This window comes from Sceloporus occidentalis, unplaced genomic scaffold (assembly GCF_023333645.1).
Source record: "Sceloporus occidentalis isolate IW3139 unplaced genomic scaffold, rSceOcc1.0.p SCAF_352, whole genome shotgun sequence".
Lineage (NCBI taxonomy): Eukaryota > Metazoa > Chordata > Lepidosauria > Squamata > Phrynosomatidae > Sceloporus > Sceloporus occidentalis.
The window spans coordinates 465197-537113 of NW_028317332.1; the positions used below are offsets into that span (position 1 = coordinate 465197).

The 71917-nt window shown below is 46.5% G+C and overlaps 3 protein-coding genes across 3 annotated transcripts in view; 2 read left to right on the forward strand and 1 right to left on the reverse strand.

Annotated features, from left to right (window-relative positions):
* The window catches only part of LOC149274004 (von Willebrand factor A domain-containing protein 5A-like), a 10852-nt gene extending 5006 nt beyond the window's left edge, over positions 1–5846 (reverse strand). The window contains exons 1-12 of the mRNA XM_089505936.1: positions 5804–5846; positions 5395–5597; positions 4837–5067; positions 3756–3917; positions 3466–3580; positions 3143–3312; positions 2593–2681; positions 2050–2194; positions 1712–1791; positions 792–906; positions 491–649; positions 1–61 (exon numbers count right to left, since the gene is read on the reverse strand). The exon at positions 1–61 is cut by the window's left edge and continues 43 nt beyond it. Coding sequence (XP_089362062.1) covers positions 1–61; positions 491–649; positions 792–906; positions 1712–1791; positions 2050–2194; positions 2593–2681; positions 3143–3312; positions 3466–3580; positions 3756–3917; positions 4837–5067; positions 5395–5597; positions 5804–5846 — 1573 coding nt within the window. The remainder of the gene's footprint in view (positions 62–490; positions 650–791; positions 907–1711; positions 1792–2049; positions 2195–2592; positions 2682–3142; positions 3313–3465; positions 3581–3755; positions 3918–4836; positions 5068–5394; positions 5598–5803) is intronic.
* A 12126-nt stretch (positions 5847–17972) lies between these two features.
* LOC149274005 (von Willebrand factor A domain-containing protein 5A-like) lies at positions 17973–41714 on the forward strand. The gene is made up of 18 exons (XM_089505937.1): positions 17973–18018; positions 19205–19407; positions 19805–20027; positions 21138–21307; positions 22266–22380; positions 23640–23809; positions 24542–24630; positions 24947–25091; positions 25657–25736; positions 25827–25941; positions 26433–26585; positions 36400–36503; positions 36894–37102; positions 38436–38504; positions 39272–39400; positions 40421–40575; positions 40792–40918; positions 41635–41714. Exons 1-18 carry the CDS (start codon positions 17973–17975, stop codon positions 41712–41714), a joined length of 2382 nt encoding a protein of 793 aa, XP_089362063.1.
* Positions 41715–61035: 19321 nt separating this feature from the next.
* On the forward strand, positions 61036–70365 carry LOC149274006 (ubiquitin-conjugating enzyme E2 R2). Its single transcript, XM_089505939.1, has 5 exons — positions 61036–61212; positions 67952–68038; positions 68830–68927; positions 69547–69681; positions 70146–70365. Exons 1-5 carry the CDS (start codon positions 61036–61038, stop codon positions 70363–70365), a joined length of 717 nt encoding a protein of 238 aa, XP_089362065.1.
* The last annotated feature ends 1552 nt before the right edge of the window (positions 70366–71917 follow it).

A 71917-nucleotide genomic window follows, 5' to 3' on the forward strand; every position in this document is an offset into this window, starting at 1 on the left:
TGAAGACTTCTTCTTTAAATTTGTAGGTAAGACTGGCTTTACCTTCCGTGTTCTCATCCACCTGGGTTAAAAACAAAACACAGCATTATAAGGACCATTCGCTTCTGGACGGACATCTAAGACTTTCAGCCTGTCAGTGCCTTCGCTTCACGTGTCTCCAGGCTGAAATTAAAGCATTCCCTGAGAAAATCAATTTAGGTTTGCTTATGGGAATGGTCAGGCCATCCAACATCACTAGGAACTATATTTTTTAAGCTGAAATTCCCAGCGAAAAACTGGGACACGTCATTAAAAGCAACATAATGTTTTCCAGACTGGCGGGACATGCGGAAATCCACACAGGTTCCTTCATAGAAGGAAAAACCTCTAGGAGATGTTTGAATATATAATTCCAGAGCAAAGAAGAAATCCTGAATATTTTCATTTCAAATTAGAGCTTTTCTAGCCAAGACGATCACCACTACGGTGCTGATGCCCTCCAAAAACCCACCTGTCCCTTCAGCTGGGCATAGACAATAGACCGCTGGCCCTGGAAAATGGCGCTGGGGGCTTTGGAGATGGTTACGGCCTCCAGGCCAGGAGGGAGAGTCCATGTCAGAGTCACTTCCCTTACTATGGGCTGCAAGGCGCATTTCAGGGTCCTCAGAACCTATAGGGATAGAACAAGAGACGATGAGGATACGTATTCTTGAGAAGTAGGGGTCAGGAACGCGGGTTGGACTCCCAAAACCGAGACATTTTAGGAAGCCGACTCCAAAGAAAATGTGCGTCTGCACTCGGGGACTCCATACCTTGGGCTGCATTCTCTCGTTGCCCGTAATAAACTCACAGGTGCCGTTCCCAGCGCCGGCCATGCCTTTAATAAGCGCGGTGGAGGCTCCTTCGCCGATCCCAAAAGTGAAACATCTGCAGAAAGATGATAATGGCAAATAAACATTAATACCAAGAGGTTCTATACCCCCGATGTGATGTTCATTAACACTCGCATATGATTCTTAGTTATTTTTTTTTTAATTATTTATTTCTTCCACTGAAGGGTTAATCATATAAAAACACCCACTTTCAGGAAGCTTTTTTTTTTTGGTTACAAGAGAAAATAAATTATACATTCCGTAATAGGAATGTTGTTTCTGTTGGTTCACCGAGTTATAAGAAATGTTAAATCCAGTAGGACAGGTGGGGCAGAACCTTTAATTCAGGTATCGCTACGATGTATCAACACCTATGGAAATAAATCACACCACCTACATTTATCATGAGGATTCAGAGAGATTTTCTAAATATATTTTTCCCACCAGAATACAAGGAGCAGCTTGCCTGCAAATGTTTAAGCTGATCCAAGAAGGGCACTTTTTTTGGCTCTTTGTGCCCTATTGCTTACTATTTGTAAAACCGAGTGGGGCAATTAAAAGAAGTTTCTTTAACCCCGTTTAGTTTATAAAGCTGTTTCTATACACATTATCGGGGCTTTTAGGGCTGTAGAACCCTGCGATCCCCTCATACCCAGCAAACATTCTGACCTCCTAGAAAAGAGGGGCATCGGGGGAGGAAAGAGGGGCATCAAGGGAGGAGAGAGGAGCATCAGGACACTCGGGAGGTATGGGACAAAGGATAACAGTGAGCTCATATGTATCTGCAAGGGGCTTTGATAAGGGTGACCTCTGGAGCGCATTGTATACTGGTTATTAATGTACGTTTCATGCGTTGTTACCTGTGTTTGGAGGAGTTTCTGCGAACCTCGGCAATCACACCCTTCGTGTTGGAAACTTCACCATCCGTGAAGACAAAGAGCTGAAAGAATAAAAAAAGGTTTTTCGAGTCCATCTTCGGAGGTTGGTGCTGGCAGTAGTTAAAGATCAGCCATATTAATGTATTACAATTCAGATCATCTACATACTGATGTATTAATATTGTTACAGATTTAGGCAGTTGAAGTCACAAACAAAAAAAGGATCTTTTTCAGCCTGATTTATTCCATGGGAAGAAGCTGGTGAAGGTGCGACAGAAGCTCCTCTCCCGTACGCCATTCCTATTTTTTGGGCGTCTTACCTGTCTGGGGTGCTCGGGCCTCACCGCCGTCTTGTAGATTTTTTGTAAGGGTTGCAGGATTTCTGTTCCTCCAAGATCCGCCTCAAGTTCATTAATCCTCTTTATGGATTCCGTCATGGATTCCTGGGTGTACGCCACGCTTTCCCTAAGACAGGAACAGAAATCACGGAGAAAAGGGATTTTTTTAAAAACAAAAATACCCAAATTTGTATGGGAAGCCCCTCTTCTATAGATTGCTACAGCACTGGGGTCAAATGTTCTTATAGTATATGGAACCCTTTAAAAGGAGATTATAATATATAAAAGGCAAAGTCCATGTTCTTATAAGGTCTGCATAGCATAGGACTGGTTCCTTAGACAACCTCAAGTTGTCCGCAGTCCAAGAGGCATATATATTACTACGCGAAGCCGGCTTTTACATGCAAATACATTAACCCCTTCTACGCATGTTTTATAACGGACTGAAGGTCCCATCATCATCATCATGACTTTCTGCTCTGGTAGAATCCGGAGTCACCGGTTGACTTGCTCTTTCGTACTCACGGGAAGAAGGACTCGAACGTTGACCCGAATCCAAATACGTTGAAGTAGCTACCAAGTGGTAAGCTTTTCAGCAGAAGGACCAGCGTCTCCTGTAAAAAACAAAACAATAAAAAATACACATTATGGAAGCAGGAAATAAGTTGGCTTAATTCACTTTTATTTAGTCAAGTCACAAGTCTCAGACGTCTCAGTCGCTACGTCTTTTCATGCCCATGGATGTCTGGATACCTAGGAGCTCAGGACTTCCTTCAAGGATTTTATGAAATCCACATTCATGGTTAATCCCGCGGCGTCTCCATTTAATAGGTTTTTGGGTTTTTTTATTGTTTTAAGGCAGTTGGAATTTCAGCAACCGCCATATTGAGAATTGGGCATCAAGTAAACGGAACAGTAGGTCACACGCTCTTTGAATTCACTTGGAAAGGAGATCTTGAACCATTCAAGTATCATTTCTCTCAAGGTCCCACAATGGACAAATGTTCCGCTACTACTGAAGATTGCGAAATCATACATGTTAACCCTTCACGTGAGTGGCTTCTACTGTACAAACCTTGGCACTTTGGATTCGAGATGGAGAATTTGGATGCTGATTCATGTTACAGGACATACTTCCAGATCTATCCATCACGAAGATGAACTCCCAGCAGTTAGATTGCGCTTGTGTAACGGGGAAGCTGGGGTAGAAGTTTAACATGACCACGGCCTCAGCCAACATGGAACCTTTACGTAGTGAAACAGGAGGAAAAATGAAATAATTACAATTCCAGAATGTGTAAGCATTAGTCAATGGCCATTTGGCTTTTACATAGTATGGATCTTTCAACAAAAAAAATTCAGGATCAGAATTTTACTGATTCCTTCCAGTCGGCTCACCTGCTTCGTTATCTGGAAGCCCCGTCTCTACAATGACACTAGGTTTGTTCACATCCGCGTAATAGACAAGAAGTTCCACGTCTCGATCAAACTTGTGACCTTCAGCCAGAGACACCTGCCGGAATAGAGGGGATGTCCGCAGTTATTATATTGTGTATATGTACAAACACACTTAAATAACCATGACAAGAAGAAACTTGCCATACAATTTGTTTTTTTAAGATGTACAAAATGAGAAATATGGAGGTCTGATGAGGAATCTTAGTAAATGATTCAGTTCTGTTCCTCACCTTGGCCGCGGTCTTATCCTCTTTAGTGTACTCCAAAGGGGTAATAGCACTGCTAGACTCAACCTTTGAGATGGTGTTTGCAGACTGGAAGTGAGCGTTCATGGTCAACGTGTACGGAATCCGGTCAACAGACAACGCAGGGGTCTCCATCGTAACGCTGTTCTTTTCTCCTGGGGAAAAGGGAAGAGGCGGTTTTAGGAGATGGAAACCATTAACACAAGTAGGCTGCGTTTTCTTTTATCAACGACAGGGAGTCATTAAGACATGGTCTCACCGGAGAACCTCGGAGGCTTTAGTTTAGGGTTCTATGTCTCAGACATAGGGTCAATATCTTTCGATGCATTTTGAACCTGGTGTGTCAGATGTTACAAAAACTTTCCATATGCCCCTCATACCCTCACAAGCTGTTTGGGCCAAAGGTGGCAATGTGGGACATGTGGTTTGGTGAAATCGAGGGGCCTGGGTTAATTTTCGCACAAGAGCCCTGCGGTTTCTAGTTACATCCCTGAAGTTGCCCCTTCCTTTCCCACCCTGCCAAAAGGCTTTGAGCAACAGATCTTCTTGGCAACCACAAAAGCCTTCAAGGGCAGGTGGTGGCCAAAGGTTCAACCCACCACCCCCGGAAAAAGGAGAGTTACCCGAGACGCGTTTCCACTGCGCCAAGAAAACATGAATACATTAAGTACGTTTCATTGCGTTTTACCTTCGGGGAGTTTATCTGCATTCCATGTTATCGGTTCAGTTTCAGTATAGGAGGTGTGATGTTTTAGCTTGTGGTGCACTACCCCCCCCCCCCCCCGAGGGTAGTTAATGTATATTACAAAATCAATATTGAATCTTTATCGGTCGTCCTTAGAGATTTCCTGCCAATGTATTGCTAAGGATAAGAAATGAGAGTTTGGGTTTTTGGCGTTTACAATCTTCCACGTCTCATGTGGGCACCATTAAAGCACTAAAAGACGTTTTGACGGCTAAGAAAAGTTGACAACCATAAATTACATTGGAGGAAAAAGTTAGATCATTATGCAGCATACCCACGAAGAGGGGCTACCTTTGGGGGAGCGTCACCTACAGTAATGACTTCTGTACCTTCTGGAGTGTATCTGGGGTTGAGCACGGCCGGCAGCACAAAACGCACCGCTCCATCCGCCTCCACCGGCAGCTCCCGCACAAAGCACAGAGTCACCTCCGCCTCCTGCCCCGGGAGCAGGTTCCCCGCGCTGCAGCTGAAGATGTCCCCGGAGCTCTGGTCCTCCTCCAGTAGGAAGGCCTGCTGGCCCTGGCTGACGGCTTCATCGTAGGTTTTATGAGCCTGGGAGAACAAAACCATGGTCTTATTTCACCATATCCGACATATTCATGAATTCTATGATAGAGCGTTACCTGCGGTCAAATTCTAGATGAGGATCAGAGCAACAGAGGCAGTTAAGGGTCATCTAAACCTAACCATAGAGTGTTCTTTGCCATCACAAATCCCCCACCTACATAAAATACCCAGGTCCTAATGTTCTTCATCTACAACACTTTTTTGATCATCTATGGTAGACCATCTTATAACGAGAGTTATAACATTTAAAATAAATAAATAAAATGGAAAGAAAACAAATCTGGATTCAGCTCTGAAGGACATCAGCCTGACCTGCTCCTTCTCCTGGATTTCTGCCACAATCTTCTTCCCTTCCACCGTCGCCTCAAAGCTGTAGACGGCAGAGTCGTCATCCATGGGGAAGACGAAGACGGCTTCCACCGCATTCTCCTCCAAGTTCTTATACTTCAGAGTAGCAGATACGTCGGCCACGAAGCCTTTCACCTGGACGTCCACCGAGATCCCCTTTAGAGGGACTGCAGATCACAAAACAGTAACAAATAATAGAAATTTCAGTTCCGTAAAATATTGCATAAAGGCACAGTCACCTTCATTTTCCTCATATTTGGTTATTATTGTTAAAAAATAAATAGGTTCTTCCCTCCTCTTTCTCTTCACATATATTTTAGAAAGTCTAGGATAATCTTATCAAGTAGAATCAGAACATCCTGAGAGACATCACCTGGAACCATCGCTGATGTGACGAGACCACAGCAGGGAGCCATGTTTCCAATTGACCTACGAGCAAACAAATATGGTTAACGCCAGTAAAAGTAATGGCATTTGGGCCATTTGTGATTACAGTTTGGCCCCTATCCAAAGCGCTAGACGTTTTTACAGCGGCCGGGGCAGGAGAGACCCTCTCTCTCTCTCTCTCTCTCCCCCCAACAAGCCCGTGAACCTAGAAAAAGCAGGAGAGCTCGGTGAGACAGCGCCTGGAAACTGGGAACAAACTGGAAACGCTCAGTTACTTATTTGTGTTATTACCATGCAGACCCGTATGCAAATTATTAATGCAGGATTTGCATATGGTGCCCCACAGTAATGCCACAAATAGGAATCACATCTGATATATATATATATATATATATTAGGTTTTTGTTTCTTTTAAATCAGGGCAAGTTAACAAATATATATATATTTATTTATTTTTTGTTATCCCCCCCTCCCCCTTTTTTATTTGCTGTGTATATTTGGTCTTAAATGTATTTAACAAAAAGGGAAATAAAGGTTAACGACATGGCAAAAAAAAAAAAAAATTGCTCTGGTCATATAGTGTAAAAAAACCCTAGTGCTTAAGGGGTTAAACAAGTAGCGGTTGTTTCTCTTTAAAAGTTAGGCTGTGATCGTACAACAGATTGCACTGTGTAGATTTGCTTGTTTTAGGACATTAAAAAATTCCTCCGATACAACTGTACCGGCAAACGGCGCTTTATTCCGATTAGGAATTCATATTAATAAATTAGGATCTTATTTATTTAATGCACACGCTTAGGGGGCCACAGGTGGTGCACAGGCAGTAAATTTCTATGTTATCGTAATAGGTTAATTATACAATTCCATAAAATTAACTCTTCGTACCAAACAATAAATTACAGTCATTGCAACCCGAATGCTAGAATCAGCAGAAATGTAAACTGGACCGGCGCGAATGATTTAAGGGATTCTGTCCCTTTAAATGCAATGGGGGGGGGGGGGGGGGTCAGAGGATGGCAATTACTGAGCTATGCGTTACTCCCAGGAGAGCGAATAACGATCTATACGGATCTAATGTATAGGAGAACTTTACAGCGGCTGACGGGCGGCGCCCTCGGCTCCGGTTGTATCTGTATGTGTAAATGTATATTTGTAAACCACCTTTAACGTACTATTTTAATCTTTATTTTATGGACTGGGCATTTTACAGATGATGGGTGTTACATATATATATATATGTGTGTGTGTGTGTGTGTGTGTGTGTATACGCACGCACCTTTTAGTAAATTAGAGAGAAGGACACTCGTGAAACGCCCCGGGGATAACGACTCTCAGCACGAGCTCCTATTGACTCGGCGTGGATACATTGTAGCGATCGCTCCTGCCTCCTAATCCCCCTTCCTCAGTACTCACCTTTCTCCTCCTCGCTGGATGTCACTGATGGAGATGTCCACGGCCAGAGGAGGACCAAAGCTTTATCAGCTCTGGGCGGCTGGGAGTGTTGGAGCCGAGCCCTGCCCTGGGGGGGGGAGGGGAATATTCTGCCCCTCAGGCAATAAGAAGTCTGCTGAATAGCGGAGCTCTTCCCACAGCTGCTTTTACTTTTCACTGATACCAGGGTTCTATAAATCTGATATTAAAGCCGCCGATGGCATCCCGGCTCCTGCCTCGGATAGCGCGGTGGCTGTGGCAGGTTTAATTTGGTGAACGTGGCACTTGTTGGAGTATGCATAAAAAAAAAAATAATAATAATAATCCGATTGTCAGCTTCTCGTTCCCTGGGGCAGATTGATTCTGGATGATGTTTCTGTATCGTTTGTGCCGACATGTCCCACTCCGTCTCTAACGCGTGGAGAGTGCCGGCTCAGCAAATAACGAGAAATGATCCGCGTTTAGTATTCGGCTATAAATAAAGTGGCGTTGAGTCAAGTTTAACTCTTTGAATGCAAGGAGAATGAGCGGATGACTTGCGTGCCCCTCGCTGATGCTCACGCGGAGGGCGAGTCGTTGGATTCTTTTGTTGGGGTGTTTCGGTGGAGTGAAGGCGTCTCCAGACCAGGCAGTAAAGGGTCAAGGAGGGAGTTGGTGGAGAGCGATATGGATGAATTCACCAAAACTAGCGCCAGTGATCCGATTGGAAGTAAATTCCTTCCTTCTGGAGAGATTTTTTAGATCTTCTCTCCTAGCTGCCCCTTTGCCCCGGCCACATCTGCCACCTCTCTCTATCCATCATTTATCGCCTTTCCCTCTCGCCGGCTCCTCTTCTCTGGAATCCCCCCCCCCCCGTTCTGTTAGACGTTCCCCTACTCATTCCCACCTTAAATGATGTGTGTGTGCGGGTATGTGTGTGCGGGTATGTGTGTGCGGGTATGTGTGTGTGTTGCTTGTTTGTTTAACCTCTTCAATGATGGAATGCAAAACTTCCATATGTGTGGAGTTATCCTCGTCAGTCCTGCTGCGGAAACGGTCCATGCGCATGAAGCGAGCCAATTCCGACTGCCAAACTTCAACGTACCGTTAAGCTTTTCAAAGCTGGAGTGCAAAACTCCTGTGTGTGTTTTACCTTTTCATTGCTGGTGCGTGTCGCACCGTAACTGATCACACTCACTACAATAAAATTATCCTTGGCCCCGGTGTGAAAGTTGTCCCATGGGCCCCCAACTTCACCAAGCTACATGTCACCCAGTGTCGCCTCCCAAACACAGCGACATCCTTACCAAACAGCCTGCCTGTGCCATCATTGCCGTCAAACAGCAGGTCTGTGCCTTCCTTGCTCCCCCCCTAACATATACTCTGGGAAACATACTGTATGTAAACACACTTGCTAACACACACACTCACACTCCCCCTCACACCACTTATATACACTCATTCATGCTCACACAAAGACACAACACATAGACATCCATGCTAATACACAGTCATGCTAACACACACTCCATCTCACATGACCTACACTTACATGCTCACATACACTACTATACACATATATGCTCGTATGTAAGTGTATATGAGCATGAATGTCTATGTCTAAGTGTGTGTGAACATTAGGGCTGCAACTAACGATTATTTTCATAATCGATTAGTTGGCCGATTATTTTTTAGATTAATCGATTAATCGGGTAAAAAAAAAATATGCAAATTTTTCGTTTATTTTAAATAAAAATGTATAATTTACAATGGCATTTCACGATTCGCCTTCTTATTTTACTGACATAATAATTAAAGCTATATTTTAACAAGAACTCAAAAAATACCAAAAAAAGCTTTACTAGTAAATATTCATGTAAACTATTTTTGCCCAGTTATGCACATCTCACCCCCAGCTTGCCTCTCTGTCCCAGAAATGCATATCAGGAGGGGTATAATGCATATCAGGGGACAGAGTGGCATATAGGAGGTATAAGGGGATACCTCCTATATGCCACTCTGTCCCCTGATATGCATTATACCCCTCCTGATATGCCTTATAGCCCCCTATATGCCACTGATATGCCACTTTGTCCCCTAATATGCCACTGTGCCCCCTGATATGCCTTATAGCCCCATATATGCCACAGTGCCCCGATATGCCACTGTGCCCTCCTGATATGCCTTATAGCCCCCTATATACCTTTACCCTTGATATGCCACCATGCCCCGATATGCCTTTTACCCCTATATGCCACTGAGATGCCACTGTGCCCCCTGATATGCCTTATAGTGCCTTCATGCCACTGTCCCCCCGATACACCTTATAGCCCCTTTATGCCACTGTCCCCCCTGATATGCCTTATAGCCCCTTTATGCCACTGTCCCCCCTGATATGCCTCATAGCCCCTTTATGCCACTGTGCCCCCTGATATGTCTTATGCCCCCCCCCCGATATAAGAAAAACTGACATCACTAAAATAGTTTTTTATATTTATATTTATTAAATATAGACAAAAAAAAATACACAATACAATATAAATATATATAAATATATGGACAATAAATCAAATATTATAGACATAAAAAAAAAACACAAATGCACATAATTAATAGATCCCGCAAAAATTCTACCTGCCCCACCAGGGGTTAATATATCAACAGAAGAAACACAGGGCAAATGAGCATAAAAATAAAGATAATACTTACCCAGTGCTGCTTACTTGTCCTGTTTTTCTTCTGTTGATATATTAACCCCTGGTGGGGCAGGTGGAAGTGGCAGCGAGATGAAGTACCGGAGGTTGCGCACATCGCCCACTTAAATCCAAATCCCCTGCATGCGCTGCAGCGGGACCTGGATCCTCTCCGGCAGCCGGTAGGGGTCTGTGTGATGCGCGCAGACAGCCGCTTCTCCCCTCCGCTTCCGTTGGGGCTTCCATGATGGAAGCCGCACCGGAAGGTCACGTGACGCCGGGTTCAGTAATAGAAGCCCCGGCGGAAGTGGAGGGGAGAAGCGGAAGGGGAGAAGCGGAGGATGTCTGCGCGTTTTGCACAGACCCTCACCGGGTGGCAGAGAGGATCCAGGTCTCCTGCAGCTCTGCGGGGGGTCTGGATTCTACAGTTATAATCCGATCTCTGTTTGAGATCGGATTATAGAAGGACGGGAGTTTTTCAGAGCGTTTGCTCTGAAAAACATAATTTTATAAATCGATAAAAATCGATTCAACTAATCGATTATGAAAATCGTTGACAACGATTTTCATAATCGATTATTATCGATTTTATCGATTCGTTGTTGCAGCCCTAGTGAACATTAACGTGTATTGTGACCCCCCAGAGTCTGAGGTGGCGTCTGGGATTTTGATGTGTAAGTGTGTGTGAGCATAGTTGGGTAGGTGGTGTGAGATGGAGTGTGTGTATACACTTACACAACCATGCTCATACATACAAACACTTTTACATAACACTAAGGCTCACAAACACTTACATATAATGTGACAGAGTGCGAGGTGTGGTGCTAAGCGGTGTTACAGCTCCTGTCCTGTACTGCGGAGAGTACAGCCCCAGGGAGAGTATAGTATATTCTTTTTATGCTTTCTTCTGTGTCTTTTGGGTCCCTGGGATGAAGTATCTGGAAAAGTAGGGAGGGCCGGTTCTCCATCCCACTAACCACATACATTTTACACATTCATGTTAACACACACACATTCATGTGCACATACACATTCATGTTAACATACACCTACATTCTTGCTCAAATACAGTTATACATAGACATAAATGATCACATACCCCTATACATAAACATTCATGCTCACACATTCGTGCTCACACACACATTTATGTTAACACACACATTCATGCTCACACACTTAAACATAGACATACATGCTCACATATATACATACATATACCCGCTGCACCCCCTTACTTTCAGTCCACAGAAGCAGCTTCGAGCCAACACAAGTAGACAGGAACAAGTGATCGCAGGGGTCACCCGGGCCCCTAGAGAGACGGGCCACGTCCCAGTTGCCACCCCTGTAGTTGCATAACTGACTGTATCTCTGAACATGTTGGGCATGTGCCAAATCAGTACATATTCGTAGTTATGTATGGAACAAACACGAGTAACCCAGTGACATGACAGTGAATGTCTGAGTGAAACTTTGAACCTTCCGGCAGATCGGCCCCACCCGGCCCCACCTGGTCTGCCCGTTTCTCCTGCTGTAAAGACTCAAACCTTAATAAGTTGTTGGTCTCGTCTTAGATTCAGGAGCCGTATGTCTATCCCATGCATGTTTAATCCCCTCACTGTATTACCCTCTACCACTTCTGCTGGGTGTCTGCTCCACGTATCTACCACCCTCTCTGTAAATAATAAATCATTACAGAAATCACATGTGCACCAAAAAGCTTTTATTAAGGCTAAATATCAATTCTCTGTGTCCACAGAGGTTCTGCAGCATCTGAGAAATAAAATCAGGGGCAGGGAACATCTAGTTACCCTAACTACACGTCGGCTTTGGTGACACTCTCACGTGTGTGCTGTGTGGACACGCATCTGGTGCTGCTCCAACAAGACAGTGGACATGTTACCTTTGGCCTGTTTTATAAAAATAAAAAAAGGACTGCCAAGCATCATGGGAGTTGTAGTCCACAGCAGCTGGAAAACCTATTCCTACCCCAAAAGTACCAGCAGAGGTGGCGCAGCCATACAAGCAGATTAGACCCGTTGGTCTAAGGGCCCCTGAGTTTTAAACTGTGTTTTTCACTTGCTCGTCTATTATTTAAAATACTCTTTGTCCAATAAAACATTCTGCAGCATTCTGTTTTTTTTGCATTGTTAAACTGATATAAATACAATGTATCTTTTTCTTAAACTTGTGATTATTGTGTTACTTGGTTTACATATAATTATCGTTTAAATCTCGTGTACTCCGGGTTTCATTCTTCTAAATGCTGTGCCCTAGGGACAGCCCCTGCCCCTGCCCCCTGCCTCTGCCCCTGCCTCTGTTTCTGCCCCTGCCTCTGCCTCTGCCCCTGCCCCGGGCTCTGCCCCTGCCTCTGCCCCTGCCCCGGGCTCTGCCCCTGCCTCTGCCCTTGCTTCTGCCCCCGGCTCTGCTTCTGCCCCTGCCTCTGTTTCTGCCCCCGCCTCTGCCCCTGTCTCTGCCCCTCCCCGTATCTGCCTCCCTGTTAACACAAGCAGTTCCAGTAAGGCGACTGGGCAGCTGTTTGTGGAAACTCCCTCTTGTGTTGTTCTTGCAGATCAGACTCGGTCAGGAGGAAGAGAGAATCCAAGAGTAAAGAGTAAAGAAGGTAGGTGCAAGGGGGGTAAAACAGGTTACAGGGCAAGAGTGGCAAACAGCGGGGGCAGATCACTTCAATGAGACACCGAGCATGATTCAGGGGGCAGCTGGGGGTCGGTATCATGCCGGGGGGGGGGCAGAATACGCAGTTACTGGAAGGGTACAATCCTACTGCAGCTCCGGCAGCATCACCGATCAAAATATCATATCTGCCAGCTCTCCCGAATCACAAGGGGCCGGGTGCTGAATTACGCTTAACAGCCCCTCTTGGAACGGGTGGAAATGTGTAACGGCAGGAAGTTGTTAACCCAATGGTTGCCAAAGCGGCTGGGACATTGCAGTCTGCAGGTGGTTACGCCCTTCCAGCAGTGAAATGAGTTAATATATTAACGTCCGGCAGAAATAATCCCACAGCGGCCGTGATGATGTCATCGCAAACTCGCTGTCGGCCGGCACCTGCTCATCTCTTACTGATGAATCAAGTGATAACTGGACGTGTCGGATAATGTCTTAAAGTTCAAAGGACGTCTGTATATTTATAGAATTTCTAACGATTTAGGACACAAAGGAATGTAAATTTCACGGCAAATTCCTCTTTATTTAGCCCGGGACTGGCGGGATTTGTAGGATCCAGTGGATCACACGGGATCACACTGGTAAACATGTGTATCATATACAGCGACACGTTTACCCCAGCCGTTCTCTCACTGTCCCTTGCTGCATGATGATGTCATAAATCAGCACGTCCCGCATAGCGCCTATTACTATATCCTATGGAGGCTGCGCCGAGGGGCCGGTTCAGTCAATTAAGAGGACAATCGGACCCCAGTTTTGTTGCCCACCCCTCGACCCACCACCCTATGCCAACGCGTCACTGGTTACACACATGCAAACATACTTATGATGTAAGCAGTCTGTAAGAGGGGGTGTTACTCTGCCAGATGAGATTGGGGGGTCCCTCCTGGACCCTTGGAGTGAGCAGCATAATAAATTGCAATACCCCTAATTCACTCCTGAGGAAGTTGGGCCATGCTGACGAAACGCGTCGAGTTGGGGTACAATTTCAGATTGTATTTATACTTTAATAAGCATCGAATTTGGACGTCGCCATAGTTTCCAGATCGCGGCCGTGTTCTTATTACTGCGTTTGTGGTGGTCTCGGTGTCGCAGCCAATTTAAGTAAGTTCTTCTAATAAAGCGTATTATTGTGTATCGCGGGGTCACGCTTTGTGCTCTTTTTCCCTGCCCCGGATGTCCGGCGGAGTCTCCATTTCTTGAGACCCCAAGAAACGTCTACGTAATAATCATACCAGGGGGCTATCAATGTCATGGCGAAGGGGCAAAATCTGATCTGATGATACCCAAGACTCTTAATTGGTGTTCTTGCTACCGGCATGTCATGGATTATATCCCTGCTTGAATTCAGGTGACTCAAATAAGTGTTCAGTTGACCCCTTGATGACCTCTTTTCTCCTCGGTCTCTCCCTCCCATCCCCTCTCTCTCTTTACTCTCCCCATTCTCTTCTCTCCCTCATCTCACACTCTCCTATCCCCCCCCCCGCCTCTTTCTCTCCCCCTTTAATGATACATGAAACTTGCGGTTGAAGTGGTTCCCTTGGAATCAGGTGCAGGGACTCGCTGGGGTGTGATTTATTTCCACGCACAAAAGTGGGTGAAAAACAATGACAAGTAATCCCTAAACCAACATGCCCTGACCACGCGATTAACCTCTCCGTGTCGCTCTTTGCTGGGTACGAGTTCTGCTCCGGGGGTAACTTTAATTGAATTCGAGAATTTGATAGAAAAGAACCGTTTTATTGAATAAGCGAGCGCATTATTGAAGTTTTTTGCTCTAGAGGCCATTGTGGGGGTAAAGATATGCAGAGGGAAGGCGAAGGTGAACTGTTGGGGGTTTTACCCCAGTCTCGAGGTCAATGGGGCAGATTCTCAGGGTCACGCAGTCTGGGGCAGACTCCTTCGTATTCATCTCTAATGCTGTCTGAGAATCCTGATTGGTGCTTTTCTCCCTGCTATATCTCAGCTGAAACCCCTGCTTGAATACAGGTGACTTCATTCAGGATAACCACTTGCACAAACCACTTGTCACCGGCTATTAGAAAGGCTTGGCCGCCATCCAAACGATATATCAGTAGCCGTTACTTGATTAATTCCAACATTAAATCGATCAAATCCTTTGTTTTTCCTTATGAGCAGCGCTTGGTTCATTTATAACTACATTTTTAGGTTTAATGTTATGCTTATATAGTATTAGGTCACTAAAACCGTGTCTCGTAGCTTCCTGTAACCGGCTGCTAGCTATTGGCTGATGTATCCCCCATAAGAAAGACCCCTACGGGTTGTGCTTACGGCTGTAACAACACATTTGTAAAGCAATCAACCATATAACAGTATGGGACGGCCATAGAGGCCTCTCTTTATATGGAAAATGATTTACTTAATCAGAAGAATGGTCGAGATTAAGACAGCTGCAGTTTAACGTTGATAAATGTAACATTACGCACTTGCACCATAAAAATCCCAATGCAGGATATAGCACTGGGGACACGGTTCTGGCAGTGATAGCGGAACTTAAAGTTAAGCAGTTCAAAAAGCAAACCGGGTGAGTGGATTCTTTAACAAAGAACAGGAGGGAAGTTTAGTTCAAAGTAGGATAAAAGTGGCAAAAGACCAGATTCTAACACAAGCGGGGCAGAGACCAGTGACTGATTTCTTGGTTTTGAGTAGTGGGAGTGTTTAGCCCTCCAGGTATTTAATGACGTATTGTTGGGGACATATTACACCAGACACCCTGCCCATGGCCTGGGGGCTGAAGGGAGGACATTTTTTTTATTTTTTTTAAAATGATAATAATCTCACCCGTAAAATCCATCCGTCAGAGTGAAGCAGAGAATCAAAAAAGGTACAATAAAAAATATTTCAGGTGATGGATATGGGGAGGTGACAAGAAGCGTGTGATTTAGTAAGATGAAGGGCGGCATAGCATATCACCCTCAGATACAAATATAAAAGCGGGCGTCTCGGAGAGAGCCCCGCCATCCCGTGCTTATAGGTCCAATAAACACAGGGAGTTTGGTGTGGGTCGCACAACCCATAAACTCCAGGGGCCTCTGCTTCACCTTCTGAGACATATATGCATACAGTATATATATATATAGTCTGAATTGTATATTATTCACTCGAGTTGGGCTTAGTGGATTAAAGATGCTGTCGTGCGGCTAAGCATCAGGGGAGGGCTGGCAACATCTGGTCTGAGAGGCAGATCAAGCCGAGTGGCCCCCCAGCACCTTGTGCCCACCCGCCCAACTAACACATACTTTTACACACTCACCCAAACACTCAAACATTCACACTCCAACACACGTACACATACACACATACACTGACACTCCTGACACCTCCCGCATCCGGGCAGCATCAGCGGAAATCCAGCAAGGGGGGGGCAGGAGTAAGAAGACGACGGCAGACAGCTTCTTTATCAGGGAAATCCAAAGCTGAATGTCTTCGTATTATTTAATTTTTTTTCTTCCCCAAAACACGCCGGTCAAAGACAGATGACCGCTTTATCTGGCAGATCCGGTATCTCTCGGCATGTGACTCGCCTCCGAACATTCTTTCTAATGACTCATTATAACAGGCATTCTATTCTTCCTCGACAAACAACATTCTAGGTAAATACGCTTTGTTTTGCTGCACCCCGAACGAGCTTAAATAGAGCAAAAAGTATAAAAGAGCAGCGCTGGCATTTAACTAACTTTCTAAAAGTTTGTGTTTTGCGTCTAGTTTTTTTGCCATCTGTTACACATGAAATGTATTTTGTGCATTTGTAGCAAGTAACAGAAACAGAATCTGCTGGCAGATCAGACTCATCCGGCCCCCGTCGAGTCTAATGTGCTCTTTCCTCTCCTCTTGATCTATACATTTGCTTCTAGATTTTGTTAACACAATATACGGTACATGGACAAAAGCATCGGGACACCTGACCATTACATCAACAGGGACTTTGATGACATCACATTCTAAATACACAGACATTAATATGAAGTCGGCCCCCCTTTGCAGATATAACGGCTTCCGCTCTTCTGGGAAGGATTTCCTACAAGATTTTGGGGAGTTTCTGTGGGATTTTTCCCGTTCTTCCAGTAGAGCGTCTGTGAGGTCAGGCGCTGATGTTGGACGAGACGCCCGGCTCGCAATCTCCGTTCCGGTTTGGGGAAACCCTTTTCTATCCCAGCGTGACTGTGGTCCCGGCGCAAAAAGCAAGCTCCAGAAAGACACGGTGGGATGAGTTTGGGGAGGAAGAACTTGAGCCGCCACACAGGGGGATTATGGGAAATTATCGTTTGTGAGTTTAAATGTATCCTACCAACTCTGATTGTAAAGCGCTATGGAATATGCTGGTGCTATTTATATTAATGTAATTGAATAATGTAATGGGGAGGGGGGATTTGCAAAAAAATGTCTTTGGTGGAAGTGACGTTTGGGATATGTAAATAAGTATAATGTAAAATCCGGACAGAAATCAAAGGGGGTTTTAGTTTTGGGTGCGGGGTTGTGCGGTTGTGGAATTTACATTATCTGATAATATCTTATCTAGAACTCAATTAGAGTTTTTCCGTCCCAAAATGCAGCTTCCCCACAGTGTGAGCAGCCAGACCAAAGAAGCTGATCACAGAGCAGGGGATTGAGAGCAGAGAAAATTTGCTAGACAAGGGCAGTTGATCACAGAGCATCTGACTGAGGAGAGTGTAAACTCGCTAAATAAGAGCGCGGTGTGAGGCACTTCTAGAAGGTTTCTGTGTGTACTGCGTAAGGAAATGTACGCACAAACAGCACTCTCAGGCACACAGATCTACCACAGCACACAACTCTCAGCCACAAAGATCACTGTCAGACAGAAACATCACTGTTTCCCAGTCACACTTAACCACTACTGCCACACACATCATTCTCAGCCACACCCTACCACACACACACTATTATCAGCCACATAGGTCACATTCAGCCACACAAAAGAGGGACCTCTACGCACACATAATTCTCAGGGGTAATACCATAATGCCAAGGGGTGACAACCCGACTCATCTACCTTGTTAAGATGACTGGGGGCCCGTAGGCTGCCCGCTTCTAAAGAGGGGCCCCTAACAATGATAGGCATCATAACTCAGTGTAACGGACGAATCCCTGGCAGCCGTGTATAAATACGTTTTCTTCCCCAAGACCACTAAATCCCCTAAATTATTTTTTTTTTCAAGAAAAGCCTCAGCTGGTGTCTGACTGCTTTTTACATTATCTCTTAGCATGTATGCAGCGTGGGCGCTAGGAATAGTGAGCTCTTCAAACCAGTAATAATGTGATATTTTGTTGGCTTTGATGTAATCCGCTTCTCTCCTGTGATCCCCTCGCAGATTAGCGGAAATCATGTATCCCTGCTGCGGCCTCATCGTCGTCTGCTCCAAGAAGCCAGGTGAGAGACCCGATCCTTCTGCGTCCCGGAATCGGCACAGATAATGCGTTAAATAAAGAATAATACGGTGGCGTTTTATATCAAACACAGCCATGAGAGTTTTAAAAACACAACCTAGACCATGTGTCTCACTTTTTGTGGGACAGTCCTGACGTTCCTCACAGCCGCCCCACTGTCCTATTTTTGTGGGAGATCCCCTGACCAGGCCAGGGAGCTGTAAGATCGATGGAGATCTGTGCCCCATTGCAGCTCCCACATGGCCACCTTGCGCAGCGGAGCACCGTAAGGTGGCTCTTTGAGTGAGATGGGCAGGAAGACTTGTGGCATGACCATAGGTCAAGAGGGCTCTAAGCGGATTCTTACTCTTCCAATAAGGTAGCGCCTCGTACAGATAAAAGCATGACAATGAAACCACACGCTCAGGCCGGTGGGGCATTTATGAGTCTCGCTCTAGGCTTTACCCTGGGTTCAGGGTTGTGCTCCCAGCTGCCCCCTAGGACCCACAGCGAGGAATATGTCTTCTGTGACCTGACATCAGACCCCAATGCTTTGCCTCAGAAAGACACGTAGAGAGAGGGATATTGATCTCCCAAGCTGGCCAATTGAGCAGCAGCACCCTCGAGAGCCCAGTGGCCCCGTAGGATGATGTGCCTCCATTAACGCCGCACCTGCTACAGCTTAATAAGGTGCAGAGCATTTAAGAAGGCTTATCCTGGCTTACATGTGTATCATATATTTGTCCCGGCAAAGAGGAACCCCCCCTTAAGTCACCAGGATGATGACCCTACCTGAAGGGCCACAGGGGATCATGATAACACAACCAAGGACCGCCGCTGCCGAACACGGATGATCCACCGGGTGGTATTGACTCGAGCAGTTCAGGGTTCAGTTCAGTTCTAACCCTATAAGTTATAAAATTGATAGCACGCCAACATAAGTAAAATAAATAACATTTATTTGGTTGATGAAGGGTATAACATTGGGTGATATCTCTGTAACAGAGCTACGGAAACATTGTCTATTTTATTCTGTCTGTTACACCCTTGTAATTTGTAATTTGCATGATTATCCAAACCTTAAAGAGATCATTGAATATCACGGAACATCTTAAAAAAGCATATCAAAATACAGATAACCCGTTTTCCTGATGTGTTTCCACTCTTTCAAAAATATTTGTGATCTGCAGTCCCTCTAAAGGGGATCTCGGTGGACGTCCAGGTGAAAGGCTTCGTGGCCGACGTATCTGCTACTCTGAAGTATAAGAACTTGGAGGAGAATGCGGTGGAAGCCGTCTTCGTCTTCCCCATGGATGACGACTCTGCCGTCTACAGCTTTGAGGCGACGGTGGAAGGGAAGAAGATTGTGGCAGAAATCCAGGAGAAGGAGCAGGTAACCCGAAGGAAAACCTTCACAAACAACCAGTATTAAGAACATCATGTTGAGTGTTTGTGGCCTTAAACGATGTGACGTATAGGAACGTTCCCCACCGCAACTCAATCAGACAGTGAATTGTTAAAGATCTTATCCCAGTGCTGCAAATAATGTCCGTTTCTCTCATCCTGAAGACCTATCGTAGCTGTATTGATAAAATGTTCTCCTGGGACGATGTTGTACTGACACTATTTATATATATAGTGTTTTCATGTCCCTTTATATCTACTTCAGATGTCCTGACCCTGATATTGACAAAAGATAACAGTCAATGGACTCAATATATATCTTAAAATATAAATATCATGGATATGGTGAGGAGTTCTGGTTTTCTCTTTGTCGCCCCCCCCCCCAGGCTCATAAAACCTACGATGAAGCCGTCAGCCAGGGCCAGCAGGCCTTTCTACTGGAGGAGGACCAGAGCTCCGGGGACATCTTCAGCTGCAGCGTGGGGAACCTGCTCCCGGGGCAGGAGGCGGAGGTGACTCTGTGCTTTGTGCGGGAGCTGCCGGTGGAGGCGGATGGAGCGGTGCGTTTTGTGCTGCCGGCCGTGCTCAACCCCAGATACACTCCAAAAGGTGCTGAAATGTATACGTTTTTGTGGTTACAAAATGTTTCAAATGGCACTCTCCCACCGTCAGAGTTACTCACCGGATGCCTGCGGTCATACCACCCTAAACATGCCTCATCTTGGAAGCTAAGCATGGTTGGGCTTGGTTAGTACCTGGATGGGAGACCACTTGGGAATACCAGATGCCGTGGCCTTTTCTTCACTGTGTCAGATTTATTCAGCTAATGTTAAATTAACGGCCTTTCCGTCTCTGTTATCACGGTTAACCGTGGGACGCTGCCGGGACAGCCCACTGATGTCAGTGGGAGGTACCGCCGAGCAGTGTTCCCTCCAAGCTGTGCGCGCGCACATAGCTTTTTTTAGAGAGCGCACATGTCCAAAAATTGTGAGCACAACAGTTTTTCCCAAAAAAAGAAAAAAATTATATTTTTTTGGAAACTTTATGCGGCGCGGATATTGTGCGCACAAAATTTTTGCTCTGTGAAACTTTTTGCACAAGAGAAATTTTCTGCGCACGCCAACTAAGAAAAACTAGATGGAACATTGCCGCCGAGGTCAGTGGGAGGTACTACTGTCAGCAACGGGAAACACCCCCATTTAAAGGGAAAATGGACAAGGGGCGGGTCATGTCAAGACCCGGAAAAGCGGTGCTTCACCCGGCAATCTCCATGTCAAAGCCAGAGAGTTCCCGGGTATGAAGCTAATATTTGTGGCAGAACCAGATTTATCTAATCAATATGGTGTCCTGAAGTTCCGTGTCTTATTACTCTGCCTCACCCTTGTAAAGGCTGCCTGAGCCAATCAACAGCAATCAGAAAGTTAATAAAAGGGGAGGGATAACTTCATAGAAAAGAATTATCATCCAAATCCTGAGAGCAGGAATTTCAGATGGCTGCCCCCACATCAGGGGCTTTAATATTTACATATTGCTTATATTAATAAGTAAACCATTGTGACGGACTCGTCCCTTCAGGCACACCGCTCCGTGACAACCATTATATAGGTTTATCTAGTATGTATTGCTGTAGGATTTGGACAGTTGCCACGGCAATATTTTTACTTCCTGTTTATTCTTTTACCTTTATTTTTTCAAATTTTTACCTTTATTTTTCTGTAGATCAAGAGTTAAGTGTTACCGCGAAACGCCCTCAGGTTCCTATTGGCCAGATCCCCTACACCCTGTCCTTGGATGCTCATTTCCAATCTGCATACGGGGTCACTAAGATTGAGTCAAACTGTGAGATCACCCCAATCGAGTACACCGACAGCGACAAGACTGCAGCCAAGGTACAGGAGCCGGCGTATCGCCATAATGACATAAAGGTTCCTTTAAAAAATTATGAAAAGCTGTGGGAAGCCTCACGGTGAGAGCGCCTAATCCCCAGGGGCGGGAATTGTGCTACGCCACGCCTTCTCCCCACACAGGCTCCACCCACTCCCTGCTTCTTTCAATGTGATTTGAGTGCAGCTCGCCTCCACCCTTCTCTTTTGGCCACACCCAATTCTGCCTCCTATAAGAGGCAGAGAGGGTGAGCGCCAGGGGGCCCTAGGAAGTTGGCAGGTATGGTCAGAAGATGTCAACGCCAAGACACGCACGTGGCTTAACTAGCCACGGAGACACAGTTTAGATTGCAAAGCAGGGGGAAATTGGGTGATTTAAATTGTGTGTTTAGATAAATTGGATTTATTTATTCTAGAAAAAAAGGAGGAGCCTAAGGGGTTTCGTTATCGCGAGGTCTATATGAGGCCTTTGTAGGGAAAATCTTTACCCTGGACAGAGCAGATAACAAGAGGCTACCTAGTAAGATTAGAGGAGCCGCAATTTAATCTCAAACAAAGAAAAGTATTCTTCACAGTAAGGGCTGTAATACACTAGCTATGGGCGCGGTGAAAAGTGCCACGGGGGCTTCTAAGAATAAACAGGGTTACATTTTAGTTATAAAGGGAGGCACATAGTTATTATCAGTATCGGCTGCCTAGGGAGTTGAACCAGCTTGTGATCGGCCCAACAATTTTGTACTAGAATAAATTTTTATACACCCCCCCATTACTTTTAGAAAGTCAATGTATGGGCGAACAAACATATAAATAATAAAGAGCAGCGTTGACTGCGCATGTTTAATAGAAAGGCATGCATTATTTATGATGATATGGATTACTCTCTATGGCCACGTTTAACTCACTAATTGCTGGGATCCTTCTCTCCCCATCGATCATTTTTCGTACCTGCCCTCCGTCCTCGCAGGTGTCCCTGGCCGCTGGCCACAAGTTTGAGCGAGACGTGGAGCTCCTGGTTTATTACAACGAGGTGAACAAACCCAGCGTCACGTTGGAGGCCGGAGTTTCAGACGCCAAAGCGGGTATCCAGCAAATTTCTAGCATTCTGGTTCCAAAAATCATAGACATTTTTAACCACCGTGTCAGGGTCAGTGTAAGGTCAGGTAGGATTAGATATAGTTATAGGGTCTAGCAATGGCTTCATCTCACTGGGCCCTTGGGTGACTATATCCACCAGGGGAATTATTACTAAAGCAGAACGCGCCAATAATCACCCCAAAAACAAGTCATGTTGTAAAATCCGACGGCACCACCCGTTTAAAGCTGCTGTTCCACCTACTCTGCAGAATTTATCACTTTTAAAACTAATTTCAACGTTATAAGCATCATTCCTAATACCGATGAATGTCCGTACTTAAAAAAAAAAAAGGCTTTTAACAATGGGAAATGTTGCTATATTCTTCATTTATGAAGGGACATGTAATAGTCATGTGACACAAATGCAGGCACTCATAGGTTGTTGCCTTTGAAATTAAAAATGTGTGTGTTTTTTTATTTAATTAAACCCTCAGGTGAAGGAATAGATCTGCTGGGGTTTATTTGCTTAAAATAATTTTGAAATGAATGTTCTGTCTAAGTGGAGCAGCCCTATGTGTCATAGGCAGACACATAGAGATTCATGTATCTATCAGGCCGAGACTTGCAGGAAAGGGTTAACAGACTTTCCCCCCCTGACTCCGCCCTCTTCCGCATATCTATTCTTCATTTCCTGTCCTTTAGAGGGGAAGTCGCTTTGTCTCCATGGAGACCAATAACATAGATTCCTTCCCATCTGTAAAGTATCCCATGTGCCGCACTCCCGTCAAAATATGTAAAAAAGTTGGAGCCGACCCTGCATAATGTATAGTTTATTTAGCGAATTTTAAGAAGTCCCATTCATTCAACTATTTTAAAGGGACGCGGCAGCCACCATATGTGCTTTAAGCCGTGTGATAGCTGAGTGGTCCCTTTAAATTGTTGAGATGTTTGGGGGTACCTGTGGCTGATACGACCTCTCCCAGTAGAGGGAGCTCCTCTCATAGATGATATAAACCTTCTCTGGGTGGAGGTGAGATGTCAGTTTAATTAAATCCAACTTTGTGCCTGGTTATCCTCCCCAGAGATGAGATGAAAGCCTTGACCCCCCCCCCCCCCATATCACCTGATTTCCACCGCGCAGACATTTGGGTCAACTGGAGGTTTTTTCTTTAAATTCTTTCCATTTTGAAAGAAAATAATGAATGTGCAGTAACAGTATATCCCCTCCTCCTTTATAACCCCCTTTTATTGCTTTTTTTTAAAGGGTCGGTGATGGCCGATCCGGTTGTCATGTTAAATTTCTACCCCAGTTTCCCGAAGTCACAGGAGACGTCTAATTGCGGGGAGTTCATTTTCTTAATGGACAGGTCTGGAAGTATGGAGTGCAGCATGAATTCGCAACCAGGTGCGCCACAACGTATCCAGAGCGCAAAGGTAAGCAGGTATAACTTAAACATGGGAATGTAGATACTGCTGGAAGCCCCCGAACATACGCTGACCACAGACACCTGAATTCATACCCCCCAAGACCCTTAACCGAAATCCCAACAATAAGACTGAGGAGACATTAACAGCTGCTGTCATCAGCATACCTGGGAATGCTCCGGGTCAAAACGGGTCGCAGGAGCGGGGTCTTGACACGCCCCACGCTAAAAATTTCCCACGTCAGCAGGAACACCCACCAATCTCATCCGTCATGGCCGCATCCCGCAAGGGTAGGCTCCAGGTAGCCGGAGTCCAGAAGTTCCCAGGTATGGTCATTAGTACCGGCTTTCAAGAGCTACTTGTGCACCTAAGTTTGGGAACACCTTGTACCACCCCACATAACCTGCCCATCGCGTAACAACTCCAGGTTAAGAGAGATGGAGGATCTGGAACACTTTTACTTTATAGTAAGGAAAATGGACATAGCCATGTTGATCCGAGAGAAAATGTAGTTTTTAGTTGATACCCTTTATTGGCCCAACATTAAAGTTGCATAAGCTTTCAGGACCTTAGAGGTCTCTTCTTCAAATGGAATGGCAAACTAAGTTGGGGCATTTTATACCAGTTGTAGTTTTTGCCCCATATCATGCTTTCCAGCAGCTCACGTTCTGTTATCTGATCCCCGATCCACTAAACACCCCGACTCCTTATATTAATATAAATATTAATCTTCCCTTTCAGGAAACACTGATCGTTTTGTTAAAAAGTTTACCCCTCGGCTGCTACTTCAATATTTTTGGATTCGGATCCCATTTCGAGTCTTTCTTTCCGTAAGTGAAAACATTGGTAACATAATTTTAGCGTTATTCATTGTAGGAGCGTTTTATTACATCACATTATCAGGGCCCTGGTCTTCTGAGCTTACAATCTATTAAGCATAATAGATTTATTCGGTTATAAAGCTAACCGAGACTTCCAGTAATGTCCGGTTAATGATGTCTGGGTCTCCAAACTAATGGTCGAGGGTGTCTATTATCCGGAAACTGAGCCATAAGTCCGTGTTTGCAGTAGATATATATATATATATGTATGTATGTGTATATATATAGTATATATATATAATATAGTATATATTCCACTCTTCAGGGAAAGCATTGAGTACACTCAGGAGTCGATGGAGATGGCGCTGCAGAAAGTCAAAGAGATGGATGCTGACTTTGGAGGGACAGAAATCTTACTGCCGTTGAAGAAGATCTTCAAGACGAGCTGCAGACCAGACCACCCAAGACAGGTAAGAGACCCCGTGGGAGACGGGTGGGTCTGGCACACGCTTCCATCGTATTGGACTCCCCATATCTATATACATACATATATTTATATATAATGAAACATATCTATGTCCGTATTCTGCATATACTCCCTTGGGACGATCTACTCCTGACCTTTGGTGAAGATCCAAGAACTTCGGTCCATAAGTGTCTCCTGCGCAGTCAAAGCTTTTCATCGCGTGCAGAAAAATATTAGAAACATTAAACGTATTATTCCCATAGTCCTGACTTTTAATAATAAACACAGTCTCAGCTGGGTTTCACATATATACACACACACATATATATATATATATACCCGGTATATATGCATAATTCTTTTTATTTTACCTTTTTTCTCATTGGTATCAAGTTCTCTACTCCAAGGTATTTGGTCGTCGATGTCTATGTACCATGATTTTTTTACAAATGGAACCCAGAGTACGCAGTTACTGTTAAATGATGATAACTTGAGAAGTAACATTATAAACTCTCCGTTACATTACAAACCCGTGTCCCATACGTGATGTGTGGCCTCTCCCTCCTCAGCTCTTCATCTTCACGGACGGAGAAGTTGGGAATACAAAGCATGTGATCAGAGAGGTTCAACAGAACGCCAGCAATCACCGGTAATTATTACGCCGCTTCTCCTTCCAATCCCGCGAGTCTCATCGATCTCCGGCACTTACCTGTATCTCGCGCTGCGTGTCTCTCTGCAGATGTTTCACGTTCGGGATCGGCGAAGGCGCCTCCACGGCTCTCATTAAAGGCATGGCCCGCGCCGGGAACGGGACCTTCGAGTTTATTTCTGGAGAAGACAGAATGCAGCCTAAGGTAAAATCTAGCGAAATATCCCCACTACATCCCCATATGTAGGTTTAAAGGTGCCGTTCCACTTAGACAATACATTCATTGCCCCCAGTAAACCTCACCAGACCTGTCATTTTGCTCTTTCTTCTGAAATATTAATCAAATTTCCACCAAACCCGGCAGAGCAGGCGGAAGAACGCTTTCCACGTGGCTGCACAATCATTTAAAAATACGTGTTTACCCATCGTAATTTTAAATACAAAAGACTGCATTTGATCAGTGTAATCTCTAAATATAAGTTTGGCCAAAATTGGATCAAAATGATGGGTACGCTTGTTTTACGTATTTGAATTTTATTGAGTTATTTCTGTTTTTTTCTTGATTTACTAAAAAAAATACTATGTGTCTTCGTTCGATTTAAGGACTTTGGGTATTAGATGTTTTTCATGCCTTGCGGGAACCACGTTGCAAGCCTCCAGCTTACTTTATCGTTCCACCCAACTGTTTTTCCTTAGGCTCTGAAGGCCCTCAAACACTCCTTACAGCCGTCTGTGAAAGAAGTCGCCCTCAGATGGAGCCTTCCTCCGGGACTCGAGGCAGTTCCTCTGTCCAGAACCCCAAGCGCCATATTCCAGAGGGCCATCGTTTATGCCCAGCTGAAAGGAAAGGTGTGTGAGATCTGGATTCATGCCAGTTGGTTCATTTAAACCGGTTGCCCAAACCAAGTAGACCGGAGCTGGTAACAGTACCGGTCACGGTAAGTCAGCTCGACTGCTCCTCCAGCAGACCGGCGTTTACAAAGTTCCCGTCCTCTTTGGAGAAAATGAAACACAACGAGTCCCAGAAACGAGCAGCTGGAGGGAATTTGGCTCGGGGGGGGGCATCAACTTTTGACACAATTTCCCGGAGATACCGTAAGTTAGTTTTGGGCTCCTGAAAAGACAGTTTGGAGGCAAAGTTACTCCTGAAAAGTGATGTTTCTGCCTCATAACTGTCAGCGCATGAAGGTGACTGCCCCGCGCTTTCACCCTCGTACCCACAGAAGCGCGTGAAAAAGTGAGCTCTCCGTGAAAACTTTTGCGGGATCTTTTTTTTGAGTTTTGAGTTTTGTTATAACACAAAGTTGAGAAAAAATAAAAATTACATTTTAGGTCAAATTAAAAGGAACACTCCAGCCATCCTATGCACTTTAATGATAGCTGAGCGGCCCCTTTAAATGCCCACGTGGTCCCTGCGACACGTGATATACTCATCGCCAGTCAGCTCCAGAGCTAATTCCACAAACGGTAAAGGCAAGTACAACTATACCACCTGTGCGCATGCACAGAAAGTGTCTCCACTGACCGGTGCTTTATTGCACTCATCAGTCTATGGAGAAGATGCTATCAATAGATAGAAGCACTGTAGATCTGGAGCTTTTCCATAAAGTAAGCAAAATATTATTATTTTTTAACTTTAATTATCCATATTACAGTACAGAAAAGTACCGTATTTGCTCGATTATAAGACGACCCCCCAAATCTGAATATTAATTTAGGAAAAAATGAAAAAGCCTGAATATAAGACGGCCCTATAGGAAAAAAGTTTTACCAGTAAATGTTAATTCCTGTAAACTATTTTTTTTTTTATAAAAGCTATGATTGAGAAAAATATTTTGGTTTTATTTCCTTCTATTTTCCAACCTGCCCCCCAGTTATGCACATCTGCCCCAGAAATGCCTTATACCCCCTATATGCCACTGTGCCCCATGATATGCCTTTTAACCCTCTAAATGCCACTGTGCCCCATGATATGCCTTTTGACCTCCTATGTGCCACTCTGCCTCCAGAAATGCCTTATACCCCTATATGCCACTCTGGCATTAAGAGGGTTAAAAGGCATATTACGGGGAAGAGTGGCATTTAGGGAGGTTTAAGGCATTCAGGAGGCAGAGTGGTGTATAGAGGGTTAAAAAGGCATTTCTGGAGGCAGAGTGGCATTAAGGGGGTTAAAAGGCATTTCACAGAGCACTCTGCCTCCAGAAATGCCTTATGCCCCCCATTTAACACTCCCCCCCAACTTACCGCTGCTTCTGACTTCCCTGTCATGTAGCCGGGGCAGTGTGTAGATCCCACGCACTTACGCTGCAGTCGGAAGGAGGCGTGGCTAGCAGCGGTGGGTTGTCTGCGTCCATTGCACAGACCTTCCCCGACTGTCAGAGATCAGAGTTCCCCCGCAGCCTGGAAAGGTCTGCGCGACGGACGCAGACAACCCCCGCTGCTAGCCACACCTCCTTCCTGCTGCAGCGGAAGTTGTCTACGCGAATCGCGTAGAGCTCTACACACTGCCCCGGTGTTGTGGTTGGAGATGAAACTGTGCAATATTTGGTGCAAACAAAGATGGCCACCGACCATGTGCTCTTTTGTTCAAAGTCACAAAATGGCTGCCGAGCACGTGAAACTCAGGCAGAAGGCACAAGCTAAGTTAATAGTACCCAAATACTTTTGTAAACACCCCGAAACACTGATAAGTTTTGTACAACTATAATATAAGATGTACCAGGTATTTTGGCAGCAAATGTCTTGTACTAGCAGTTGATCACAATTTAACAATCACTCGGGAACCGACACAGTTAATAATGTTTAATAAGAAATGTTAAAAAACATACCTACAAACATCAATACCGTAGTACATGCGCTATGTTTAGCAGACTAGCATGGATCTACCCAAGTGATTTAAAATTAAAGTATAAAAATATGAAAATCGATACGATTTTAATACTTATCCAATCCCAGGTTATTTTACGGTGATGATGCTGGAACACGTGAGAAACAGGAGGGAAAAGCCTTTTATACTTCCTGCAGCTCTAATATGGGTCTTCCTCTCTCCCTCCTCTCCAAGATGCAATTCCTCTTTTCCACTTAAGGCATGGGATTAAAATCCCCTTTTGCCTTGCCCATTCTCCCCCTACTCGCCTCCCATTCCCTGCCTCCGAACAAGCATTCCCTAAAAAACTAGGAAAACTGGTTTTGGCCATGCTTACAGTAGTGACCAGATAGAACTGGTCACTACCGGTTTCCGGGACAGTAAAGGCCACTTCTTTTGTTTGAAATTAACCCTTCCAGTGCTGGAGACTGCCACTTACCCAGGGAATATCTACTAAATGGGGAATCTCAGAGTTTATAACTTAGGGAGGTATGGGCGCAAAAGCACAAATAGCACCAACAAATGTACCTCATTTTTCATGTCCATAACATTCCACCTCTTGCTTTTGCACCATAATTGACCAATGTTATACTCTAATAGGGAGTTCTCTAAAATCCATGTCTGCTAGTCTACTAAACATACAACATGTACACTTCCATGAAATAAACAAAGAAATACAAATTAATATGGCAATCATCAAACCATGTACAACTGTATTTCCCAAGCTCCCCAACCACCCAAATAAACCGATGTCTGGTGTTTCATGGAGCTTTTCCTTTATCGCTGTCAGCTTAGAGAGATCATGGTTAATCTCGCCGTCATTGTTCACTATGCTCTTGAGACAGTTTCTTTATAGCATCCTGCGTGGTGTCCAAAAATCCTTTGGTATTCACTGGGTTTATCTGTCTCACGACGCCATCCAAACCCAGTCTTGTTGACTTGCTTCATCTCATGTTCCAACCAGGGGACGCCGAGGAATGGGTAACCTCCTTTGTCGCTCACAGGAATGGCACTGCATACCCAGCAGTCAGAAACGTTGGTCATCTCTGCGTAGTGAGCCAGGATGCTCATGAATGAGTTGGAGGTCCATGGGTTGAGCGGGGCTATACTTCCACTAATCAGTGAAATGACTTCCATTGTCTGTTTGTATTTCCGTTGGCATGCCATATGCAGTGATTAGGAGCTGAAGCATTTTCAGGGTAGAAGCTTGATTAGCACTTTTACAAGGGAGAACTCTTATCAGCCCAGTATATGTGTCTACTGCAGTGCAACAGTACACCAAACCTCCTGTTCCTTTCGGCAGAGGACCGATGTAGTCCATTTGCCAAATGTCACCTGCAGAAATGCCTTTCTTTAAATGACCCTTTGATTGAGTGGAAAGGGGCCACTTTTTTATTTCACTGCAGACAGGGCATGCTTGCTTGGCAGTAGTTACGAGCTCCAAAGTGACAGGAAGTCCTCTGGCTCTAGCCCACTCCAGGGTGGCCTTGTTTCCTCGATGTCCTCCTGCTGCATGCGCCCATGTAGCCATACGGAGTAAGACTGGATCAACAGGATCTCGGTCATGGGTCTTCAGGTTCCTTACTCGAGTCAGTTCATCAGCTATCTTATTGGGGTTTTCTTCCCCCAAGTCTTTGGTTACATGAGCATCAACATGTCCAATTTTGATATGTCGTGTCTGTGCGGCTGCCCAGATCTTTTCCCAAAGTCCTATACCTCCCCATACTGGTTTGCCATGTATAAGCCAATGATTTTCTCTCCATGTAGTCATCCATGTAGTGCAAGCTTTGTAAACAGCCCAACTGTCTGTGTAAATGAAAAGTTCATGGGAATCAGTTTCTTCCAGCAAGATGGTTATGGCAACAAGTTCTGCATATTGACTGGAGCCACCTTTACCTTGCTCCTGGATGACCACCTCTCCATCTGGATTGTAAGCCACAGCTGTCCAGTGTCTTCCTTTGCGGGTCATCACAGCTGATCCATCTGTAAACCATGCATTTGGTTTCTGACAGTCTTGTAATTCCTCATAAGGTAAGGCAGTCTTTATCGGAGAAGGCTGAAGCACAGGTATCTCGCAGGTATTTGGATGTGACAAGGTTTCGTATGTCACAAGACCATTGAGAATCCTAGTTAAGTCCTTCACTTCACCTGCTTGCACTCCACCTCGTTCTTGTAGGTACCATTTCCACTTCAGGAGAGTTTGACTTTGGGCCACCTCTGCACGTATCGGTAGGCCTTCATCACGCACCCAGCCTGCAATTGGTAAGTCTGTTTTCACGGAGACTGGGGCCTTTTGGGTTATAGTCTCTACATGCTGCAGGGCCGTGTAGGCAGCTAATAAGTTCTTCTCCAGGGGCGAGTACCGTTGCTGAGCTCCAGTTAGTTGCTTGGACCAGAACCCAATTGGTACCGCTCGTTGGCCTTTAACTTCATTTGGCTGCCACAAGCCCCATGACATCACGTTATTGGTCACCATCACATCGAGTTGAAAAGGGAATTCGGCTTTGATTGGACCAAGACCTTGGTGCTGTAAGACGGCTTCCTTGGCTGCTTTAAATGCTGTTTCTTGGTCTGTGCCCCAAACAAATGTAGATTTTTTGCGTGTAACATTGTATATGGGACGTAGCAAAAGTCCAAGATGAGGTATAAATGACCTCCAATATCCAAGGGCACCGAGAAACTTTTGTGCATCTTTCAAAGTCTTTGGCGATGGAGTGTTTTGTATAGTATCCAGTATTGGTTGGGGAATCTTACGAACAGGACCGGCCCAGATCATTCCAAGAAATTTGACTTCCTGGGCGGGACCCTGCACTTTGTCTTTGTTGACAGCTCATCCTCTGGCAACCATGTGATCAATCAAAACAGTCAATGCTTCCTCCACTTCCTCTTTAGTTCCGGTAATCATGATGTCATCGATGTAGTGGAAGACAGGTACTTTCAGGCTTAGTTGGCTTAAATCTCTGGCAACCAGTCCATGGCATATGGTGGGGGAGTGTAAGTATCCTTGGGGTACCACCTAAAAAGTATATTGACGACCTTCCCAGGTGAATGCAAATTGATCTTGGGACTCTGGTGCAATGGGGATTGAAAAGAACGCATTCGCTAGATCAATCACTGCATGCCACTCCCTGGCCTGTTTGGCTATGTCCTCAATAACCGAGACGATATTGGGGACTGCAGCACTCAATGGCGGTGCCACTCTATTGAGTCCCCTATAATCTATCGTCATGCGCCAAGAACCATCAGGTTTTTTAACAGGAAATACAGGAGCATTAAAGGGGCTTATTGCAGGACGAACTACACCTGTTCTCAACAATTCAGTGATTGTTTCACTGATTTCCTTTTGTCCCCCCGGCAGCCGGTACTGCTTCAGCCTTACCGGGCTACTGGGGGGAGGAATGACCACAGGTGTCCAATTTGCATTTCCTCTCACCACCTCCTTTACTGCATGGACATAAGAGGGTTTGTGAGGAAAGCCAAATTTGAACACACCCCACTGTGTCTCTATACAGAGCCCTAACAATATATCTATCCCCAAGATATTGTCAGGTAAATCAGAAACCAAAATATTAGCCTCAAATCGGGGGCCTTTGTTTATGGCTAACATAACTGTTGTTTGGACAGCTTTAGTTATTCTACCCCCCAGACCCTCTATGTGGACTATGGGGCCTACAAAATGGGAAGGGTTACCCTGAAGCACTGTTACCTCAGCCCCAGTGTCAACTAAAGCTAAAACCTTGGTGTGGTGTTTTCCCTTTCCCCACCAAACCTTTAAAGGAACAAGGGGCCGTCGATCCCCAGCCATAATTGGTAATGTGTTCCGTGCCGGGGATCGGCCGTCCCATCAGTCCACTACATTTTGTTTTGCAATAGCCTTCAACTCAGCAGTCGGGTACAAGGGCTTTGTTTTCCTAGGAGTGGGAACAGGAGGACAGGAATTAGTATCAGGATATTTAACATCAGATTGCGTATATTTGAGACCTGTTTCAATGGGGTGAGCCTTAGAAATGGGACCATCATCAAAAGTAATTAACTTCTTAACTTGTATGGGACCCGTAGATGCAGTGTGTACCTGTACCCTTTTCTTTAATGCTTTCCACCTTCTAAACAAGACACCAGTACGAACATTTGAAAATGACTCATTTATACCAGCCTTCTCAAGATCAGCAATCATCTCTTTCCTAGATATTCTAGTACGTTGTGAAGCATCCTGATAATTATTCCATTTAGGTTTACCCTTGGGAGGATTTACAGTATTCTCTCTGTCTGACATACTGGCTACAGAGATACCCCTTCTGTGGTTTACCTTTTCCTCCAATTCATATTCCCCCAATTCCGCTAGCCTTTGTGTGATCACAAAAATCTGCCCATTTTCTGCTGTGCCATTAAGCATAGACAATAGGGATCCTCTTTTAGCACTGGGAGCTGTTCTTAGGAACCTAGACCTCATGCTTGCAGTGAATTCCTCTGCATCAGGCCCCTCCCAGTGATCCTTGTCTAAACCTGCTACACAACCCATAATACGGACTCTGGTTATGGCATCTTTTATGGTGTGCCACTGTGTATGTGGTTCAATGTCAGTGTGATGTGGGAAAACTTTTAGTAGTGCATGTTTAATGATATCCATTAAACTGAAATTACCATGAATGTTCCTCACTAACCTCAACACCTGTGTCATCTGTGGATTACACGTGAGCTGACCAATGCTTACGGCTTCATTAGCATTAAGAATGATCTTATCTGCCCCAGTATCCCACATACGCAACAACCACTCACCAATGCTTTCACCCTGAGTCTGCTTATAAAGTTTTGTAATCTCGGTTAACTCCAGTTGTGAATAACCTCTCACTACCTCATTTATCTCATCTCGTGCACTTTCATGCACGTCTTCATTACCATCACAGTCCCGGTGTACCCTACGCTTTCTCTGTTGGGTGATAAGTGGGCGAGCTTTGTAGCTAGCCACCCTCTCATCATCATCAGAGGAGACGTAATAATATGAATCATCATCAGAAGAGGAAGAAGAGAAAAAGGACTTGTGGTCCTCCTGGTATTGTTCAATCATGGTTCTCACCTTTCTGGTGTTGTATGGCACCTTACCCTTTTTAGAGCGACTACGATTTAGTTTGCTAATTAGCAGAGTGGTAGTTTCCTGTAATTCCTCCTTACGGGCATTGTTACTTTCCAAACATTCATTTGACAATAACAATTTTTGTTTTACTTCAGCTAACTCCTTTTCTAGGGCCTGTCTCTGTACTACCTCATTTTTTAAGGCATGCAAGATAATCCAGCCCACTTCTGCTGCAGCTCTGCTCTCATGTTTGGGATAGACCCCTAAATCAAGCTTCAGTGCCATACCTCCTATCTCTTCACCAACCTCTGGGTACACAGGTGCACCATAACGCACTAGCTCATCCGCTATAGCATTCCATTTGCCCATAGTGGTAGCCCAATGTGGTACAGCCCCAAATTTGGGTCTTTTATCCCCCATCATTGCTCTCAACTTCTTCTTAATGAAACTCATTCTCTCAGTCAGATTTACTTCAAATGCAATCAGACAGCAGAATCTCAAGCACAATCAGATGGCAGGACAAGCACACGTGTTTGTAGTGAGCCTTACTACTACTACTATGTATTGTACCACTAACACACACACACAGGCTGCACTTATGTGGTTTTTTTTTGTTGTTTTTTTTTTACAAGCACTTGCGTGTATCTACTTTCACACTAGAGAAACACGTAAAATATAGTGGAAAGGACAGAGCACACAACCTGAATGAACAATCACACTCATGCAACCCGCGTACAACAGGCGACTTCCTATATGCTTTAAAGTTTGCGTCAAATAACTAACATTTACGTAACACAATTATACCAGTCACCCTTTAACAGGAGAATCAATGCTATAGGCTGCCAATAACTAATAAACAGTCACCCTTTAACAGGAGAACCCAATGCAATTGAATACCAGTGACTATCACTAATGCAATACGTTTAAGCTAGTTACTTTAAACAAGGAACAATAAAGCAACAGTCATTTAAGATCCCGTATAAATAGTACAGTGCTACACTTGATAATCTTTGACCCACATTTAACAGATTAATTATTTGTACCCTCTAAATTTACACTCAGGCATACAAGAAAAATCTGTAAGTGTTTACTCTTGGATGTAATAATCCTTAGGTCCGAAGCCTATACTATCTTATTAATAATATGACTCTCCCCACAGAATTAACATAACCAAGATTAATGATTTCAAAATCACCATAAAATTGATAAGCCTCTTGTAGTTGTGAAAAAATAACTTGGAAGGCTTACTAAATCACACTGGGAAAAATATTATTTTATACTATTGGTCAATTTTGGTTATTAACTGCCGATACTCAATTTCTGGCAAAATCCTGCCGACTACGCCAATTTTTGTTGTGGTTGGAGATGAAACTGTGCAATATTTGGTGCAAACAAAGATGGCCACCGACCATGTGCTCTTTTGTTCAAAGTCACAAAATGGCTGCCGAGCACGTGAAACTCAGGCAGAAGGCACAAGCTAAGTTAATAGTACCCAAATACTTTTGTAAACACCCCGAAACACTGATAAGTTTTGTACAACTATAATATAAGATGTACCAGGTATTTTGGCAGCAAATGTCTTGTACTAGCAGTTGATCACAATTTAACAATCACTCGGGAACCGACACAGTTAATAATGTTTAATAAGAAATGTTAAAAAACATACCTACAAACATCAATACCGTAGTACATGCGCTATGTTTAGCAGACTAGCATGGATCTACCCAAGTGATTTAAAATTAAAGTATAAAAATATGAAAATCGATACGATTTTAATACTTATCCAATCCCAGGTTATTTTACGGTGATGATGCTGGAACACGTGAGAAACAGGAGGGAAAAGCCTTTTATACTTCCTGCAGCTCTAATATGGGTCTTCCTCTCTCCCTCCTCTCCAAGATGCAATTCCTCTTTTCCACTTAAGGCATGGGATTAAAATCCCCTTTTGCCTTGCCCATTCTCCCCCTACTCGCCTCCCATTCCCTGCCTCCGAACAAGCATTCCCTAAAAAACTAGGAAAACTGGTTTTGGCCATGCTTACAGTAGTGACCAGATAGAACTGGTCACTACCGGTTTCCGGGACAGTAAAGGCCACTTCTTTTGTTTGAAATTAACCCTTCCAGTGCTGGAGACTGCCACTTACCCAGGGAATATCTACTAAATGGGGAATCTCAGAGTTTATAACTTAGGGAGGTATGGGCGCAAAAGCACAAATAGCACCAACAAATGTACCTCATTTTTCATGTCCATAACACCCGGTTACATGACAGGGGAGTCAGAAGCACCGGTAGGTTGGGCGGGGGGGGACAGGAGAATCCGGGTCCCCTGCAGCTGCGGGGGATCTGGATCTTAGTCGTCTCATAGGCAGACCTATTTGAGGTCTGATTATAAGACGACCCCGATTATAAGACGAGGGGTATTTTTCAGAGCATTTGCTCTGAAAAAAACCTCGTCTTATAATCGAGCAAATACGGTACTTTTATAGCCATTACTTAATGAGACTCATTTCTGAGACACTTTAACGTCGCAAGATCTCTGCAGAGGTCACAACTGAGGGCCAAAAACAATACGAAGCATCTTACTTCGTATAAGAGATATTATTGATTATTATAGCACCACCGTATTCCGCGGCGCTGTACACGCCGCATGTCCGCAGATCAGAGAGGGTGTGAGATCCTGTACGGCGTTCATTCAGTGAATTGAACTATTTTTACTTTTTCTTGCAGGTGGATGAAGGCACCAAAGGAGAAGTTTGTCTGGAGTACAAATTTAAAGAAGACGTTTTCAAGAACGTTCTGGAGATTTCCTTCAATGTCGGGAAAGCAGACCGGTATGACGACATTCTGCCAGGGGTGAACTTTATTTAATGCCCCGTTTTTAACTGGTTTTAATACTTTTTTTTGGCAAAATACTGAAGGCAAATCACTTACAGAAAAAAAAACGCTCCTCCCAAAATACAAAAAGAAATAGATGATCAGTTATCCAACTATCACAATATACCATTTTTTTCCAACAATCCCAGAGAAGTTTAGGTTTTCTGCTGCTATGGTGACAAAGCCATGATAAACAGCATGGGGCAAACCGCCACATGATTAAAAGGTTTGGACTGAGTTTGCTCATTGAGAAGCAAATACGTTTAAAGTTGTTTTATATGTGTTTGTTTTTTTAAACACCATTATTAACACAATGAAATAAATAAGATACGACATTTCTCCATCAGACCGACCGTCCACAGGCTGGCGGCCAAGGCTCTGATCTCGGAGCTGGAGAACGGGACAGACTCCGACTCGGAGGAGGCGAAGAAGAGGATCCTGGAGACCAGCGTCCAGTCCGGAGTCATCTCCTCGCTCACAGCCTACGTGGCCGTCAATAAGGAGACCAAGAAGCCGGTGGAAGGTCCTCCGATGCGTCGGGACGTCCCGGCTCCAGGTACGAGTGTATCAAGTCAAACAAACACAAGATCTGTGAGGGCATCTGCCTGGAGCAGGTCCATCATTTACCTGACGTGTGCTTTTTTAAATGTATTTATTTTGTTTTGCATCTGTATAGCATCAAAAGAAAAAATATATATATTTTTCTCCAAAATGTGAGAAACAGGGTGGTTCTCAGGCCAGTCTTAGCAACAGGCATCCAGTGCAGCTGTGCAGAGGTAGCCTTTCTAGGGAGACCGGTCCAAATTAGTTGCAGCCCCTTGAGCACTTTATGAGACTATGCTACTGGCACCAAATTCTTTATGCCCCTGATTTCCCCTTTTTTTTCTCCCCTGATGTCCTTCTTTCCTCAGAGGTTATATTACTGTATACAGTGCTGGGGGTTATATTACTGTATACAGCCCTGGGGGGTTATTACTGTATACAGCGCTGGGGGTTATATTACTGTATACAGCGCTGGGGGGTTATATTACTGTATACAGCGCTGGGGGGTTATATTACTGTATACAGCGCTGGGGGTTATATTACTGTATACAGTGCTGGGGGTTATATTACTGTATACAGCGCTGGGGGTTATATTACTGTATACAGCGCTGGGGGTTATATTACTGTATACAGCGCTGGGGGGGTATTACTGTATACAGTGCTGGGGGGTTATATTACTGTATACAGCACTGGGGGGTTATATTACTGTATACAGCGCTGGGGGGTTATTACTGTATACAGCGCTGGGGGGTTATATTACTGTATACAGCGCTGGGGGGTTATTACTGTATACAGCGCTGGGGGGTTATTACTGTATACAGCGCTGGGGGGTTATATTACTGTATACAGCGCTGGGGGTTATATTACTGTATACAGCGCTGGGGGGTTATTACTGTATACAGCGCTGGGGGTTATATTACTGTATACAGCGCTGGGGGTTATATTACTGTATACAGCGCTGGGGGGTTATTACTGTATACAGCGCTGGGGGTTATATTACTGTATACAGCGCTGGGGGGTTATTACTGTATACAGCGCTGGGGGGTTATTACTGTATACAGCGCTGGGGGTTATATTACTGTATACAGCGCTGGGGGGTTATTACTGTATACAGCGCTGGGGGTTATATTACTGTATACAGCGCTGGGGGGTTATATTACTGTATACAGCGCTGGGGGTATATTACTGTATACAGCACTGGGGGGTTATATGACTGTGTACAGCGCTGGGGGGGTTATATGACTGTGTACAGCGCTGGGGGGTACTTGCCCCCGGGAATGTCTGTGACTTTCGTTTTTGGATGTTATTTTCTGCACGTTAACCTGATTTCGGTAATTTCTCCCCAGGTCTGATGGGTTCGCCCCGGTTTATGCCGATGATGAGTTATTGCTCTGCTTCTGCACCCAATACACGGAGTGAGTTTGTGATAATTGTCGTTCTTACCCCGCAGCCTCCTTTCTGCCCCCTTCTGTTCTCCTTTTTTGATTGCACTGAAAGAAAAGGAAGAAAAGCATAATTTTATCATCTAAAGGCTGAAGCATTTTACAGTTTTTTTTCTACATCACTTCTGTCTTATTTAGTTTACGCACCCAAATTCTGTTTATACGCAGACATCAAGGAACTGAGCGGGGGGCAGCGGGTGGCAGTAGGGGGGACCAGGCTTCTGGACATAAAAGAAAGAAGTGGGATCAGCGGCAATGTCCGAGTCTGACCAAGAATAGAGGGAGGAGTGTGGATTGGAGCGGGGGCTACGAGAGGAGGGGAGAAGCCTTAAATTTAAGGAGAAGAGGGGATATAACAAAATAAGGTGGAAACCATGATGAAGTTTAAGCTGGTGAGATGAGTTCGTTAACTGGGTGGGAGACCTCCGCCATGTCCCGGTTTCTTTTGTTAGGAGGGTTCTTGGCTGGGGAGGGAAAACGTGCGCCGGGCTCCAATGACTCTCGTCTTTTCGGAAGAACTTTTGTAAACAGACACAACTCAACTCCCCGGAGATTATTAGGACAAAGGAACCCCCGTACCGACGCGCTCACAGAACGGCCAATGTGCTGACGGCCCAATCTACATGGCATGGGGTACCTGCCAGCACTGTGTATACTGCCATTAGCGACCCGCCGACGTGTATAATGTGTGAAATCAGATATGTGGCTTTTGTGACATCTGTCATTTTTTTCCCCAACAGTGAAGAGGTCGTGTAAAATGAGTATCAGCGGAGGGGCGCCCGGGATGAGGTATAACGTTGGTGCCCCGGCCCCCGTGATGAGGAATTCGTCTGGGTTTGGTTCTGGTGCCCAGACCCCCGTGATGGAATGTGAGTTTGCGGTGATCCCTCTTCTTACCCGTGGCCTCCGTTCACTCTCTCTATTCCACGCTTCTCTTTGCAGAACGGACGGCATTAAAAGCTAATTGGAAATCTTGCCGGCGTGGGATATGAGAGTTAGAGCCCCGCTTCATGGGTAAAGCATGGCAGCAGCTATCGGAAGTCCCGTGTGAGACGGGAAGTCTCTACCTTTCTCTCGTTTTCAAGTATATTGAGGAAGGTGGAAGCTGCAGCATCCGGGAGTCGAGTCTCATCAGGAGCTGATTGACCCCAGAAAGCTGTTTTGGTTCACGGCTGTCTGTGTGATCCAATGGAAATTATACTATTCCCGATGTGATGTCATCTAAATGCAGTCACTAGTCCATCCTTTAACCCCTTAAGGACCGGGGCTATTGCTATAATGTCCTTTGGTCGTCAATCAGCGAACCCACATGAGTTATAATTTTTTTTGGGGGGGGGGGCAAGCAGGGATTTTTTTTATGCCAAATTCATATTTGTAAGACTTGTTTATGATTCAAATATAAAAAAAAACCATGTATTCCGTTTTACACGTATAAAGATTATCCAAACTCATTTTTCTTACTATCTTTTAACCCCTACCAAACCATAACCCTAAGTAAGTAATTTCCCCACTAACTAACCCCCACCACACTAACTATCCAACATGCATTAAGAATGATATATATACGGTGTATATATATATATATATATATATATATATATATATATATATATATATACACATTAACCCCATAGGGTCAGGTTAAAAAAAAGTCTTTTTTTAATTTTTGAAACTTGCGTCTTGGTACTCAGAGATTCTCTGTTGCTGTTCTCTGTCCCTCTCCAGCTCGCAATCACAAGTGTCACCTGACTGGATCCATGCATGTGATTGGCAGTCAGCTACAGCGGTGCTCGTGGGGCAGTTTTTACCCGTCAAGCAAATTGGATTGTATAAACTTGTATGATTTTATGTAATATTAATATTTGGTAAACTGTCTCCTGTTCTTCAAGGTGCTGTTGTTAGCAAAAAAATAGATCGAGGGACCCCCGCTCTGTTGAACCTTATCTCCCTGCAGAATGCAGATGGCTCCTGGACCCTTAATTCCAAGCTGGCCGCCGTCCTGGGAGTAACAGAGAAAGCGATAAAGGAGAAGCAGCCAGCGCAGGTATTATTAACCCCTGCGTCAGCTCTGTTACCCTAGATATGATCCCTTCTCCCCTAATTCACAAGACGGGAACCTCTGTTCCTCCAAAGAGGGGAATACGTTTCCGCTGCATGCACGGGATGTTAATTCACACGTTTTATCCCGCTGGACTTTATTGGGTAACGGTTACCGTGGATCTGTATGAATTCGGTGTATTTACCTCCATTTTATCTCCAGGTTACCGATGATACGGTCTGGGGGACGGTCCTTGCCGTGGTTTGGCTTCATGCCTCGTGCTCGGAGCAGAGAGACGAGTGGGAGCTCCTGGAATGGAAGTCTCTGTCGTGGCTGAAATCCAGAGCAGGTATACAATAACAGCACAAATTGTGTTACTAACAACAGGGGACATAAGCCCCATGGGGCTGACCTCTTAGCGAGCATAGCGCCAGAAGCAAAGTCTTCTTTTACCCCACGGTCATCCACTGCCAGGTACTGATGTCAGGAGGAGGTCTCAGGTGAGGTGGGAGCTACGTGTAGGTGGACATCAGGCAGCCCCCCATCTCGCCGGCAGGTTCTCCATCTGCAGCATAAGTTTATGATTATTTTTCCTATCAAATACTCTTTTAGTGTCACCTACGTCGGTCTGCTGGAACATTCTATGTTCCTGGTGCTGAGTTTCGTAGGCTACTTGGAAACCTAGAATTTGCCGGCAGACCAGTCCCGTTTGGCCCTTTGAGTAAAGACTCAAACCTTAAGCCGTTTGCTGACCCCATGCACGTTTAAATGGCCTTACTCTGTTTATCTCTACTACTTCTGCTGGGGGGCTCTTCCACTTATCTACCACCCATCTACTTGTGTCACAACCCATGACATCACAACACAGCCCATGAAATGTCGTAGTGAAGTTAATGGGTGAGAACTCTGTTATCCCCTGCTTCTGCCGGCTTTCTTGTTCTCGCAGGGGCGGAAGAAATCCTAAGGTTTTCACTTTTCTTTCAGTATTCTCACCCATCATCTTTTGCGCTGTCCTTCTGTCCTTCTGTCCGTAGTCTCTAAACGCCCTCCGCTAACTTCTTGCAGGATCTTCCTTGAGCTCGTTGGTTAACGCCGCCAACGAGCTGCTGGAGTCTTCTGTGGATCCTAAAGTTCTTGGCCTGTGAAAAGGAAGAGTCGAAAAACCAAACAGAATAAAAAAAAAACCAAGGCTTTACCTCCTGAAAACTGGAAAAAATGTCATTTCAGGACGATCCTTGTGCTCTTGTATTTGTTTCTTTGTTTCTCTTCTCAATCCAGCGCCAAAGGAGAATGGATCCTTTCTGCCGGGTAAAGTCTTACCCAAATGTTACCCAAACGTAGGAAACGTTTAAGTATTTAATCTGCTTATTTTTATTGGCATAAAACTAAATAATAGCATTAACTTGCGATGTTTGCCTGATATAATTGTTTGTAAAGTGATTTATAAACGGAGGGGTATCTGCTTCCGCTTGGCCTGCGGTTTGTACAACACTTGCCGGTTGCTCTATAAAAAAATCCTTATATTAGGTTTTCTTATAAGAGAAAATATTTGAAGTTTAAATAAGTTCATTAACAGAACGAATGCAGGCGGTATGTGTCCAGCACACAAGGAACCGCGCGTGAAGGCGATACTGGTGCGAGGTGTCCGACCGGCCCTGGCTCCAGATCCTCACTCCTCTGCGATTCAGGAGTCCAGATCGAGAGCACGCAAGGGTTAACTGCACAATATATATGCCAATCATATATATATATTGTTTTCTGCGTTTTCTTGCACTGTTTTTGTACATTACGATGGTTTCAATGCTCGTTGTAGTTGTAGACGAGATGCTATTGACGAGATATCCCAATGTATCTATCGCTGTTCTGTGGCAATAAAGTATCTCTTGTTACAAGAGCTGCGTGATCTGTTACTAAATCCCAGAAAGTCAAGCCACGTGAATTCTATACATCCTCAAATTCTGCAGCCAATCAGTGGCAAGAATCGTGTGCCGTCGAAGGAAGGCTCCCCCTTTTGCCTCTGTTTTTGCTTTCTTTGAACCCTTTGAACGGATGGACTTTGTTGATACTATAGAAGTAAAAGATAATATTTTTTTATAATTGATTAAGAGCTGACCCTGGGTGGGCTAATGTTGCCCAAGGACTGCCACACCAGGGTTAAAGTAGCAGAACCTATGTCTGGGTGGAATAGAAATAAAATAGTTGCAGTTAGCGAAGACGGACACTAGAGGGCAGCAGTAATACTCCTGTCGTTGTGATCCGTATAGCGGCGGCTGAACCGCTATTATGTAGAACCTCATTCTGTTGCCCTCCTCTACCCATTGTGGACGCCCTGCGTGTTATACGCCGTTATACGGTGTTTTGAGACGGCGTCAAACTCATCCAGATAGGAAAACCCCAGCCGTCGTAATCACTTTCATGCCTATGATAGCCGAGCGGCCCCTTTACGTTTTCATGGTCTCCCCCTTGCAAACGTACTTTATAAAGCATTTCTAATACACATATTTTACTCTCTAGACATAATCACACGGTTTTATTTATCTTTGTGTCCGAATAAAACGTTAGCTATGGGAAAAGTTGCTTTAACTCTTTGAGCGCCGAACACACAGGCAAAAAGGTCTAAAGTGCCAACCGTGTCTCATTTAAAAAAAAAAATAAATCTGTAGTCCAGACGAGGCTGACGATCAGTTAAGAAATAAAATGAAAACAAAGGCGATATATATCTTTAAACAAATATTTCCCCCCCAAATAAAAGTGGAAAGTTGTGGGGCAGTAATGGGAGGGGGGTATTTTTTCCTCTTTATTTTGTTATGGGATATATGTAATATATTTATATATATATATATATATATAACGTAGTTTCCCTACATAAGGTGTGCGCTGCGTGGATCTACCTGGCCACAGGCGCATATCCAAGCTTGGGCCAGGGCCACCTTGTCATCACCAGTCCGGACCTGACTATAACTAAAGCCAAACTGTGACAGTGAATCCGGCCTCCTGCGGGGGTAAAAGTGCCGGGCATCGGGCGCATGAAAGGCCGCTTGCACTTCCCGCTGTCTTATAGCAAGCGATACTAAGAAGGAGCTTGAAACCTGCAGTGTGTGAAGCAACCGTCGCTCTGTCCCAACAGGTCGCAGCCAGGAGCCAAGCTGGCGATCAAACGACGAACCGTACAGACAATAGAAGTCAGGCTGGCTTCAGTTACATGAAGGGGTTAATTTCCGCCATTGTTTTCGTGCGTAGAGAAGTGCTGCGTAGGGACTGGAGACATCAGGATCAGGGTGACCCGGATTATCTGATCGCAGCGTACAGACCTCGGCGCTCCTGCTCCCAAAGTTTGAGTTCCATTAAAGGCTCGTCCTTCATTGACGCCGAAGCCTCCCGGGGATCGGAACGCCGCGGCCGTTACATCACACACCGCGGCATGCTGAGGTCATAACGTCCTATAAATCTGAATCTTTAGGATCCGTCAGATTTCCTGAATCCTACCTTTTACTTTCATACATTAAATTACATCATGTTTATTTTAAAGAGACGCTCCAGCCGTCACATGCGCTCTAATACATATAAGAGCTCTGAGGTCCCTTTAAATCATATTAAAATATATATTATATTTCGTATTCTTCCCCATCCATGGTATTCTGCGCACACACATACCCCAACACCCCCGGAAATCTCATACAAACCAGCACTGCAGCCCCCCCGTGTATCTTAGCAAAAGAAATACGACGCTTCGGATCCCAAAACTCATTGTTCCATTGAGTCCTACTTCCATATTAGTCAACTAAGACCTAGGCATTCTATTAAGTAACATAGAGGGTTAAGAACGTTATGTAATAGAATGACTAGAACTTTATAAACGACCAAAAATAACAATAATAATAATAATGAGAATACCGTAATAATGAGAATAATCTGCTTTTTCAATGAGTTATTGTTTTCTGCAGATTGCGTTACATTGTTGCAGGTCGGGTATAAAATGAGTAGAAATTTAATTATTTCCCTACTATTTTATATCATATTTATGTTTCTCTTGCGTTCCAATGCATGGAATTAATTCTCTCCAGTGAAAAAGACTTAATCATTAATTCTAGGTTTTTCTTCTTGATGGATTCCAAAAATCGTCCAATCAGCACGCTCTGTTTGTTGGCGGCGCGGACTGAAATTCGGTTGAACCAGCGGATCCGGTTTAGCTCCTGTTGTTGCCGAAGTCACGGGAAATAGTTAATTATCGTGGAATCGGTTTAATGAGCGGTTATTATCACCGCTGATGTTACCGTCCTGACATTTTTAACCCTCGCCGCCTGCCTCGCATTCTTATCCGCTGACTGGCGAAATTTAGATTGCGAAAAATGAATACTCCTGATGACGTCACAAAGCGATTCTCGTTAAACTTAACCCGTCAGATCCGGTTACATTTGAGTTTAACTGTTACCTCTCCAAAATGTTACATTTAACCCTTTATGCGTATAAAATGGGGAGCTGCTCTTTTAAGTTCCAGTCCTTGGGATCGGGAAGTTAATTCCTCCCCGTTATCTCTCCCAGATAGTCGCTGTTGTCGTTGATTAGTACATGCTAACCATCTTTTGCCACACACATACACACATACACACACCCCGTGAAGGTCACACTACACTATATAGCACAGAGCAGGCACACACAGGAAGAGGTTAAATTCCAAAGTCGTGTATATATCCTGTAAGTATGCCGACCCTTTTTTCCCCTCTGGGGCTGCCGCTTTTGGAGGACTACAACTGCCGTCACTCTCTTCGGTATTCTGGCTGAGAGTGATGGGAGAGAAAGCCAACAACAAAAAAGCTATTTTAGGTTAAAAAAATGTATTACTTTGTGTGGATTTAAAAAAAAAAAATGTAAGCGCGGGTACAGAGGGTTTACAGTAGAGAGGCGCACTTGTGATGTCATCATCCCCGATCCCTTTTTTGTTTTAGCAGCATTATCTCCATGATCCCCGGCAGCGATCCCCGAGAAGGGACCCCCAGGGGGCCACTACGTACAGCAGTCTGCGCTCTTTCCCAGTACGAGCCAATCACATCCCGTTCGCTGCCATTCACCCAATAAAAAGATCAATATTTATCTTTTTTTATTTGACTTTCTACCATAAAACGCTTTCATTGTTTCCGGGGCTTAAGAGCGAGGTAAACAAAGAGTTAATCCCTTATTTATTTACTGTATATATCTCGTTTTTCTCTTCGTTTAGGGTGTTTGAGGGTTTTTTTATTTGTTTCGCAGTCTTTTCTTTGCTACAAAAAAGTCAGAAACGGATCAATGAACCCAATATTCATGCGGATTTCTGTAACGCGGCTCCCAGGAAAATATTTAAATATTGAATTTATTTATTTTAAGATAAAAGCTCAGAGAATAACGGGTGCGTATCCAGCGTGGATCCCCCAAACCCCCAAAATACTACCGATGATGCAACAGGTCCGCTATACGGTTCCCTTAAACCAGATAACCCACATGACCTCCTGGGGGGCGTGGCTTGTTACCGCGCCTTCCCCCGCTTGGGGCCACAAGGTGGGGCTTATTTATTGTGTGCTGCCCTTGGTGGTCTACAGGGGGAGCCGCTGGACCTCTGAGTCCAAACCGATCTCTTTTCACGTCAAAGAGCAGAGCTGGGCGCGAAGAATGAAAAAAAGTTTTGCTATGGGAGTTACCATGGAAACCTGCCATTTAATTTCAAATAAAAATCCCAGAAATAAAATTCTATATTTTTACAGAATACATTTTTTTAAAAAAATAAATAAAATTAAAAGAAATGCTACGTTGCCTTTCTGAGGATTCCCATTGGCTGAGAGCAGCGCGCTAGTTACTTAATACTCTCTTCCCGGCTCCACGGGGAGGAATAAATTCATGGACTTATCTGAGCAATATCTATTTCAGGTGTCCTGTAGGTTGCTTTCCGTTCATTATCTCCGCGCAGCGTATACGGTAACTCAGCCCTATCTGGTTTCTTCGTGTCGATTGATCTCCATCTGAAACGTTAGCGGCGCAGAACCCGGAGTCGGAATTAACCCTCAACGCTGGGACTCAAATTAAAATTTAAAAATAATAAAAATAAAACATTTAATAAAATAGCTGGAACTTAATATAATTCCACTTCCATGTTTCAAGGAGAGTGTGTATGGCCACCAGAGCAAAAAGTCATGAGTCCCCAAACTATTTACTATTATTATTAATTTGCTTATATAGCACCATCATATTCCTTAGCGATGTGCAATGGGATTATAATTTTTTTTTTTTTTTTTTACTTTTCTTGTTTTTTTTTTTTGGTATATCCAGCCCGGATCATTAATATTATTATTATTTTTATTATTATTTCTTTTATATAGCGCCATCATATTCCGTAGCGCTGTACGATGGGATAAGACTGGTATGTAGCAGTGCTATAACCTGTCTATACATTATCCTGACAAGTAACAAACATTCAAACTGGAAATGTATGGAAAATACTTTTATCGGTAATTTAAATAAATAATTAATAAGCGGATCAGTAATTGGTAGATTAGTACAGACTGAATGTTATTTTAAGGCAGTTTGATAAATGTGACGGCCAACAAATGAGTTTTAGAAAACATTTAAAAACACGTTTAATGTTCAGTCCCGTGAAAAATTCATAGATTAAACGGTTAATAAATAAGGAACGGTGAGTTACAGGGGATTCCCCACCATTTTATTTTATTATTTGTATCAGTTATTACTGTATACAGCACTGTGGGGGGGTTATATTACTGTATACAGTGCTGGGGGTTATATTACTGTATACAGCGCTGGGGGGTTATATTACTGTATACAGCGCTGGGGGGTTATATTACTGTATACAGCGCTGGGGGTTAGATTACTGTATACAGCGCTGGGGTTTATATTACTGTATACAGCGCTGGGGGTTATATTACTGTATACAGCGCTGGGGGTTATATTACTGTATACAGCGCTGGGGTTATATTACTGTATACAGCGCTGGGGGTTATATTACTGTATACAGCGCTGGGGGTTATATTACTGTATACAGCGCTGGGGGTTATATTACTGTATACAGCGCTGGGGGTTATATTACTGTATACAGCGCTGGGGGGTTATATTACTGTATACAGCGCTGGGGGGTTATATTACTGTATACAGCGCGGGGGTTATATTACTGTATACAGCGCTGGGGGTTATATTACTGTATACAGCGCTGGGGGTTATATTACTGTATACAGCACTGGGGGGTTATATTACTGTATACAGCGCTGGGGGGTTATATTACTGTATACAGCGCTGGGGGGTTATATTACTGTATACAGTGCTGGGGGGTTATATTACTGTATACAGCGCTGGGGGTTATATTACTGTATACAGCGCTGGGGGTTATATTACTGTATACAGCGCTGGGGGGTTATATTATTGTATACAGCGCTGGGGGTTATATTACTGTATACAGCGCTGGGGGGTTATATTACTGTATACAGCGCTGGGGGTTATATTACTGTATACAGCGCTGGGGGTTATATTACTGTATACAGCGCTGGGGGTTATATTACTGTATACAGCGCTGGGGGTTATATTATTGTATACAGCGAGGGGGGGTTATATTACTGTATACAGCAATGGGGGGTTATATTACTGTATACAGCGCTGGGGGTTATATTACTGTATACAGTGCGGGGGGTTATATTATTGTATACAGCGAGGGGGGGTTATATTACTGTATACAGCACTGGGGGGTTATATTACTGTATACAGCGCTGGGGGTTATATTACTGTATACAGCGCTGGGGGTTATATTACTGTATACAGCGCGGGGGGTTATATTATTGTATACAGCGAGGGGGGGTATTACTGTATACAGGACAGGGGGGACTTGTACTGATTCCTAACATCTTATAATTTTGACCTGGGGCCGGATATTTTGAATTCCGGACGGTGCCCTAAATATGGAGGGCAGAGAGAACGATGAAGAACCGGGCCGAGGGTAGCACAGTAACCACGTTCTTCATAACCCCCATAAATACGGCCTGCAGGGGGGGGGGGGTGAAAAACAATCATTAAAAAATACGTATAAAAGGTATAAAAAGTATTTTGATGACTTTGTGAATGGTAAGGAGGGCTGACGGGAGCAGCGATTTGGTTTAATGGACCCTCCGGAGGTCGAACGTGAATCGATGGCTTCGGACTCCTGAGACGTCGTTCCTGAACTTGCCCTCTCAGGCGAATAGAAACATGGCTGTCCATATGCCTATCCCCTCACTGTATTACCCTCTGCCACTTCTACTGGCAGGCCGTTCCACTTATCTACCACCCTCTCAGTAACATGAAACTCCCTTAAATTACGAAGCTTAGGATAGTTCGGCTTAATTTAAACTCAACATAAGGATCGGTATTAGAGGACTGAATCTTCACGCTGTTAAAGGGTTAATACTTCCAGAGTCTCAGGGGCAGCTCATTTAGAAAATACCCCAAGTATCGCGATATCGATCGCACCGGATGCGATTCCCAGCGCAGCGCGGGACGCTATAATTAGGATCGCAGGAATGAGGATGAAATTAAAAAGAATGAGCGATGACCCAAAAAAACAAGCGGGTGAGACGTCTCTCTGTCACCCCGAGCTCCGGGGCAATTATCGAGCGATTGGGGCAACTTCTTCCGGATGTCAGGGAAGATTCCATCGGAGAACCAAAGGATGTGACTCAGCGCGGACTCCCTGCGTGCCGAATATCCAGAGACATCTCTGCCGCAAACAAATCTACTCGGCTCATCATGTGATATTCCTCCTCCATTATTATTACATCCCGGGGGTGTCCTGCGCGGCAACAGCTTCCCAAACCAGTCTCCCCAGTTCATGTCAACACATGTAGAGCTGCGGGGATCAGACAACCAGCATTGGAGGGGTATTAGTGTATACAGCGACCTGCGCTCTATACAGTAATAACCCCCAGCACTGTATACACTAATAGCCCCCAGCGCTGCATACAGTAATATAACCCCCAGCGCTGTATACAGTAATATAACCCCCCAGCACTGTATACAGTAATATAACCCCCCCTGCGCTGTATACAGTAATATAACACCCAGCGCTGTATACAGCAATATAACCCCCCAGCGCTGTATATAGTAATATAACACCCAGCGCTGTATACGGTAATATAACCCCCAGCGCTGTATACAGTAATATAACCCCCCAGCGCTGTATACAGTAATATAACCCCCAGCGCTGTATACAGTAATATAACCCCCAGCTCTGTATACAGTAATATAACCCCCCAGCACTGTATACAGTAATATAACCCCCCAGCGCTGTATACAGTAATATAACCCCCCAGCGCTGTATACAGTAATATAACCCCCCAGCACTGTATACAGTAATATAACCCTTCAGCGCTGTATACAGTAATATAACCCCCAGCTCTGTATACAGTAATATAACCCCCCAGTGCTGTATACAGTAATATAACCCCCAGCTCTGTATACAGTAATATAATCCCCAGCGCTGTATACAGTAATATAACCCCCAGCGCTGTATACAGTAATATAACCCCCCAGCTCTGTATACAGTAATATAACCCCCCCAGTTCTGTATACACTAATAGCCCCCAGCACTGTATACAGTAATATAACCCCCAGCGCTGTATACAGTAATATAACCCCCAGCGCTGTATACAGTAATATAACCCCCCAGCACTGTATATACAGTAATATAACCCCCAGCGCTGTATACAGTAATATAACCCCCAGCGCTGTATACAGTAATAATCCCCCAGCGCTGTATACAGTAATATAACCCCCAGCGCTGTATACAGTAATATAACCCCCCAGCACTGTATATACAGTAATATAACCCCCAGCGCTGTATACAGTAATATAACCCCCAGCGCTGTATACAGTAATAATCCCCCAGCGCTGTATACAGTAATATAACCCCCCAGCGCCATTGCCCTTTACTGCAGTTGGAGTACAAAGAACCCGACGGGCATTGCAGGCCAGTTGGGATCGGTGCCAAGTGCCTCAAGGGCCACGACCAGCCTGTTGGCCGCCATCTAGATACATGTTGTCACGGAGCTGGCTAGTCCGACCGACTGCCTCCGCTGTCTTGTGCTCCCTTAGCCTGGGACTCACACTTTCCCCGGTTCCCCAGTCACTAGCCGAGACTCAGTGTCGGGTAAAACCAAACGAAGACTGCTTTATTTTAGACACACAGAGCTGGATATATCCAGGAAAACACACATTAACATAAAACAAGATATTGGGACACAAACCGCCCCCTTAATCTCCCTCTCAGAGACAACAGGGGCAGTAATGGGATTAACAATACAATAGGGGGGAGACTGATTTATACAACATTAAACATCAAAGAATGGCAGTCACTCCCCGGTGGCAGATCCTGGCTGTCTGCTGGAGATAATCCCCTCAGCCAGTGATGAGATGATACTGCTGGGGTGTTACAGGGTCACCGTACCCAAGGCTGGGTCCCCCTGTTTGAGGGCTGAGGAATCACCAGTCAGTCCCTCATACGGATCGCACTCAGCTATCCACGGATCATCCAGACCACCATTCGTAGTAAACCAAGAAGAACTCTCTTTATTACAAACACACATAACTTATATACAATCTCAATGCAATGTGCACCGAACCCAACCCCCAATCCCATCATCCACATCCCATCACAAATCCCATCGGTATACAGGGGATGTATCAGGTGAGGGGATTACAGAATACAATGGGTTCCCCCACCTGTGTTATCCCCCCTGTAGTGCGGGGGCCGTCTGGGCAGACAGGGCTGTGCTGGCTGATTAAGAGCCCCAGCCAGATTATAGGATCGTCTCTTTGAAGGCTGGGGCTGAATCCACATCAGTCTCTGGGCCGGTTACACAATAAACACAATATAATATATTACCGGGTCACGGTATACAGAACCGGACACAAAAGCGCTCCGTGACCGGGCTAAACTTCATATGACACATGAGCCAGCTAGCCTGGCCCTGTCACAGATCTCCCCCTTGACCAACGGTCCGGCAGACCAGGCAGATCCACACTGGTCTGCTGCAGGCTGTCCGAGTGGACAAAGTTCAAAGGTGCAGGCCTTAGTTCATGGCCCCCTTTGTCAGAATCATCCATTGAAGGTGGGCCAGGGCCCTGGTTGCCCAAAAGGATAGTCAGTAGTCCTCTGTGAATTGGAGGACGGTTCCAGCTCAGCCGGGGGCACATGGCTATCCCCCTCACCGGGGTAACAGGGGCACGTGGGGACTCTTGCTCCCTAGTCTTGGGAACTGAGTCTGGGGCAGCTGCCAGGCCAGGGTGGTTGCATGGAAGGAAAACCCTGCTGATCGGGCCGGGGGCACTCGGGGAACCAGGGAAACGCGTAGAGGTAGTAAGCGAGGCCTCTACCGGGACACTGGAGTGACCTAGGGGACACTCTGGGACAGGAACGGGTGTCCTTACGGGGTTATTGGGCGAGCTAAGCAGCTCTGCGGGGTACTCAGGGGACCCACGGGAATACTCCGGGGCAGGGACAGGTGCCAATACTGGACCACCGGGAGGGTTAAGCAGACCCTTGATCTTTCTCTCTGGGACAGGTGCCTCTGCCTGGGCACGGGGAGAGTCAGAGGAACACTCTGGGACAGTGACCTGGGCTTCTACCAGGACACTTGCGGAACCAGGGCCAGGAACCAGGGCCTGCGCCAGGCTACTGAAAGGACCCAGGGAACTCGGCAGCCCCTCTGGCGCCCTCGCTAGGTCGGGGAACGGTGCCTCTACCGGGTCACCGGGGACTTCATAGGGAACCTCTGGGGCAGTAACCCGGACTTCTCCCAGGACACTCTGGAAATCAGGGGGACAGTCTGGGGCCCTGGCTTCTACGGGAATAGATAAGGGTTTGGTGAGGGGGATTGTGCCACTTACTCGGGCGGTGGGGACAGTCATCTCTTCTGCCGGGGTATAGCAGCCAGGGTTGTTGGTGAGGACTTGGGTCGGAGCTTTTGGCTTCCTCCTCCGCTTCTTCTTGCTGGCGAGGAACTCGGTTCTTCTCGCCAGGACAGGGGCAATGGAGTAGGTGAAGAGGACCTCGGTCCCACTCCCGCAAGTTGTAGTACCATGCTCCCAGTCTCCTTGTAACTCCTGGAGCTCCACTCTCCGCAGCAATTCTTTATAGTCCCTCTCGAGCTGCCATTCCTCTTGGACCAGGCAATCCATAACAGCCTCCAGCTCGGGGGGAATAGCATAAACCAGGACTTCTGCACGGTTGTCCCAGATTGTATCCCTGCGGTACTGGCAGGGGCTTCCGAAGGACGAGTCAAATTGGAAGGCATCATATATCAGTCCTGGGTCGACGGGGCTATACAGCATCAGAGGGTCGCTGTGGTCTTCATCTGCTAACTGATGGGAGAATCCCTGGTAGCGGCTCTGGAGGTCGAGCTCTGCATATATGAGACCCCTCAATTCGTCTTCCCACTCCGGCAACGGGTTCTCCCCCAGGAGTGGAACTCGTATATCCCACATTGTCCAGTACTGTGCCCAGTACGTTTCAAAGTGGGGATGGGAGAAATCATCCCTCCAGTCTGCAGGCGCAGACTCTAACTGCCTCTTCTGGTGTTCCAGCTCACACACCTCGGCTGTAACCCGGTCTGTCTCATCCTCTGGTTTTTGGAAGGGTTGGATATCCTGGTATGATATTTTGGTGTTCTGTTCCCCTAGTCTGGGAGATACAGACCCACTCTGGCTCAGTTCCTGGTGACACATTTCAATCACCGCCGTCACTTGCTCCGATGTAGCCCCTCCTGGGTACAGGGATAAGTGCCATAGAAAGAACAGCCCCGGAGGGAAAGAATTGGACAGAGGGGCCCCATGAATGTAGTGCGGACGAGGTACCAATGGTCAAGCCGGTTTAAGGGGTTAAGGCATGACTAAGCGGAAATTTTAGCACGGAAGGAGTTAAGTTTGGAGGCACGTGCAGGGGCCAGAGGGGAGGGGGTAATTACCCTCCCTGGGGGATATATAAGGAAGGGTCGTGGCCTATAGGGGCAATTATTTTCAAAGAGATTTTTCCCGCCCATCCCTCCCCTAATTTTTGGCTCTGCCAGGTACTCTGGTTTGGTTAAGCTGGTACGGTGCAGGAGTTAACCATCTAGGTACGGTTACTTGTGGTGCACAGAGGTGTAAGTGCAGGACACTCCAGGGGCATGCGCCTCTGTGAATCGTAAGGTCATGTGACTGCCGCGCTAGGGGACGCCGGCAGTTCCAGCAGAGATACAGGTGGCCACGCCCATACCAGCAGGCTATTAATTTGGTTATTAATGGTTACAATTGGTTATGTTGTCTTTCGTTTTGACAATAATTATTGATATATGTTGTGTCAAATTTGTTGTGTTTATAATATTTGACACTTTATGACATATTAATAAAGGTTGAGTGTCGCGGTGCTGAGGTGTTTAAGTCCGCACCGCGGACAAATAATTCCATTCTGACGTTAATAAAATTTTGAAATAAAGAAGTGTCTCTTGTTTTATTTGTGAAAGAGGTACCGAAACTGGACGCTACTTCATTCATGTTCTTTTGTAGAGCACTCAGTCCGAGGCTCTCCTCTGGGGCATCCTGGTGCCGGTCCATCTCTCTGCAGTCCGCAATCAGAGTAGCCTTTACTTTGCTACAAACCTCCAGGAGCTCTCTTGGTGTCTCTCGTCTGCAATCCCAGTTGGTGGTTTGGATTTCACCCAAGTCGTGGGATTCTTCCCACCGCTGCCAACCAATGTTACAGGGTCACCGTACCCAAGGCTGGGTACCCCTGTTTGAGGTCTGAGGAATCACCAGTCAGTCCCTCATACGGATCGCACTCAGCTATCCACGGATCATCCAGACCACCATTCGTAGTAAACCAAGAAGAACTCTCTTTATTACAAACACACAGAACTTTATATATAATCTCAATGCAATGTGTACCGAACCCAACCCCCAATCCCATCAGCCACATCCCATCACAAATCCCATCGGTATACAGGGGATGTATCAAGTGAGGGGATTACAGAATACAATGGGTTCCCCCACCTGTGTTATCCCCCCTGTAGTGCGGGGGCCGTCTGGGCAGACAGGGCTGTGCTGGCTGATTAAGAGCCCCAGCCAGATTATAGGATCGTCTCTTTGAAGGCTGGGGCTGAATCCACATCAGTCTCTGGGCCGGTTACACAATAAACACAATATAATATATTACCGGGTCACAGTATACAGAACCGGACACAAAAGCGCTCCGTGACCCGGCTAAACTTCATATGACACATGAGCCAGCTAGCCTGGCCCTGTCACATGGGGGTAGCCACAGAAGTCTCTACAAACCCAGGGCCCATAGTCAATAGGGAGGAGGCTGGCAGTCAGGCTTCTCCAGTGGCCCCAGTGATGGAGGCTTCCGTCACAATTCTTCCCCCTCCGAATTGGACTGACATAGGATGAGACCCCAAACGGGTTGACTCCGTAGTCAGTCAGTTTATTTGGCCCATCAATGCCCTCCCAAAATTGTTGCTCCTGCTGCTGCTGGGAAGATGGGCCGGCTGCGCCATCTCCCGGGTGCCGCTGGGGAGGGATGCCTCCTGCATCCCCTCCCTGGTGCTCCTGCTGCCGTTGAGGAGGGAGTTCAGGTTGATCCGGTCCCAGAATTAGGTTCTGCCGCTGGGGAGATGGACCGGCTGTTCCACCTCCCTGCTTCTGCTGGGGGGGCAGGTCGGCCGCTGTATCTCCCTGAATTCCTGCAGCTTTGGTAGGTGCTGGGCAGAGGCCAGCGATGCTCTGCCCTGTTGCCAGCACTTCAGCTGGGGTTAGGGAATCTTGTGGGTCGGCCTGTCGCTGGGGAGGGAGGGCCGCTTCCTCCGCTCCCGGACATGTGAGCTGCCGCTGGGGAGAAGGGCCGGCTGCCGCATCTCCCTGGATCCCTGTAGTGATTGCAGGTGTGGGGCAGAAGCCAGCAGCGCTCTGCCCTGTTGCCAGCTCTTCAGCTGGGACTAAGAGATCTGGGCAGACTGCCCAGCATTCTGAGGACCCAGGTGTGGAGACTGCAGTGTTATCCACCCCTCTTGGGTTAACATCCTCAGATGTAAAATCAGTTAGATCCACAATCTCTGGATCTGGTTGTGGTGTAAAGTCGCACAGCTCCAGTATTGGATCTGGATTAGCTGCCCAGCATCCCTGTGACTCAGGGGTGGAGACCGCAGTCCCATCCACCCCGCCTGGGTCAACATCCTCAGATGACCACTCAATCACATCCACAAAATGCACACAATCCCTGGACACTGGGGCATTCTGTTGAACGTGTTCGAACAGTTTTTTATACGCCTTCTCCAGTTCCCACTCCTGTGTAATTAAAAAGTCTAAATCACCTTTAAATTCTAGTGCATCTGGGAGGTCCCACTCCCTGAAATCCCGGATGTCCTCAATCCGCCACTCCGCTGTGCTGCCGAAGTCCGGATCCTCCTGAAGACTATCCCATAATAATCCCAGGCCACCGAAGTCATAGCCCTCTGGAGAACATTCTTTCGCAGTTCCCCAATATGCTTGCTCTGTATACCACTGCAGAGCCCTATAGTGATCTTCCAGCTCTACCTCCTGTTGGACCAGCTTGTCCAATTCGGATACCCATTGCTCCTGGGGTTGCTGTCCCAGGAAAGACATCCGTAGTTCCCGCTGGTCTCTAATCTTTTGTTCGGAGCTTGGAAGACACCGACCCCGGCGTATAACAGCCCTCTGCCATACTGACCGTCGAACCACTTGCCTCAGGTTCTGGTATTGTTCTGTAGGCAAAGCAGTGGTGTAGCAGGAGAGGATGACCCGCAGCAGCCCCTGGAATTCTGATACCACATCCATGTCCTCGTCAAGGCGACCGAAGTCTGCCGTCCTGTCGGTTAATCCCGGTAGAAAGTAAGTGCCCCTCAGACTAAGAAGAAATCCCACCGCTGCCACCAATGTCACGGAGCTGGCTAGTCCGACCGACTGCCTCCGCTGTCTTGTGCTCCCTTAGCCTGGGACAACACACTTTCCCCGGTTCCCCAGTCACTAGCCGAGACTCAGTGTAGGGTAAAACCAAACGAAGACTGATTTATTTTAGACACACAGAGCTGGATATATCCAGCAAAACACACATTAACATAAAAACAAGATATTGGGACACAAACCGCCCCCTTAATCTGCCTCTCAGAGACAACAGGGGCAGTAACGGGATTAACAATACAATAGGGGGGAGACTGATTTATACAACATTAAACATCAAAGAATGGCAGTCACTCCCCGGTGGCAGATCCTGGCTGTCTGCTGGAGATAATCCCCTCAACCAGTGATGAGAGGATACTGCTGGGGGTAGCCACAGAAGTCTCTACAAACCCAGGGCCCATAGTCAATAGGGAGGAGGCTGGCAGTCAGGCTTCTCCAGTGGCCCCAGTGATGGAGGCTTCCGTCACACATGTGATGAAAGCAGCGCTCTTTATGATGTCACAGTTCCTTAAGCGAAAAAACTTTTTTTGGGTTTTACGCTAAAACCGGGGATCCGTGTCAGTAACTGCTAACTACGAGGGTCTCGCTTTCCGAGGCACAGATAGTCCTCGTTGCCCAACCCTACCGGTTAGTGAATGAAGCAATGATTCACGCTCTCTGCGCGCCGCGCACGCCCTGACTCACCGGCGATCTCCTGTGGGGAGGGTTCGCTTTTGCCAATCTGTGATAATTGCAGCCGTCTGGTTGTTTGGGGCGTGAGGATTATTTTTAGCCGCTGCAGAGTGGAGCGTGCGCGTCCTGAGCGTCATTCCAGAACACTGACACCCCGGCTCCTGGCGTGACCTCGCAGAGAAGCTGCAGCAACAGCACGCGCGCATGCACAGACACACGCATACTAACACACACACGCATACTCACACGCACACACACACACACATGCGCATACTCAAACACGCATACTCACACACATAGCAATCCCATATTATCATGGGAAAAGCGAGTATTAATGCCTGATCCTAGTGCCTCTGTGTGAAGAACCCTGTCTGATCTTCACTGTTATTATTATTATATTTATTATTATTACTATTATTATTATTATATTTATTTGTACCCGGTTTGAATGTGGATTCAGCTCCAGCCTTCAAAGAGACGATCCTATAATCTGGCTGGGGCTCTTAATCAGCCAACACAGCCCTGTCTGCCCAGACGGCCCCCGCACTACAGGGGGGATAACACAGGTGGGGGAACCCATTGTATTCTGTAATCCCCTCACCTGATACATCCCCTGTATACTGATGGGATTTGTGAGGGGATGGGAGTGATGGGATTTGTGAGGGGATGTGGCTGATGGGATTTGTGATGGGATGTGGCTGATGGGATTTGTGAGGGGATGTGAGTGATGGGATTTGTGAGGGGATGTGGCTGATGGGATTTGTGAGGGGATGTGAGTGATGGGATTTGTGAGGGGATGTGGCTGTGGGATTTGTGAGGGGATGTGGCTGATGGGATTTGTGAGGGGATGTGGCTGATGGGATGTGAGTGATGGGATTTGTGAGGGGATGTGAGTAATGGGATTTGTGAGGGGATGTGGCTGACGGGATTTGTGAGGGGATGTGGCTGATGGGATTTGTGAGGGGATGTGGCTGATGGGATTTGTGAGGGGATGTGAGTGATGGGATTTGTGAGGGGATGTGGCTGTGGGATTTGTGAGGGGATGTGGCTGATGGGATTTGTGAGGGGATGTGGCTGATGGGATTTGTGAGGGGATGTGAGTGATGGGATTTGTGAGGGGATGTGGCTGTGGGATTTGTGAGGGGATGTGAGTGATGGGATTTGTGATGGGATGTGGCTGATGGGATTGGGGGTTGGGTTCGGTGCACAGTGAATGGAGATTGTATATAAGTTCTGTGTGTTTGTAATAAAGAGAGTTCTGTTTTTAACCTCGAAGCATTAAGTTCTGTCTCATGATTGAGGGAAGTGCTGGTCTGTGACTGCTTTCTTCGGACAGCCGCAGCGCGTCCGCTTACTGGGAGAGGGAAGGAGCTGACGGGCGGAGGCGTCCAGTCTGGGGCACAGGACGATCCGTCACACTCTGCATCAGCATGCGCAGCTGCAGAGACAAGCTGTCGGGAGGCAGCCACCAGAAAAGTAAAATCCTAGCATTTCTCGCCTCTCCTTTTTAATCCCCTCTCACTCTTCCCATGTCCCTTTTTCTCCCATTTTATACCCATTTTCTTTATGTTTCTGTTTTCGTTGGCATCCGATCACTCGCTCTTTATTGGGGGGGGTAAATTTAGAGCTATTTAGTTTATAAGTTTGCCTGATGGAAGGTAAGAGTCTCCCGCGACACAGTGACCCGGAGAAGGGGCGACGAGGGCTGAGGGGTTATTATACCGGCCCGAGGGAAAAGCATACGACAGGGGGCAGGGGCAAGAGATCTGAGAATGGTGGGGTATAAAACATGTGGGAGATGTAACGGTAGGGGTTAAAACAAGACAAAAAAGGTAGAGGTGTAGTTTAATTAAAAAAATATATAAGGGGAACGAATAACGTCAAAAGAGTTTAATTAAAAAAGAGGAGAGAAGGAGAGGGTTAATAATAAAAATATGGGGAGACGTCATGGCGGGGGTTAATAAATACCGACGGGGAAAAGAGCGAATTTCAAGAGAATTTTAGAGGAATTTCAGAATTTAGGCAAAAATAGCCGAGTTGGGAAAAGCTCCAATCGAGCCGTTATCCCGACTCGGCTAGTTTGGTCTGTTTTGTGATTCTCTCGCACGTCCCGTGAAACTCTCACCAACTCTTTGCTTAGTGAATAAACCCCAGAAAAAAATCTTTTTGGGGGGGCTACAAGCTACCCTCATCTCACGAGCACTCACGTTACACGTTACACGGGCTCTCACACGCCAGGACGGGAGTTTTTACACAAATACTGATTTTTAAACCAATTTTGTGGATTTTTCTTATTTATAGATCTTTAAAATGATCTATAATGAAACGTGATTTGCTTTAAGGACGCTGCCGCTATCTTTGTACGTGTGTTACAGTCACACACTGCGTATGCACTCTGCTGGTTGTGTTACAGTCACACACTGCGTATGCACTCTGCTGGTTGTGTTACAGTCACACACTGCGTATGCACTCTGCTGGTTGTGTTACAGTCACACACTGTGTCTACACACATAATATCCCAGTTGTGTTACTCACAGTGTGTATACACATAATATCCCAGTTGTGTTACTCACAGTGTGTATACACGTAATATCCCAGTTGTGTTACACTCACACGCTGTGTATACACTCTGCCGTTGTGTTGCAGTCACACTACCTGGGTTGTGTCACAGTCACTCAGTGTGTGAACTTGCAGTCACGCGCTCACTGCATTGTATACTGTGCACTCACACTTTATTATTTGTGTTATAGTCACACAGTGTGCACTCACACTCTATTATGTGTGTAACAGTCACACAGTGTGTGCACTCACACTCTATTATTTGTGTTATAGTCACACAGTGTGCACTCACACTCTATTATTTGTGTTATAGTCACACAGTGTGCACTCACACTCTATTATTCGTGTTATAGACTAGTTACACAGTGCGTACACTCACACTCTGCCGGTTGTGTCGCGGTCACGTGGCTGTACCCTGAGTCACACACACTGTACACACACCGGATTGTGTACTGAGTCACGCAGCTGTCACACCCTCCTCCCGTCCCTCGCTGGGCGGCGCCGTGACGTCACCACGCCCGTGACGTCACAAAAGGAACTGGCAGAGCCCCGCTCGGGTCCAGCTGGGAGAGCAGACCCTAACAGGCAACGAGCCGCCCGGCGACACTTACCCGCTCACCCCGCACCGAGCCCGCATACCAGGCCCGGGAGACGCCGCTTCAGAGGGGCCACGGTGACCGAGGCCCGCCGCAGAGAGGCAACCGAGGGACCGCTGTCACGCAGGCCTCCTAGAGAGAGGCCCCTGGAGCTCCATTATCCCCCAGGCCCGCCGTGCAGGGGCCCCTGAGGGTTTAGTGCCACCCAGGCCTCCTAGAGATAAGCTCCAGAGGGGCCTCTGTCGTTCCGGCCCAGGAGAGAGCAGTCACTGACGGTCCGGTGTCACCAGGGCTGCCTCTGAGGCCCACCGGAGGGAGGCCAACTCGGGGGCCACTGTCGAGAACCACCACACAGGGGCCACTGAACAGCCGGTGTCTCCGGGTGCCCTACAGGAGCCTCACTGCCCGGAACCCCCAGCTGCCCCCGACTCCCTGTAATTACCCTGCCCAAACAGCCTTGAGTTGCCATCGTTGCCCAGCTCCTCGCTGGCGGCTGCTCTCCCTCCCCTCCCCCGTTACAGACTGGAGCTTCCATCCCTCCGCCGGCCGCTTTCCAGACGCTGAGCTCCTCGGCTGCCGGTGGACGACTTCAAAACACGTTTGGCTACTTTGTTGCCGGTGAGGAAGATCCGCGACCTCCTCGCCCTCCCTGTCCGTGGCCCGATTTGCTCCTCAGCCCACCATGGCCCAGCAGCAGATGACCAGCTCGCAGAAGGCCCTGATGCTGGAGCTGAAGTCCCTGCAGGAAGAGCCGGTCGAGGGTTTCCGCATCACGCTGGTGGACGAGAGTGACCTCTACAACTGGGAAGTGGCCATCTTCGGACCCCCCAACACGCTGTACGAAGGGGGATACTTCAAAGTAAGTTTACAAACGGGGCTGCTGGTGAGGTCCAGAAAAGTTGGTTTGGAGAAGGAATGGTATGGCCGGTTACGCCAATATGTATATAATCCGCACCATTCCTTTACCAATCTACCCTATAGCCGGAATCTGTCGGCGCTTTATAAATAAAGTATAATATTAATAATATCTATGTATATATCACGCACACACCCAACCGCGCCAAAACCGCACCAAAATTACACTGCCGGCGCTAGGCAGCCTCCTATAGGTCTCCGTTGCCTTCTATACGTGCTTTCTGGATGGAGTCCTGTATATATTATATATATATATATATATATATATATATATATATATATATATATATATATTAGAGATCAGAAGCTTATGTATTGCTGTATGTCCTCGGGCGGGGGTTGGGACGTGTTAATGGGCCTCTGAGTTTTAACCCTTTGTGTGATGAAGGTAAGCCCTCTAACACCCCCCCCCCCCCCCCCCGTCTCTCTGAACTGTTTTTTCTGCCCCCAGTTCGGCTCTGCGTCTGTGGCCGGGGCATCCATGCTTACTTCCTATTGGCTGTTTTTGCTCGTTCAGGCTGTAGATAAAGCCCCGTGTGTTTGCCCCGAGAAGTGCATTCATATCCGGTGGGCTTCGGTGACAATGGGTGGCGGGGAGACTGATCTGACAGACTGGGTGTGGGTGAGAAATGCCCAAATACCCCCGCCACCACTCACAGAAGCCACATTTACTGTTTGCCCCGGCTTAACCCCTCGCTTTAAGCTACATTACCTTCTTATGGCGCCTGCAGATACCGTGGCGCTGTAACAATGGGAGATCTTTAACATTAATTTTACGCGTTTAGACTGAGCTGTTAGAGAGGTGCGAGAAGACTCTGTTCTTAGGAGCTTACGATCTATTAGTAAGATGCCCTTCCTCCAGGTTCTGGGAGCCTTAGGGGGGGAGGAAGGTGAACTCGGGACAGGGGAGTGAGTGTTTTACCCCGCATGCCACGGAACTCGCTCTGAAATGAAATAACAATAAACGTTCCGCTGATGTAACAAGAAACCGCAGGCTTTAGGTGCTTTAGTGCTGCCGCCGCTCTATAGGCGACCAATCAAATTACTGCTCTGGTTTTTCAGTTTGCCGAGAACCAGAGTTGCTTCTGGATCTATAGGTGCCATAGTCCGGGGTAAACGGAGGATGCTCTGGAGTATGCGGGTAAAAACAATAATTTCTATAAATACCCAGTGCTGGGCAAATCGCTACGTTGCGTGTACATTATACATATACAGTACTGTGCAAAAGTTTTAGGCAGGCGTGATAAATTGCTGTAAAGAAAGTAGCTTTTGGAAATAGACGTTTATAGCTTATTTTTATCATTTTAATAAAATATAAAGTGAGTGAACAGAAGAAAAATCTAAATCAAGTCAATGTTTGGTGTGACTGCCTTCAAAACGGCGTCGTCTCTTCTAGGCTCAGTCAGGGGGTTCGTAGGCACATAGTCAGGAGTTTGATGGTCATTAGCGTCTGTTTGGTTGTTCAATCGGTCTAATAAGTAATGCAATCATTAACTGAAAAAGCTGTGGGGGGGGGGGGAATAAAACCGGGTGAGGAACATCCAGACTCGCTAACAAGGTGAGGCTGCTGAGGTTTAATGTCAGAAGTCCTACACCACAGGAGGACTGAAGACGGCAACAACCCCCAGGGTAGTTATACCGCGGTAGCACGGACTCTCCCGGGCAGGAATGTCAAGGCAGGCAGATGTTCAGCGCAGGATCTATTGAAGAAGCGCAGAGAGTCGGGCGATGTTGAGGGCCATGGACGCAGCGGTCGGACACATCGTGCTTACTTCCCGTTCCAGTTGGGAGATGTCCAGCAGCGTTATCCATCGGCTCGGCATCGGCAGAAAACAGGGGGACCCTGGGAGGTTCATCTGCTGTCTGGAGAAGTCTGGTCATAAGCGGTCTTCGTGGCAGAAAAAGCCAAAACTCCGACCTGGAACCGAGGCCGAGCGACTCGACTGGTTTGGGGCAGCATGAACGGCCTCCTCGATGCTGAGACGAACAAGCAGATGCTTATCAGCCTGACGACGACCCCAAACGTACCGCCAAAGCCATAACGCTCTTCAGAGTAAAGAACAGGGAGTTCTGGAAGTTTGGCCCCCGCAGAGCCCGGATCTCCTCACAGAGTCTGTCTGGGGTTATGTGGAGAGACCGAGGAGCCGGAATCCACAGAACAATCTACCGGCCAACTTCCTTAAAACTTTGTGTGAGTGACCCGGAGAACTGAAGGCCAAGGGGGGGTCGCGACAAATACTCCTTTCTTCTTTTATCTCGCTTTGTGTTATTTATAAATAATTTATAATAATCGCGATCGGTATACCCCGCTTGTGTTAATACCCCGACTCCTTTCCAGCGCAGCTAGAAGGTGTTTACTGCCCCCCCCCCCGGCATTGGCTCCCATACCGTCGGCGTGTCTGTGCGGGACCCCCCTGCTTGTGGGGCGATAGGTGCCGACATGCTCGCTGTACGTGACCTCAACGTGACGGCAGATTGACGGCTTGTGGTCGTCCAAATTCATTTTTAGCTGCGGGGCGGTTGCCCTCTGGGCGGCTCTGATTAAGTCTTTGGGCCGCTGCCAGGGCGCTTTACCTGCGGTTCTGCATATAGACACCAGACAGCATTGTGTATGAAGAGCTTTATGTAGCGTTACACCCGGACTGTAGCCTTTCTGTGATCCTTTCACTTTTTGCCCCTGGCGTGTTATTGGTAACGTGTTTGGACGTGTTTACCTGTAACGGCCCCCAGCGAGCGGACCTTTGTGCCCCCGCGTGATTATCAGGTTTATTCACCAATGACGCTTGCTCCGAATTGTTTACGTCTGAGGTATTATGTACGGCTAGGGCTGGGGCAACTCCCCCGATTAACTCGTAGTGGGTGGGCGAGAGCAGGTCGACCTGCGGCGGGACCGTCTCGCTTTACTGCGTAGTTACCGCGGCGACACAAACTGTCTAAAGAATCCAAAGCGCCTTCCTTAGAGAAACCGGTTACTGTTGCTGTTCCAGGGTACGGCCCTTGGTGTCTGGCGGGTATGTATGGCTCGGCGTGTCGCGTGTGTCATGGGATGTAGCCTAGCCCTGTCCTTCCCTCAGAAAGCAAGGAGAGGAGCATTGTGGGAGTTGTAGTTTGAAACAGCTGAGGCTTTGCTAGACGGCCCCTCACAGGGCAGCGCGGGAGAGTCACGGATTTCTTACACTTTAAGAAAAAAAAAAACTGAGGTTTTAACTTTTTTATTTATTTCTCCGCATACTGACTGTAAACGTAGAAATAGTGGGAGAGTCTTTGGTTTTACATCACTTTTCCCAGAGTGTTGCCGATGCGCCCCCCCCCCCCCCCCCCACCTCTTATCCCCCTCTCTGCCTCGCGCCCGGTTAACGTGTCGGTTTTTGTTTCCGTGTTGGGTATCCGCAGCTGCGGAAACGGGCCGGTTACTTACGTTTTTATTTATGCCACAAAAAGAATTGAATCCACCCTTTAGGAACTAAACGGACGAGGACAGCGAGGGTTACAGCGAGAGGTTAAATATCCGAATCGGCTCCTGCTGGGTCCGAATATTTGATATTTATATATAAATGATTGCTGTCCCTTTTAAACCGCCGAGTCGCACGGGGAGCAACGCTTTCGAAATGATCGGCGTTTGGTGGCCAGATATAGATCGGTTTGTTCGGGGTTCGCGTGTTCCGGCCGTACGAGGGCTTCATCCGCTTAATGGCACGTTCCGCAAATTGTAATCTTCAGCGGGAAATCGTTGGAAGTTCGGGAGGTGAATGGGGGGGCTGCCTTGGAGCTTTGGAGGGGGGCTTCTGGGAAACTGACTTATCTAAACGGCTTATAGCCTTTTAATAATTGTCTCCGAATCCTCCAGGGGCCCTAACAAGTTCTTCTCAACCCCCCCCCCCCCCGCTGCACATTGCTCGGCACCCCCGATGTTGTGAGGCTCAGTGCGTGGCCCCCTTGGCCGTACGGTCCCTCGCTGGCACTCGGCCCGGATGGCTCCCAGCTCCTCTTTCTTCTGGTTTGGTGACGCTCTGTGACGGCAGCTGTTTACCTCCCCGCGTCCTCTTCGCTCTCCCCTGACGTCGTCTCCGCGGCCGTCACCTGATTCCGGACAAACAAGTCTCTCCAAAATAACTACACCCCGTTTGACTCGCACGGAATGGGTGTCTGCTTAAAGGGAACAACTTAATTGCCTTATTCATCCCCGACCAATGATCATTCCTCCTCCGGGACTCTGTGCGGTTTCTCTGTAAGAAATGACATGTCGTTGGCCACCCCTGCTGGGCGAATGATCAGTCTGCTAACTGCAATGTACGTTACAAAAAGACACCCGATTATAATCCATATTACTTGCCTTATGAGTCTGCAATTTTTTAACCTGGGCTCACCTAAAAACCCACCTGTTCACAGAAGCTTACAATCTATCCTAATACCCTCCATCCTCCCCACCTTTCAGATTGTGTGCGCTTCCCCCTCGCTACGCTCAAACCATCGTCACTCAAGCAGCCCCTCCAACTATTTCAGCCCCTCAACCTCCTGATTGTAAGCTCACAGGACCCGGACCTGCTTGGCTGTTGCCATAGCGATTGAAAGTGTTGCGTTTAGGTGTTTATACCTTCAGGATACAGAATAATCGTTTACGTGTGCCTGGCCCTTCATAATGTATAGTGAATACAATAAAGCTGCAGCTCCAGCGTGTCAGCTTCCCAGTTGCTAGCACGTTGGTGTCTCTGGTGGTGATGGAGTGATATCGGCGTTCCACCCCCAGGAATATTTATTACTGTGATGTGATGGTGGAAGAGCTGCGCCGGGGGCAAGAAAGTAAAGGACGGGGGGCAGGTGTTTTGGGTACCAGACGGGGGTCTCTGTCCTGAGGGTCTCTCCCGTCGCCCCGTTGGTGAACGTGTTTGGCTTGGCTCTGTATGCAGTTATCGCGGGGTTAACCAAACGGCCTCGTCGGGGAAGGGCGTCCGATAAAATGTTCCAAAATTCTCTGCGACGCGTGTTTGCCGGGCAAAGTGTCAAGCGGTGTCCTCCGACCGCCGGCCCGGGGGGGGGGGGTGATCAGGTCGGCTCTGTACTGCACCGGCCCCGATATTCCGCCTGCCGACCGGTCGGGTAATAAAGCTTTTAGGACGTCGGCGGAGGCAGAACCAGCGGGTTTATTTACTTCGGCCCCTGGGCCTGAATGTGCCGGTTTCCCCCGAATTACCTGGCCTATAAAGCACTATTCTGATACTAAGGGGCTATTAAAACGAATCGCAGACCATTTAACTTCCAAGAGCAGATTTTCTCAGCCATTCGTATGACTTCTCAAGCTGCGAGGGTAACCTTTCCCCTTCATGCCCCCCTCTGGAGCAGTTTCCTTGTTCCAAGGACAATAGTTGAGGACAGCGAGGGTTATACGGACCCCGGAGCGTTGCTTCAGATACTAGATAGTCAGTCTGTCCTTGTCGTGCATGTCGGAGCCTGAAACGGATCTGGCTTGGGGGCGCGGGCTTTCTGGTGAATCGGGGGGGGGGGGGGTTGCAGGTGCCGTCTTGTTTACAAAGCTCTGGGCCAGAATGTGCTGCGTTTCCCCGAATTATCTGGCCTTGCAGAGATGAGGGGGGGGGGACCATAGACTCCTGGCCGCCGGCCCAGTTCTGGATGTGCCTGTTGCTGCACAGACTGCGTGTTCTGCCTCTGTGTGTAAATTAACCCCTTCAGCTGTTTTATTTTAAATATCACCTTAACTGTTCGAGCACCAAGGAGGCTTAGCCAGTGGTATAGTAGGGGTTAAGTGACAGTTTCTGTCTTATACGGAATTATATTTTGTCATTAAGTGATTTTCCGTACAAAATGATATATGAACACACACATAATATATATAATATAAATATTATTTCACTTCCTGGGTCTGAAGGGGCATTTCCAGTTGAGTCCAGAAAGGAAATGGGCTCATCGGCTGCTGCCTTTTTGTCTCCTCGTTCTAATTCACTCAGATTGTGAGCTCTTGGGGCGGGGACCTCATTTCCCTATATCTGATACACGGGATATGAGGGCAGATAAGGGCTCCTCGGCCCGGTTAGACGATGGCCTCTTGTTCTAGCGTTTCTCCTGTGCGCTGCATTCAGTGAAGCTCTAACTACATCTTTTGGAACTTTGAAGGAAGTTAAAGGATATATCCCGGCGTACATACCCTTCCAGCACATGAAAGGTTAATAGGATAGACTGTGCTGCCCCCTAAGGGGCCGTTTACTTTTAATATGTGGGATTTTTCTAGTTTCGAGACTCCTGTGTCTGCTCTCTGGGGTCTCTCCCATCCCCCGGCCAGGCGAGTCTCGCTTACGATTCGCATTCGGCTTCAGTAAGACCCAGACTTTGAGCCGGTTACCACGCGGGATTCACGGGGAATGCTTTTTGGGGCGTTTTCAGTCCCGAGTGCCCAACTTTCTGCATGAAAACAAGTTTTAGACCCCAAAGTGTCAACACTGCATGTTGGTGCCGACCCCTGGTGTAGTGCGGTGAAAAATTACACACAAGCACAAACTCACACTGGCATGCATACACACCTACTCATGCATACACACGTACTCTCGCGCACACTTATATATCACGCAGATGGCACTTATGGGGGAAAATATGAAAAGCATGATTGTGCTGGGCATGAATGCAGCGATGTGAATGAATGAATTTACTGACTCCTTTTTCTCTTCCTCCAGTCTCACATAAAGTTTCCCATCGACTATCCGTATTCCCCTCCGACTTTCCGCTTCCTGACAAAGATGTGGCATCCGAATATATACGAGGTGAGTCTCTGCGCTCCATCACGTCGGGGGTTGGTTACGTTTTAAAGCGGCCATGTTGCGTGTGGAGTATACATTGTTACGCGGCGTCGGTCCTGCGTTTGCTGAAGCCGCCCGTGGTGCCCCCCTCCGCATCATGAGAGTACGGAGAGAAGCAACACTCGGGGTATATCGATGGAATGAATGTAACTCGGCTGAATCCATACAATCCTTTACTAAAGCGGCCCATTCCGAACCCAGAACCCACCGACAGATCGGCCCCCGTCTAGTCGCCCGTTTCTCCTGCTGTAAAGACTCAAACCTTAATCAGTCGTTGGTCTCGTCTTAGATTCAGGAGCCGTATGTCTATCCCATGCGTGTTTAATCCCCTCACTGTATTACCCTCTACCACTTCTGCTGGGAGGCTGTTCTACTTATCTACCACCCTCTCAGTAAAGTTAAAAGCTAAACCAAGCCTGTGTTTTCTGCGCGTGGGTTTTTTCTGCCGCTTTCAAGGAAAATCTTGTTTCACGATCTGCAAACGTCCTTCCTTCCAAACGGAGGCGACCTTCAGCGCTCTTATTGGGGTGAGGAGCGGAATGTCTGTCCGTCTGGCCCCGGAACACCGCGAACGTCACCCGGATGACGGAGAAAGGAGGACGTTAGATGTTAGATCTCACTCAGGATGTTTTGATGCCCGGCTGCTTTGAATAACGGGGGGGGGGGGGATAAATCCCAGACGTTTGTTGTGAACAGAACTGTTCTGTGACCCGGCAGCTGAGTGTCCGTCTCTCTTTCCTCTGTTATCTCTCTAGAACGGAGATGTTTGCATTTCAATTCTTCATCCTCCCGTAGATGATCCGCAGAGCGGGGAGCTTCCGTCCGAGAGGTGGAATCCCACCCAAAATGTCAGGTAAAATTCAAAAATTAGTTTTGTTTTTTTTTCTATATATAAAATAATTTCTTTATTTCTCGTGATTACTTTTCTGGGGTCAAGTGCCTGGATTTTGGTGACTGAACTCGGTTGGTCTGGTTATGCGTACGAAGTACACGGTCGCACCGGACCAGTTGTGAACGTTTGGTTAAAATCTCCATTCACCTGGCCTAGTAAACCCAGGGCCGGGGAGCCTCGCGGGATGGTTTTTCCTCCCCTGGAGATGATCGTACATGTTCACTGCTTTCCTAGCATCCTCTGATAGTGAGGTCGGCTTATTGGGCTGCGGCGGAATACGATTATGGGTTGAGAAACTCGGGATTCAAACCCATTGGCTATAAAGTATAGTTCTGAAGTTGTGCAGTTGCCATGACGACCAGTTCCTGCTGTTTAACCTTTTACCGGCGTTACTCTTTATACCTTTTCTTCATTATATTATGGTTCGTTTTGAGTCTAAACTGTAGCCATTCTACCCGCTGATTATGCCGGTCAGACCCCCGGGTATCAGATAAGATCACATATCGTATAAATGATGTGTTTATGGTTACACCAGGTGCTCTGCTGTAAAAATATATATATATATTTTTTTTCTCCCCAGAACTATCCTGCTGAGTGTTATATCGCTGCTGAACGAACCGAACACGTTCTCTCCCGCCAACGTAGACGCATCTGTGATGTTTCGGAAATGGAGAGACAGCAAAGGCAAAGACAAGGAATACGCCGAGATCATCAGGTATGAGAGGCGAGAAAAGACAATTTACAAATAATGCGGCACCAGAGGGCATTGAGAGGGCGCCCTCTGCTGCCTGTAACTATAACACAGCGGCTGGTGAATTGTTTGCCCTCCTTATCACCCCCACTCCCACCCTAGTGAAGAGTATAAGCGCCCCGTGCCGTGTGCGTCAAAGCTTCATCCCCGTTGAGTTTACTGCACATTTTGGGGCAGCTGATATATGGGGGGGGGGGGGGTGTTTATTGGTTGATATACAAAGGGTTACATTCACGAAAGTGTCCGGATGGACAGGGCGGTTTTGTGGATGTACCCCTCTTTTCTGTTTAAGAATTAAAGGTTGGTGATTGCGCGGGTCGCGTCGAATTTAAAGTAAACGAGGATTTTGTTTTTCTGATTGGGTTAGGGGGGGGTTTCTTGGCGGAGACGACATCTCCATTAACCCTTTCTTTCCGTCTGCGTTACAGAAAGCAAGTGTCCGCAACAAAAGCAGAAGCCGACAAAGACGGGGTGAAGGTCCCTACCACGCTGGCCGAGTACTGCATCAAAACCAAAGTGCCTTCGAGCGACAACAGCTCAGACTTACTTTATGATGACTTGTACGATGATGACATAGACGACGAGGACGAGGAAGAAGAGGACGCCGACTGTTACGACGACGACGACTCCGGGAACGAGGAGTCATGACCTGCCCTGGCGCGCTCTCCCCTTCCGTTCCCTTAGAAGCCCCCAGTGCTCCGTCCCGCGGCATCCTCCCCCCCCCGCTGACTCAGGCCACACATCGGGCAGCGTTGACCTAGCGGCGGCAGTCCTGCTGAGCGAAGGTCACTTGGCTGGGATTTAAAGACTGCACTTGCAGAATCGGGTGTGTGAGACTCCATATTCTCGGACCTTTTTTTTTGATGGAGGAGCATGGGGTTTGGGGAAATAAAACAAAAAAAAGGCTTCTTGGATGCGGTCGCCGCCTCCCAGTGTGGATGCAAAACTACTCTTTACTTTACTTAGGACTTCTCTCCTGTTGATATACCCTTTTAAGAGGCTTTAAAAAGAAAAAAAAATTGAACTCGAGCGTCTAGCTGGCTTTCATTCTTTTGAAACGCGCTCCTTTTTTTTCCTCCCCTGCGTTTTCGCTCCTCTTCTTCCCAGACAGACGCCGGCTTCTCGGGTTTGACTCGGCGCTGGAGAGAAAAACTAAACTAACCGACCTGAGTAGCTGCTGAATATGCCAAAAGGGCCAGCCGCTCTCTTACAGTTACGTCTGTCATTGGTTTACCTCGGTCGGGCCCCGTTGCCTCGACCCACACTTTGCAGCCGCTGCGTGCGCCAATGGCTTTTTCCTTCGTTGCCAGTCACGTAAAGCGTATTAAAGTTAATAACGTTCTAAAGAAACAAAGAAAAAACGTTGAAACGTTTAACATTCGCTGCAACGTCCCTTTTTAGATTAATCTACCCAAAAATTGTGTATAAACTTTTTTTTCTTGTGTGCGAGAGGTCATGCTTTGGCTTTGCAAATTTTTGTTTTGTTTTTTTCAGCTTTTTTTTTTTTTTTTTTTTTTTTTGTTTGTTTGTGTTCTAGCACCGACAGCTGCAAAAAGGGTAACTCCAGCAGTAGCAGGGCAAAAGGGCAATTGTGATCTGTTTGTGGGTGTCTTATCACTGTTGTAAAGCAGAAGAGGACAAATAAAGATGTGAAACTAAAACGGCTCGCGTTTGTGTAAAAGCTTCAAAAAAATATAAAAAAACGCGGCTCTGAAACGTAACTTTTTAGGGAAAGTATTTTACACGGGTCGGACGTAGATTTTTGCAAGGAGTCTTCTAATGAGCGGGGGGTTTGTGGAGATGGTGGGACTTGTTTGGAATGCCCCCCCGACATATGTAAAACCTGACATTATCAGCTTCTTTGTGTAAATGCAAGAGGCGGCGATATACATTTTCTCCTGGCGTTCCAGCCGTATAGCCTCCTCATTCAGTCTTATGGAGCCACAAAAGTCCCTTTCCTTTGAACCGGCTGCGGCAATAAGGTAACGGGGTCCTGATGAACGCAGTTTTGGGACCGGAGACGGTTATTTGTGACCCACCGTTAATTGGGATGTTGCTGAGCGTCCTGATATTGTGAGGTTGGCATCTGCGCCTAATCGGGTCTTGGGGTTCCGTTGCCCGGTCTGAAGGGGAGCCGGGGTTGCCGTGTGTTGCTGTCTGAAAGCGGCGGTCCTGGTTTGGGCTCCCAGCTGTTCTCCTC

Bases quoted from the DNA above. Each gene is read 5' to 3' on its own strand.
- LOC149274005 (XM_089505937.1), top strand. From the start codon at position 17,973: ATGTATCCCTGCTGCGGCCTCATCGTCGTCTGCTCCAAGAAGCCAG. The intron at 23,810-24,541 runs GTAAGCAGGTAT...CTTCCCTTTCAG, and splicing joins AACGTATCCAGAGCGCAAAG to GAAACACTGATCGTTTTGTT. The intron at 25,942-26,432 runs GTAAAATCTAGC...GTTTTTCCTTAG, and splicing joins AAGACAGAATGCAGCCTAAG to GCTCTGAAGGCCCTCAAACA.
- LOC149274006 (XM_089505939.1), top strand. From the start codon at position 61,036: ATGGCCCAGCAGCAGATGACCAGCTCGCAGAAGGCCCTGATGCTGGAG. The intron at 61,213-67,951 runs GTAAGTTTACAA...CTCTTCCTCCAG, and splicing joins ACGAAGGGGGATACTTCAAA to TCTCACATAAAGTTTCCCAT. The intron at 69,682-70,145 runs GTATGAGAGGCG...TCTGCGTTACAG, and splicing joins GAATACGCCGAGATCATCAG to AAAGCAAGTGTCCGCAACAA.